Source organism: Lactuca sativa, chromosome 2, assembly GCF_002870075.4.
Source record: "Lactuca sativa cultivar Salinas chromosome 2, Lsat_Salinas_v11, whole genome shotgun sequence".
NCBI lineage: Eukaryota > Viridiplantae > Streptophyta > Magnoliopsida > Asterales > Asteraceae > Lactuca > Lactuca sativa.
The window spans coordinates 117,344,715-117,416,803 of NC_056624.2; positions in this window are offsets into that span (position 1 = coordinate 117,344,715).

Here is a 72,089-nt window from a genome sequence, read left to right on the forward strand (position 1 = left end):
CAAACAGTTATCTGTTATGTCTATCAGTGTTAAAAGCATATGAAATCATGAAACACCCATATGTAAAACAAGTTTTTGAGTACAAGTATTCCTTGTACTTTGCTTATATTCTCCCCCTGAAAACAGTGAAACACAGTGAAAAAGGGTAGGGGTATGAACTCACTAGACGGGAAAATGCGACGATTTGAATGCTAAGCGTTGGTTCGGGGCTTGATAACATGCGAGGTTCCTATGTAATATGAAATTGTATACAAATGTATCTAATTAGACTTTAAAACACTAATTAGATATGATAACACACTCCAATGAGCGAAAACACTTCAAATCAAGTGTTTGGAGTGACCCGGGTAACATCTCGGACGTGTGGGACTTAGGAAATGAGTTTACTCTTCAAGAGTAAACTCCTCATGGAGTTTGCGACCCATTAACCATACTCCCATGAATTTACAGCCGTAAACTCATGGATGGTGGGTTCTTGGATGCCAAATGGTCAAACAATGCACACGGGAAGTTATAGGGTTGAATCCATGGCTTAGCAAGTGATTGGGACTTCAAATGGCCTTGGGAAATGAATTTAAGGTCTAAGGAGATGTTCTTGGGGAGTTTACTACCTTAAAATCATGAGTTTACAACCGTAAACTCATGTTTGTCCATGAATCAAGGGCTTTGGTGGTTGTAATTCAATCACATGTGATTGTAGTCTAACATACAAGCCATTCAAGGTGATAAGGGCATTTAAACACCCATTTCAAGAGGTTATGGTCTAGGAAGATGATTTTACGGTCTAAGAATGTTCTTGGACCGTAAACTCTAGTTTGTCTCATTTATGAATGTTTTGGTGCATTTCTTGAAGGGTTATACGGTTATACGCACTCATGGAAGTTCATTGAAGGTGTTTAGGGGTAAACTAACACCCAAAATGGTGTTTAAGGTCTAAGATTGAGGTTTTACGGTCCAGGCATGTTCTTGGACCGTAAACTCATGTTTGGTCCCTTCTTGTATGATTTGGTGCTTCAAATGATTAAGTTGAAGGTCCTAGACATGTTTGGAAGCTTGTGGTGGTGTTTAAGGGCATTTTTAACACCTTAAGAGGTGTTTATGGTTCATGCATGGGGGTTTACGGTCCAAGAAGGTTCTTGGGCCATAAAATCATGTTCATACATCAAATGTCATGATTTTTGGGTCTTTATTCCATGCATGCAAGTTTCTAAGTCGAATCTAGGCCCTAGAAGTGTTTTGGAGGGGTTTTGAGGCTTCAAAACCCTCATATAAGGTGTTCACGGCCTATGGAAGGTTCTTTGACCATAAACACATGTTCATATGTGTTTTGGGTGATTCCAACATGAATTTGAAACCAATTAAGTTAGATAACAAGTTTAGGATGGATTTCTTACCAAATGATGCTTGAAATGGGGTTTTTGAGGCAATTCGAGTTCTAGAGAGAGAGTGTAGAGGGAGAAAGTTTTTAGAGAGAGGGAAAAAGCCTCAAAATGATGTCACTCAATCCCTTATATCGGGGTTGAGTTTGTGGCCCGGTGGAATTCTACCCGATACTGCCATTAGACGATGCTTTTTGTCGCACCCGATAAAGTTGCCGTAATTAAGACTTAAATGAAAATAATAATTTTGCAAACAATTATGGAAAATATTTTAACAATTAAAACACATCCCGACAATTACGAAACCAAAATAAAAGTTGCGATAAAATTAATTTAATTCAAATGGTTAACGGAACGAATTGAATACGACGGTTTTATTTGACGGGAACGGTTTTAGCGACGAAATAAATTACAGGTTGTCACAGAGTCTGAGAAACAAGACCCATGTGAAGCATGTATAGTCATCAACAATAACCAGTATATACTTTTTGTTGTGAAGACTGGCTATGGTTGAGGGACCACAGAGATCAATGTGTAATAGCTCCAGTGGTTCAGAGATAGAAGAATCAATTATCAGAGGATGGCTTGCTTTTGATTGTTTACCGCATTCGCACGCTGGACAAAGGGTATCGTTGCTAAATTTGAGAATGGGGAGACCACGGACTAGCTCTCCAGTGACGAGGTTGTTGATGTATCGAATGTTGAGATGAGCTAGCTTGCGATGCCATAGCCAGCAGACTTCGGATACACCTTTGGACAGAAAGCACAGCTGCGGTTTACCAATGATGAGAGAAACATCCAAAGGATACATCGTGCCTTCGGAGCGAGATTTGATTAAGCAAGTGCTGCGATCACTCGTCGTTATGTAACATAATTGATCGTCAAATTCAACACGATGTCCTGCTTTACATAGTTGGCCAACACTGATAAGATTGTGTTTAAGGCTTTCTACATAAGCATCCTTCTGAATGGAAAAGTTCCCCATAGTGAGAACATCATAACCTCGGATGCCACCGTTTGCATTGTTGCCAAACGTTACATTTCCACCATTGCATATAGGCCTGAAATCCCAAAGGTACTTTAACCTTCCGATCATGTGCAAGGAGCAGACACTGTCAATTAACCATTCTTCTTCTTGTTCCTCCTTGCACAAAGCCTGAGAATTATACGGTTAGTTTAGGCATCCAAACAAGTTTGGAGCCAGGGACGATTGATGTATTCTTAAGTGATGCATGGTCCGAGGTTGCATGGACAGGTCTTTTGTCAACTTTTAGACCTAGTCCTGGATGTTTGTTCAGATTTGGATTGTTGCGAGTTTTTTGAAAAATACGAGGTTTCTGACTTTGATTTGACTTGACATGAGATAAAAACTTTTGACAACTGCACTAAAATTTACAAAAAGAGAGTTTGTCATTGAAGTTGACATTGTGCTTGGTCAGCAGTTTATAGAGTGAATTGGACTTGGTATTGGTCCGAGGTGGGTAACTTCTGAAAGATTTGACATTTGATTTCTGAAAAGTTTGTTTTGAGCGAGGTTTAGCACGTGTAAATCTTTGAGTCTCTTTTGGTGGATTTGGTAAGATTCCCTTCCACTTGTTTTGATGTGATTTTAAAAGTGTTGGAGTGGGTAAAATTCCTTTCCAATTAGGGTCTTTTGAGGAATAGACTTGAAAAACGTAGTTTCTCACAGGTTTGACGCGTTTTTGGATTATGTCAGAAGTAGCAGGAATGACTTTTGAAACTGAACTCCCCTTTTTGCTTGTTTTCATGAAAGAAGAGTTTTTTGAAATGTAATTTGTGAAAACAATTTTTTCTGGACTCTTGGATTTTCGAATTCTCATATGTTTCTTATTTTTTGAAAAACTTTGTCTGCTTGTGTTTCGAGATCTAATTTCTTCTTTGATAGCTCTTTTTGCCAAGGATTTTGGTGAACCGCAGGCATCGTTATTCAACTGCGGTTTCCTGGAATCTTTGAACGATTTTGAAAAAGTGGGCTAGAATCATCAGAACTTGAGGATTCTGGAATTTGAGAGCATTGGCCTACTTTAAAATTTTCTATAGGTAACTCATGAAAAATCGGTTGAAGAGTTGTACTTCCTTGAACTGATGGTTTTGGTAAAGATGATTTGACTACCGTAGAGTAGGTTTTAGATGAAATTGCAGTGGGACACTTCTAGGACATTTGACTATAGTGTGAAACACTATGGTCTGAGGACAAAGATGGAAAGTACTTTGAGACTTCGGGGCCTTTAACAACAATTTCTTCATCAACTACGGATGAAGTTTGAGAATTTGAAAGAATGGTGCCGCAGATGGGATTTTGATCACATGTGTGACTAGAATCCTCGGGCATAATTTCCTCAATGACACAATTATTGCTCAAACTGTGTAATCTACCGAAGTGAGTTTTGATATCTTCAGGAAATGTCTTGTCATTGACAGGGAAATGAAATTCTCTCTCAGGAGGGACATACACTCTGTCTTTGTTGAACCGGGGTGAGGAATCCATTGTGGTAGGATACCCATTTGACCAACCCCAATTATATGTATTGTCCACAGTTCCATTGTTTACTAAATTTTCAATAGTATCACTTTCATTTAACAAATTTTCAATTAAGTGATTTAAGCGTACAATTTCTCTCTGAGCTAAATCTCTCTGGTTCAAAGCTATCTCTAACTGGGTTTCACTTAACATTCTAGCATCTTTCTCTAATTCCAGATCCTTTTCTAACATTGCCATCTTACGTTTCTTGTTATCCATTCTTCCTCTCACATGGAATATCTCTTGGGATGCAATGATCTTCTCATCTAGGGCATTGTTATAGTGTGTAAGGACGGCAGCACAAGTGTCATTAAGATCATCTATGTAGGGTTGACAGTCATGCATACTATAATTTAAAGTTTGGATCATGATATTTACCTGTTCAACAATGCTTAGAGTCTCATCCTTTGCCATGTAGCAGTATCTTTTGTTCAACATTACTGACCCATCATCATCCGCAGTGGCCAGCATGCAGATTTTCCCTTTTCCTTTAACACTGCTGATGGTCTCTTCTTCATCTCCTGATGACCAAACTTGATGGTCTCTTTTAACTTGAGCCACATATGCCCTTGCCTTTTCTTTTTCTTCCAACTCTTGAGCCATTCTAAGATAGAATGCTCTGTCCTTGACTACATTGGCCTTACAGTCTTTTGCAAAGTGATTTTCTTTATTGCATTTGTGACAAATCACAACATCAGTCTTGTCTTCTGATTGAGTACCGGAGTCTTTGTTCTGAGGAGACTGCGGTACCTCCTTTGGTTAATTGTTCTGAGATCCTTTAGGATATTGAGAGTGGCTGTTCTGCGGACCAAAGTTACAGTTGAAAGGAGGTTTGTTAAATTGTTGATTCATGCAAAAAGAAGAAGGCGGTATGTCGTTGAACTCTTGGCAAACCAGAGAAATAGCCTTCTGGAATTCTTCTTCATCATCATACTCAGAATCCACTTCGTATGACTGTGGTGGGGTATCATACGATGAAGAGTAGGGTGACTGCGGTGGAGCTTGTGCTATGAGAGTAAGTGGTCCTCCGAATTCAGCACGGTCTTTGAGTACAGTGGATTCTTGTGCTTGGAGCTCTCCATAGAGATTGTAGAGTGATAAAAAGTGAATCTTCCTGTCACCTTGGACTATCATTTTAGCCGTAGTCCAATGTCGTCCTAAACCATTAAGGAACTGGAGATTGGCTTCATGGTTGCTGCGGATGGTACCAACATTTGATAACTTTGTGACTATCAGGTTGAATCTCTTGAAGGAGTCTTCCAAACTTTCACCCACATGAGCTTTGAAGTTGTTGAAGTCGTTGAGTGCGGTAGTGAGCTTCTTATCTTGTGCTTGTTCTGAGCCTTCGTACAGATTTTTGAGTACATCCCAGATCTCTTTTGCTGACTTGCAGTTTATGATTATATTAAAGTTGTCAGGAGCAACACCACAAGATATTTCATAAAAAGCAACAACATCATTTTCCATCTTATCGAGATCATCCTTGGTGGACGGCTCATGGTTGGTTGACCTCCTCCTAGCCTGGTTGCTGCGCCGTCAGTTTGGACTGGTGTAAGAACTGGAATGTGTGGTCCCTCTTCCACGGATCGCCATACATCTCTACCCAGTCTTCTTAAGTATCTCTCCATTCTTTGTGACCAGTGATGATATTCATTTGCTACCAGTATTGGAGCTCTGTTAGAACCACCAACACTATTGGAGACATTCAGAGATAACGATTGTGCCATTTTTTTTTGTTTTTTTTTAGAAATGAGCTTTAGTGGTATAGAAGGCTTAATGAGATAATCAGAGTTCCGATATTCAAAAAGCAACCACTTTGGCTCTGATACCAATTGTTGAGAGAAAAACTTGGAGACACACTTGAACAAACGTTAGAACAAGTATATTGCGGAATAGTTAATCTCAAAGGATCTAAAAGCTCAACAATGATATAGTTAGATAGTTAGATAGTTAGTTTCGGAAAGTAAAGAAATATAAATGACAACAATTTTTATATCAAGAATACACTTAAACTGATTCATAACAAGGAATGCATTCACTCCGAGTTAGTAAGGAAGATCAAGTTTAGTGATTAAGTCTAGAAGACTTGCTTCGAAGAGAGGTTATGTTTTAGTTGCAATTTAGAGTTTGAAGAGTAGTAAGATAGAGTAATGAAGAAGATATCTTAGAGAAATATATTCAGAATAATTCACAAGTCATCGATTGATAAGAGAGATATTTGAGAAAGAAATCTTGTGTATTAAGAAGTTGAGAGTTGTAAGAGTTGTTGTGAATACATCAGAAGGAGTCTCTATTTATATAGTCTCAAAAACAAACAACTACTCTATAAGCAGTCGTGCAAGGCATGTTGGACAATAGAGTACATTACATAAAGATAAGAAAGGAAATAACAAAGACTGCGGATGCTGAAGGCAAGTTGACTCCGGGTGCTGATATGATTGCTGAAGATGAACCGTTGCGGTAGATAGGAGTTTGCGGTATCTTAGTTCAAGAGGGTCACTTTTATGTTTCAACAATACAAGAAAGGTATGTCATTCTACTAGTTTTATATTACAAGTACCCCATCACATGCTAGTTATGATGAGAACCTTCGAAAATTCTTATTTGCATGAATATTAGAGAAAACATAAATCCAAGGTTCATAGGGTTGCATGTATACCTTAGGAGTGTTAGAATGCTCAAAACCCATCAGTAGTATCAGAGCTTAGGCTTACTTTCTTGATATTTGATGTAAAATGCTTGAAAAATTCGAATTTTCTGCCCACTGTTCAATAGACTCGTCGAGTCCATGGGGGGATTCGACGAGTCGAAGTTTATCTTCATCCTACTCGTCGAGTAGGTTCGTGCACTCGACGAGTAGAAGCTCCTGTGTGTAGATTTTTGAGTTTTGCTGCTGGAAATGGACTAGAATCATTACCCTATATTGTTTTGGTCTTATGAAACTTGTTTTTGATGGTGTAATGATTATGCTAATCCATTTTCAATGGCTATTATCAAATTTCAAGTTTTGTATTTGTTTATATGATTCTTGAAATTGTTGATATGAATATTCATGCTTAAGAGTTATGGTAGATCATAGGAATTATTTGCAAATTGTTTGTTAGTTTAATTCTTGATCTAAATGTTTCTAATGGAGTCCGTAATTTGTCCTTAGGTTATGCATTACCAAAAGTCATTTCTTTTAAAAGATCCATTAAAGAATTATAGGTTATATAAAATGAAGACTCTTCATTTTAATAAACGATTAAACTCGTATGTTATGAATATGAAAGGTTTTGAATAGTTCCAAAACTTGCTCTCAAGTTTTGGAATTTGTAAAGTCACTTTAGAAAACTTTAATTCCATACCCTAGAGTTTTAAAAGTTAAAATTCAACCCTTTTAGTTTATAATATTATAAGTTAATATATATATATATATATATATATATATATATATATATATATATATATATATATATGAATAAGAAGAAGTCAGTTTTATCGTTAGTAGACCTTGTTCACGAAGTTGGTCTATAAGGGGGGGGGGGGGGGTTTAAGGTTGTTGCCTATAAAATGGAAGCTTAATGGGTGTCCACTCTCACCCACCGCTTTCTTGACTGGTGGAGGGTCGTTAGCCAAAAGGGTATGACAAGGACTATAATTCTCATTAAAAGTATAACGATAAATACAAATTAACTAAGCCTTTAGGAATTCTCAATCTTTGTTACTTTAGGAAAATGTGAAGTTGGTGCTATCCCATGAAATTACACTTTGTACCTTACCAATTCGTTGGTGGAGCGTGTGTGGGTAACCGACACACTAACATGGACTAGTAAGAGTGGCAAAGGGTTACTTAATGTTTATCATAGATCGGTGGAACGCGTGTGGGTAACCGACACATCAATTAGGTGATAAAGATTAAGGGTACCAAGTTAATTTGCATGGTTATTCAGACCTTGTTTGTGATCTTCGGAATCCCAGTCACAAACTGGAGAGGGAAAAATCGAGATTTCAACATGCCATTGAAAAGTTCAATGAATCTCAAAAGAATCTAAGAGTTTCAATCCAATTAAAACCTAATAAAGTATTGTGTTGGGTCCTAGCCTTAATATTACATTTGGGTGTCTTATTAAGGATTCTATATCTATTCTAAACTTGTTTTTCTTCTTTTTAGATGTCTTCCAACAATGCTGCTTCTGGCTCAAACCCTACCGGCTCCTTCTCTCTCATGAACCTTTGTAGGAGAGTCATCTTTGATGGTTCAAACTTTAATGATTGGATCAGGAACATCAGGATGGTCATGCATTACGAGGATAAGGAATATGTCCTTGACAAGTAGATGAAAGAAATTTATGAGTCAACTGATTCTCTAGAGGAGATCATTGACTTTAGGGCATATGAGAGAGATGCTACCAAAGTGACATGTATCATGTTAGCCACAATAACAACTGAACTCCAGAAGTCCTATGAGGACTTTTACCCTTTTGAGATGCACATGGATTTGATGGACCGCTACCATCAAAGTGCTTGTCAAGAGATGTATGAAATAATCTCTTCCATGATAACAACCCGAATGAAGGATGATGAATCCATCACGGGCCACATGCAGAAAATGCAAATGTTTGTGGACCACCTGCTGAAGTTGAATGTGAACTTCCCGGAGGAGTTGGCTATTGATATCTTAATGCACTCCTTACCTACTTGTTATGATCAGTTCCGAATGACCTATGACATGAACAAGGAGGAGGTCACACTCAACAAAATTCAAGGACTTTTGAAGACCACCGAAACCGGTCTCAAGGGTAAATCGGTTGTTACTACTCCTAATCCTAACACCTCCCTTGTTCTGGCTATCGGGAAAAGTAGAAGGAAGAAGAGGAAGACCCCATCGAAGGGTACCAAGGGAAAGTCTCTTGATGGCTCCTCTTCAAGTGGAACCAAAGGTGGTTATGTCACTCCTTCTTCCAACCCAAAGGAAGCTCAATGCTTATATTGTCAGGAAAAGGGGCACCGGAAACGAAACTGCCCCAAGTACCTACAAAATGTTAAGGATGTGAAGGTCAAACCTACCCATGCAGGGCCTAAGAAGAAGTCAGGATGTGGAGCACGGAAAGATAAACTTGATCATGGGGAATAGGAAAGCTTCACTTGTCACCAAGATTGGAGTTTATTCTTTGTTGCTAATTAGTGGGTTAGTATTAGATTTGAATAAGTGTTATTACTCGTCTGAAATGGCAAGAAATATTATTTCCTTTCATGGTTCGTACAAACAAGGATTTACTTTTTCATTTGATAATGAAGTTGGTGGTATTAATGCTTTTTATAACAATGTTCTTTATTTTAAAGCATTACCTTGTGATGGTGTAAATGAAACTTTGTCGGTTGTAGACAACTTAGGAAATAATGTATTACATATTGATTCATCCCCTGGTTTGGATAAAGCATCCTTGTGGCATTTTCATCTTGGACATGTTAACATGAAGTGCATAGGCCAACTCCTGAAGGCTGGAGTCTTGGAGTCACTTGACTTAAGGTCAGATGATAGTTGCGAGTCTTGTTGGCTTGAAAAAATGACAAAGTCATCCTTCACTGGTACTTGTGCTAGGGGTGAAGGTTTGTTTGACCTTGTACACACAAATATGTGTGGACCCTTTAGGACCGCCATAAGGGATGCTAACCGCTTCCATGTGACTTTTACTGATGATTACAGTAGATGTGGTTATGTCTACTTAATCAAGCATAAGTCAAAAACCTTTGAAAAGTTCATAGAGTTTAAACATGAATTGGAGAATCAGTTGGGCAGGAACACTAAGATGCTCCGAGCCGATCGAGGATGAGAGTATCTTAGTACAAAGTTCCTTGACTAACTTAAGGAATGTGGAATTTCTTCACAATTGACACCTCTTAGGACACCACAACTGAATGGTGTGGCTAAGAGGCGCAATCGAACCTTGTTGTACATGGTTCATTCCATGATGAGTCAAGCTTCGTTACCAATCTCATTCTTGGTGTATGCCTTAGATACTGCCACCCATATCTTAAGTCTAGTCCGTAGAAAGAAGGTTGCCAAAACACCTCACGAGATGTGGACTGGGAAAGTACCCAATTTGGACAACGTCAAGATTTGGGGTTGCGAGGCTTTCGTGAGGTGTGAGACTCATGATAAGCTCGAACCTCGTAGCGAGCGGTGTATTTTCATTGGCTACCCACATAATTATTTTGGTTACCTCTTCTACAGACCCAGTGAGAATGTGGTCTTTATGGCAAGTAGATGGGTCTTTTGCGAGAGAGAATTTATAAGCCAAGGAAACAGTGGGAGGCAAACTGACCTTGAAGAACTTCAAGATTCAAGCGGTGAAGGAACCTCAAACCCTAGCAATCAACATGAGGAGGAAACTCCTGTTGATGAGTCTGTACCTCTGAGGCATTCCACAAGAGTTAGGAATCCATCTGAGCATTACTATGGTTTTCATATTACTGCAGAAGGTGATGCATTTATCGGTGATAGTACACTGGTAAATTTGGATGAGCCTAACAGCTTTAAGGAACCCATGACAAGCCCTGAGTCCACCAAATGGAAAGAGGAAGTGGACAGAAAGATTCGGTCCATGTATGACAATCAAGTTCGAAACTTGGTTGACAACGTACCGAGTCGTAAGACAGTCGGGTGCAAATGGATCTTCAAGAAGAATACCAACATGGATGGGAATGTACACAGTTACAAAGCGCGATTGGTTGTGAAGGGCTTTACTCAAACTACGGGAATTGAATATGATGATACCTTCTCATTAGTAGAGAAGATTAAGTCTATTAGGGTTTTGCTCTCCTTAGCTGCATTTCATGATTATGAAATATGGAAAATGGATGTCAAAATCTCTTTCATTAATGGAAAGTTGGCTGAGGATTTTTACATGAGTCAGCCAAAGGGTTTTTTCGATGCAAAGCACCCTAATAGAGTGTTTAAGCTTGAGAAATTCATCTATGGATTGAAACAAGCATCTCATAGATGGAATCTTTGTTTCGATGAGAAAGTCAAAGATTTTGGTTTTTCGAGGAGCGAAGATGAGTCCTGTGCATATGTTAAGGCTAGTGGGAATATAGTTAGCTTTTTGGTACTGTATGTGGATGACATACTAATCATAGGAAATGACATCCAACCTTGCATGAGGTTAAATCATTGTTTGGGAAGTGTTTCGCTATGAAGGACCTTCAAGAAGTAGCCTATATATTAGGGATAAGGATATTGAGAGACAGGAGTAAGAGACTAATTGGACTTAGTCAAAGTACCTAGTTGGATAAGGTGTTGAAAAGGTTCAGCATGCAGGATTCCAAGAAAGGTGACTTACCAATCCAGAGTAATGCCAAACTGAGTAAGACTCACAGCCTGAGTACAAAGGCTGAGATAGCTGAGATGAATCTAGTACTGTATGCTTCCGTTGTAGGCTCGATCATGTATGATATTACTTGCACTCGCCTTGATATGGCTTTTTCTTTGAGCATGGTCAGAAGATATCAAGGGAATCCGGGCAAGGCTCACTGGACTACGGTAAAGAATATTCTCAAGTACCTACAGAGGACTAGGAACTGGGTCCTTACCCTTGGTGGGAGTGAGGACTTGAGAGTTGTGGGGTATAGTGATGTTGGCTTCCAAACTGATAGGGATAATTTCCACTCTTAGTCGAGCTGGGCCTTTACCCTAAATGGAGGAGCAATTACTCGGAAGACTTCCAAGCAGGAAACAGTGGCTGATTCAACTTACGAATTAAAGTACATAGCAGCAAGCAAGGCGGAAAACGAGGCTATGTGGCTAAACAACTTCATTGGAGACCTTGGAGTTGTACAAGCTATTATGAAGCCTATGGAGATTTTCTATGACAACGAGGGTGCAGTTGCCTTAGCTAAGGAACCAAGGGATTACGATAAATCTAGGCACATCGATAGAAACAAATTGTTGGACAGTAAGTACATCGTTGTTCCATGTATTTGTTCAACTGATATCTAGAACAAAGGATTATATGATCACTTATCTTAAATAGCGCATCATAATCTTAGTTCCGCGAGACTTTGAAAGAGCTACGATTGCTGGTCGGTTCCTGAAGTCATACCTGTAACTATAGTTATTGGACTTATCCAAGTGGGAGACTGTTGGATAAGGTTTCTAAGTCCATTACTATATTTGGTATGTACTTCACCCGATTTAGCATGGTCCATTTGGGTTGCATTGCATTTAGGGGTGAGCAAAAACCGAACCGCAAACCAAAAAACCGAAAAAACCGCATAAACCAAAACTGAAATGAAAACCAATGGTGTGGTTTTTAGTTTTGAAAAAACCGAAAATACTCGGTGCGGTGCGGTTTCTTGTCTCGCAAAAATCGCAAAAACCGAACCGCACCGCATATATATATATATATATATATATATATATATATATATATATATATATATATATATTAAGTGTTGATATTTGTAAGAACCAAGAACTTATGACAATTAAAATTTCTATAAATGTAAATATCTATTTTATCTATCGGAGGATGATTGTATATTTTTAATTATACACTCAGTGTTAATTACAATAACAAATAATGTTTATGAGATTTTTTTACCATTCAAATATGAAGAGTACTAGTGATATAGTATCATTTTTATGAATACATTAATTGATATTATCATATGTACTTGTGAAACAAATATTATATTAAATTCGTATTATACTGAAGCATTAGAAACATGTTGCATGAGTGGTTATGTACTTTGATTTCAAACCAACAGGTGGTGGTATTGGTTTATATCCAATTAATAATTAGCACTCCTCATCTGAGTCAAGATAACTCGCTGAGTTACTTGAGTTTGAGTAAAAAAGCAAAACAAAAAAAAACTAACAAAAAACCACAAAAACCGAACTGCATAAAACCGAATGGTGCGGTTTCTAAATTTCAAAAAACCGCACCGAACAGCACCATGCTCACCCCTAATGGCATTACAACAATTGAATCGAAAAAATGAGAAAAGGACACCTATGGTTTGTTAATATATTATAGGTTCTAATATATTAATAATATTATTTAATTAGTATTGATCAAGAATTAATTTTGAATTAATTTTGTGATCAAAATGAGACTAATTAAATATATGGGGGTTGATTTGTAAATCATTCATTCTTATATAGTGGGCTTGTGGTTGATGATTCACTAGATTGGGCTAGGACCCATTGGATGCTCCATGGTTGATCCATGGAGGTTATAACTTATGGATCATGGGGGAAATGAAAAGCCATTGACATTAGGGTTTACATGGTGTAACCCTACATGTCGCACATTATATAAAGAGCCCCATAGCTAGCAAAATCGCCCACTAATGCAACACAAGGAGGGCTAGCCGCTTTTTGAGTAAAAATGTTCTCTTCCCAAGTTATTCCAAGAGTTGTGGTGTTGTGTGAAACATTTTAGGCATCGCATTTGGGGTGCTAGGCTCACAAGGTCTTAAAGAATCGAAGCTACAAAAAGGTATGTCATTCTAATAGTTTTATATTACAAGTCATGCCTTGCTAGTTAGGATGAAAATCATGGAAAACTCTTATTAGCATGAATATTAGTGAAAACATAGATCCAAGGTTTCTAGGGTTGCATGTACACCGTAAGAGTGTTAGAATGCTCAAAACCCATGAATTAGGTCCTTAGTGGGTTAAGTGCTCTTAGTTTACCCTAATCGTCATTTTATGTAAAACCCTAATCATCATTTCATCTTATGTGGTCACTGTTGCAAGTGACTATAACCTGTGATCCAGTATTGACTCAAGTATCTTCCTATAGGTGATTGGAAGTGAGTTGAAGCTCGTAGAGTCCTTCATTGCTACAGTGGTTATCTAGATGCATATCGAGGTGAGTTGCGCCTCACTATACCTGTGGGTGAAAGGCGCCAATGTCGGGCCACTAGTTTTGCTTATCTGCTAATAGAGGGATGCCCTAGGGAATGTATATAGTCATGTAGGATAGACTGAGGACTTTTGATCTAAGCTCTCTTAATTGTTCCTTTTTTTGTTGTGGTACTAGAGTAAGATCACCTGTCCGGTGACTATCTCACCTATGAGTATATACGACCATGCATTCCTTGGATCGTTGATATTTAGTATGCTGCTATGCTATAATGATATGGTAGATCTGTGTTTTGGTGTCGAGTATGCTGCTATGTTGTAGTGATATGTTAGATCTCTATTCTAGTATTGAGTATGCTGCTTTGTTGTAACAATCTGTAGAACTGCATGTTATTTGTGCTTGTTGGTTATCACCTATGGAGTGCCCTTAGGGACTATTTGTGGTCATGTATGATAGCCTGAGAACTCTCGATCTAAGCTCTTGCATGTTCCTCATTTGGTTGTGGCTCTAGAGTAGGATCACCTGTTTGGGTGGGTATCTCATCTATGGTTACTTACGGTTACGCATTCTATGGAGGTTAGATGGTGGTAGGACTATATAAGTTGTGAGAGGACTAGTAGGCAGCAGTGAGCTTTCTCACAGTATCCATGGGTTGAAGACACCAATGTCGGCCCATTAGTTTGTTAAGTAGAATGCTAGTTGTCTTTATGATATTTTCATGAAAGACCCTGGGAGGTAGCTCGTGGTACTTGGATGTTAGACTATGGGGGTAGCCCATGACTTTTCAAGGAAAGACCATGGGGGTAGCCTATGACACTTGGATGTTAGACCATGAGGGTAGCCCATGGCATTTAAACGAAAGACGATGGGGTAGCCCATGGTACTTGGATGTTACACCGTGGGGGTAGCCCATGACATTTGGATGTTAGACCATAGGGGTAGCCCATGTCATTTCAAGGATAGACCATGCGGGGAAGCCTATGGCCTTTGGATGTCAGACCATAGGGGAAGCCCATGGCATTTCAGGGAAAAGACCATGTGGGTAACCCAGGGCAAATATATGTATGGTATGTGGTGTTTTAGGGGAAACTCATTAAACATTATACTTACTCAATTGTTTATTGTTTCAGGTATCATTAGTGATTGTGGGAAAGCAAAGACGAGACTGTACATACTCATCAACAACTTTGAAGATTCCATATTTCCTACAATACTCTGATTTTAATAAGTGTAATTTGGAATAAATGACTTTCTTAAATAATGGATTAATAAATTAGGTATTTACCTAAATAAAAATGAAGAAAATTTGTTAGAAAATGCGATGCTAGATTTCATTTCTCATTTTTTTTTTAAGTTTGAAATAACAATAGTAACCTTGTATGTGAATCCAACATGTTCTTAATATATGAAATTCAGAATCTTCTGCTTCCTCGATTGCTTATGTAGTGATGAGGAGGATATAAGTGGTCATAGTACTAACCCTACAAATGTTTTAAAAGTAAGTTTCGGGTATCATGATTTTGATTTTTTATTTATTTAATAATATGTGTAGATATTGATTACTTTATAGTTGATATTGTTAACAAAGTATGAGTGAAAGTTGTGAGGAAATGAAATTAACATCTATAAATCACAACCAAATATTTATCAAAAAGGCGTTTATAAGATATAGATGTATTCATAACACGTGAAACATATGTTAGTCACAATTAAGTCATTACTTATACAATAAAGAATATGAATTTTTAAAATAATCAAAATAACACTTAAATTTTTCGTCATTTCACCTGTGGTACATTCATACAATGGCAAAATAGTGGTGACAACTTTTTACTCCAGTAAGAATAATGCCCTTTTATTGGTTTTTATTTTGTCAATAATGCCCTTTTATTTGTTTTAGATTAATAACTGGGATTTTTTTTGTGGTTAATGGACTTTTGAATAATAAAATAGAAAATAAGTAAGAAATTATTATTTTGCATCACCTCATTTGTTACCACTAATGTGCAGGTCCTTGGTCGCATATGAGATGGTGGATTTATATTGTATTAAAGGGTCTAATGCTTACAATTAAAAAAACCAATAACAAGATACTTTGATTTATTTCTCTATTTTAGGATTATCCATTCATTTTTTGTATAAGAACATGGTACTTTGGAATATGTAACCAATTAGTAAAAGTGCAATGCTAATTATTTGACTATCTTCCGATAAGATAATTTCATGATTTTGATTCTCTTTTTAGGTGCAAAGCTTAAAGTAATGCAAGATTCAACATAAAGTTATCAAACAACCACTTCTAGAAATAAGAGGACGCACAATGAATTTTAAGAACTATAAGGTTTATACACACTCATGTTAACGTATCATAAATATTGAAGGATTCCAACCCCGCAACGCGGGAAGACTTCTCTACTTAAATTGTTATATTTTGCCAAAAGAGCCTATACAGTTATTTTTTTTTTCTTTTTGATAAATCAACCCCTATGTGATCATCTTACAAATTTGAATGAACATTTATTAAATTTTAATGGACATTTATTAAAAGTGCATTTATATATTCTACCGAAACATGCTTTTCAAAGGTACAGCCATTGCAATTAAAAAGCATTCCAATTCAAATATTTCCAGCAACGAAATAATTTTTAATATGAAATCTTGCCTTGTGAAAGTGATAGACCAAACAATGGTGATAGCTTTTACGTTGATAAAATATAGGGGAAAGAATAAGTTTTTAGGAGAAATGGTGCTTCAAGCGTATTGGCTGCTTATGATGTTAAATGTTTTCTCTTTTCTTTTTTGATTTTCTGCTTGTACTCTTTTGTTTTGGCAATCTTCTTGTTAGTTTTGTTCTAATATATGTCGTATTTTTGTTGTTCAAAAAAAAGTTCTACTATATTGCTCCCTATGGTATGGGGTAATTTGCATGTTTTATCTCTAACTACTTTTTTTTAAACTCGGGCCGTCCTTATAGTTTGATATTGTTGAGTCATTGCTCCCTAGTCGACTTAAAATGACCAATATACCCATATCTATTATTTTAATTGTTTTTTATTAAGTTATTGTAACATTTCGATGATGATGTACTTCTAATTTTAACCCTATCATTTAATTATACAATTTGGACCCATAGAAAAAGAAAGAGTGCAATGAGGGCCCTAGTCGCATTTTCCTAAATTGGGTTTTTGGGGAGTACGCCATGTGTACGTGTGTATGTTGAGCGTACTAGGGCACACCTAGTATGATGGGCATACATCTGTACGTAGGGCATACATGTCAAACATGCAAACCATAATTTTTAGGTTCTAACTCATATTTAAACCCAATTATAGCCTCATTTCCCCTCACTTCATCAGCCTCCATCCTCTTAAAATGTTTTTGCAAACCTAATCCACCTGGTGAAGCATTTCTAAGCTTGAGTGTGTGTGGGTGTGTTTTGTGCTTTTGAAGAAGAAGGAAGGAAATAGAGACCATCTTGGAGGAGTGAAGCTCTTTAGATCCAGAATCACACCACCTTTTGGCATTATTTGGAGGTATAAAGTCCTAAACTTGGTGAAGTCTCATTTAGATCTTGTGTTGGGTTGATTTTTTGTCCTTTTTGTCCTAAATGTGGAGATTCATGAGCATAGCATGTTCTTGACCCATTAAGTTGTCCTTTCAGGCCTTAGGAAAGGTCTTAAGCCATAAAAATGGAGTCTTAATGGTTAGATTCTTCCCATGCATGTTATTGAAAGACTTAATGCATTAAGATGTGGAGTTTTGGTGTATTAAGCACTTATTGAGCATGAAAGGTCATAAAGTTGGAAACTTTATGACTCTTAGTGATATTTTGGTCATGAATCTATAATTGGACGCATTAAGTTGAAGTATTAAGCACTTAATGGGAAAATAGGAAAAACCTGGGAGTACGTCATGCATACCTATGTGTACTCCCAACATACTTGGTCAACCATCCTGATCCAGTCAATGAAGGAGTATGCCCTATGTACATGCACTGTCTCAACTCGGCTGAGTTGACTGGGCTAGGTTAACCTGGCTCGGTTGACTCAATTGACTTATGGATTTTTGAGCAGTTTGTCCTTGACTTTGACCAAGTTTGACTCTTAAGGGTATTTTAGATTATGATTGAGGATTGGTATTTTGGTTGGATAGGTGGCGGTTAGACCTAATATTCGGAGTCGGTACCTCATCAAGTATTGTTCAGAATGTGAGGTAAGTTTCGCCTCATTATGCCATGGGTTGAAGGCGCCAAAGTCGGCCTACAAGTTTCCGGTTCTCTGTTAGTAGAGGGATGAATTAGGGATTGTATATAGTCACGTAGGATAGACTGAGGACTCTTGATCTAGGCTCTCTTACTTGTTCCTTGTTTGGTTGTGGTTGTAGGGTAGGATCAGATGTCCGAGTATCTATCTCACCTCTGAGTATATACGGTCATGCATTTCTTGGATTATTGCTACTTAATATTTCGTTATGTTGTAGTGATCTGCTAGATCTATATCATGGTATCAAATATGTTTTCATGTTGTAGAGATATGTTAGATCGGTATCATGGTATGTAGGATGTTGTTATGCTATAGTGCACTATTTGATATGTATGTTATCTATACTTACTGATTATCATCTGGTGGAGTGCCCTAGGGATTCTGTGTGATTATGTAGGATAGCCTGAGAACTCTTGGTCTAAGCTTTCTTGCATGTTCCATGTTTGGTTGTGGCTCCGAGTAGGATCATCTGTTTAGGTGGTATCTCACCTTTGGCTACTTATGGTTACACATTTCAAGGAGGTTAGCTGGTAGTGGGACTGTGTGTTGTAAGAGGTCAAGTAGGCGAGAATGAGTTGTATGATTGTTGTTTGTTTGTGTTATGTGCCTACTTAATCCTTGTTTGTTTATATGTTGACATATGGTGGTGGTAGGTTGAGGCAGTCCTTCTTTGTGTTGTAGGCCAAGATACCCGGTGCGGACCGGTTGTAATTCGAAGGCTCGAAGGCTCTATTAGAGCGGTTGGGTTGAGGCGGTAGACCAACAAACTCTGGGTTTTTCAGCTTGATGGCTGAATGGACCCGATGCATACTTGCATGTTTATTGTATGGGGTATTTCAGGGGAAACTCACTAAGATTTATGCTTACCCAGTTGTTTATGGTTTCAGGTATCATCTATGATTGCGGGAAGGTGAAGGCGCGATTGCACACAATCATTGGCAACATTGAGGATTTGGCATTTTCTATGATACCCTGATTTTTAAAACCAAGGTTAAATCAAAGTCCATGTTTCAGATCCCAAGCCAACAATCAAACAAGAACATGACAAAAGACCGATTCCATGTCCCCCAACCCTTTTATTATAAATTTCTTTTTCAAAAACGGTTTGTGAAAATTCTCGGATCCTAGTTTGAGTTTGGGTTCACACAAGTGTTCCTCTAAATCCATCAGAGTAGGACTTTCATACCAACTTGTAACGTTTCGTTTTCACAATAAAAAAAATTCATTTTTATTAAGGTAAAACTTCATAGTTATAAATCTATTTTAAGTAAACCATTCATTCCCAATTATATTGTCAAAAATCATAGTAATAAAATAAACATGGAATCCTCGATGTTGCTTGTGACAACCCGATATTTCGACTCTATGTAATGACCTAAAAAGTGAAGTATTGTAACTACTTTTGAAATAATGAAATTAACTTCGAAAATAAAATGTGCAAAAGTCTCTATAGGGATATCTATTATGCTAGATAATGTGTCAAGGTTTATAGAAATACTAAGAACACTAAAATCTGAGTTATAACGAAGAAGCTATGACCATTCTAAGATTTCCGACAAAACCAGCAACACTGATTAAACGAAAAACGCGAAGTCTGAATACAGTAGTTTTTAACCTTAAGTATCTAAATGAAAGTTGTAGATAACATTAAACCGTGAGCATACATAAAAAGAACGTCCAAATCTGACTTTGTATGAGGAAGTTATGATTTTTACAAGATCCGGATATAGCAGTAGACAGCTAAAAACTTGAAATAGAGCTCGGGAGACTTTTGACCGAAACAACCTAAATGAGAATCGAAGGTCTCAACAATAGTAGCGCAATGGCTAAAAATTTGACGAAAACGGACATCGGATGAAGAAGTTATGGATTTTTAACGGACTTTTCGTGTCCCGACCCGTTAAAAATAAATAATTAAAAATAAAGTCAAAATTAGCTGATAAAGTCTAAACGAGAGTTGTAGAGCATATTTTCAGTTACGCGTGCATATAAAGAACATCGAAAACGGAGTCCGTACGTGAAAGTTACGCATTTTACAAGTTCGGGGTCCAAAATCTGAGGCTGTCAGGTCTGCCACGACTTGGCACAGTTTGTTGCGACCCGACGAATGACTGAGGGCGTCCAATCAACGGAAGGAGATAAGATTTGACCTCCACGACGTGGCCAACCCTTTTGCACGACGTGGCACCCAAAAATCCACCTTATAAATAGAACTCTTGGGGTGCCGGGTTTTGGTGCTCCATTCTTCCATCTCTTGCACCGAAAGTCTACGGTTAAGCTCCCGAAGCCCACCCGAAGCCCCGATTTTCACATTCAAGTTCCGAAGGAAGTTTCTACACTCCCGAGACTCCCGAGATTCCCGAGAATCCTGAGAAAATCGACTTTCACAAGCCGAAGTTCTACTCGATTTTCATCTCGCTTTCTCCAATCAATCAAGTGAGTTCGTACCCCTATAAACTACACTTTCAAATGTTTTATCAATGCTTTTTATACGCTTTTAAGGGGGGGGGGGAGGGGGAATACAAGTAAACACACGGTTATTATCATGTGTAACATAAAGTTTCACTATATACTCTTTTATCAAGTGAATCATATGTGATTCATAACTAATACATAGGAACTTTTGTATGCAATATATGTTCACGATAACATCTTGTCTTTTGGAAATAAAAAATGTTTATATATATATATATATATATATATATATATATATATATATATATATATATATATATATATATATATATATATATATATATATATGCGAAGCAAACCCTTTATTTGTACTTTAAGTATATGTGATCATTTATGCCACTTTAAATGTTATACTTTACATAACAAGTGAGCATTACACTAGGATTTACTATACGAACGAAACACACACTTTGAATAACTATAATAGGTATAGTTTACGAGGAAATCATGAACATTTACATACTAGAAACACTATATCAAAGAGATACTTTTATATACAAGAACAAATGGACATTTTCATACGTAAATCTGTTTTATACTAAGTTTTGTGACACATTTTACGTACTTTCGAGTACGCATTTTAAGTTATGTATTATATACCATAATCCCTTGTATGGGGAGCGTGATACTTGTGTATAGATCTATACGGGATTGACAATCTTGCACCTAAGCTGTTAGCTACAGCTTGGTCGGCAAGCCTAGGGTGACAAACGTCATAACATTCCAACGCCTGAAGAACGTTGTTACTTGCAGTCTGGGTCATTAGTATGGTTATAAAACTTATGTGGAGTATTAAGAACTCATTGATTTACAGGGTTATCAAATGCCTTAGTGATTTTATACTTACACAAATCTACTACTATAGGCATGAAAAACACGATTGCAATTTAGTTTTGGAACTTTTAAACTACCACACACTTATGAACGGATATTGGATTTCTAAAAGAAAACCTTCAAAGCAGTCGAGTCTTTGTAGAAGACTACTTTTATACTAGTAGGGAATATTGGATTTTATATGAGTTTTTTGAACATCTACAAACAAATTTCATTTGATTTTATTCAAATAGTGACATTAAATACTTATGAACTCACCAGCTTAAATGTTGATCTACTCTTTCAAATCTATTTGTATTTCTCAGGGATTCAGTAATACAAGTAAAATCCAGCTTTTGCAGAAGGGATGTTTAGGCGTCTAAACAAATCTTTTGACAACATATTGTAATTGATATTGTGGAACATGTAATACCTACAAATGATGTAACTTTCAATTATATAGATGTTGGTTGTGTTTACCTTCTTTACTATGTATTCAACTATTTCGATACTTCATGAAGTCATCCGCCCTCGAACGATTCTGCCGTTCTGGTTTGGGGGGGGGGGGTGACAGATTGGTATCAGAGCATTGTTTATAGTGAAGTTAGTATATATTGAACCACATAAGATATACAAACTATAAATGCAAAGGGACTCAAAGTCTCTGACAAAACGTTTTTACACCTAAAACCTTGTTTTATTTAATTTAGATTGTTTTGGGTCGTAAAAGTACAATTACGTGCATACAACAATATATTTTCATGGTTAGAACGATACAACAAGTATTAAGACAAGTTGGACACTAAGATTAGGCCTCGACATATGTAATCGGATTTGGGACGAATATTGCCTGATCAACTATATTTATCCGAGATTGGACTAACGCGTGTCGAGGAATGGTCGTAGTGAGCAACAAGTCAAAACTTACCAAAATAAACACTAGTCTCAAACATACAAATTTAAATACTATAGGAGTATTTGGTACATGCAATAGTTTAATCGACATACTTAGTTTTACATGTTTCAAGTTTTGTTCAATTCCTATAACCCTATTCTTGTATAGTCAAATGGTTGGATTCATTCCACACGGAGACCCCTACTATCTCAACCAAGGTAACGGGGGATGGGTCGAAGAAGATCTTGAAGAGGATGAAGAACCTATCGAGTTGGATGAAGGGGATGACTCTGGGACTGACTCGGAACCAGAGGTAATCAACCCACCAGCCTCTCAACCTCCTCCTGTTAGGAGAAACTTTCAGGGACCAAGTCCGGTTTGGGGAAGCCACCTCCACCATTGGTGCCAGCAACAAGGGATACGTCCTCCCTACGGCATGTTTCTAGAGTTCTATGATGTCTGCGGTGGAGGTTCAGCCGATCGAGCACCCCCAGCCATGGTGGGCAAGCTAGCCAACCAGTCCTATCAATCCAGGGTTCAAGTGAGCCGGATTCGTGAAGTCAACGTGGAAGTACAGGTGCACACTTCCGACATCCGCCGACTGGATAGGTTGCAGGATGACACCCAACTCCGCGTCGACGCGTTCCAAGCACAAATGATTACAGCCCTCTCTGAGATGAGAGAACAGCAAGCCGCCTTCGATAGGCGTCTTATGGAAGCAAAGCAATCAGATGCGGAGTCAAACTTCAAGCGCAACCTACGTCGCAAGTAGTGCTTGCCGAATCCCAAATTTTTGATATAGAATAGGACCATCGTCTAAAAGTCTTACCTTCTTTAACTTCCTATAATCGGAGACCTTTAGAAAGGTCAAAATTTTCTAACTTCGGATGTAACGCAACCATATGTTTAATACATATAGGGCATACCTCTTTCGTGTGTTCAATCTGTGCATTTCATTCGAGTTCATGAGTTTGTTTATTTAATTTTCAAACTCCATTGGTAAATCAAACTCAAAGCCCTGCGTTGGTCAAACCAAATTCTCGAACTATTAAAGATAGTTAACTCATTGTTATTCAACTCTCAACCACCAAAACTTATGATCTTTTATTTTTATTTCTTGGCAGCGCGATGCCTCCTCGTCCAAACCTAAGACCCAGGCCGGGAACGATGCCTCCACCACCACCCCCTCCATCAATGGAAAATGCCGCGTTGATAGCTGTTGTAACAGCTGCAGTAACAGCGGCAATGGCCCAAATGAGTAACAATGGTTCTGGTGGGGGAGTGAATAGTTCTACGAATGGATAACGCCCAGGTCGTTCAGGGGATTGTACATCCAAGGATTTCATGAATAGCAAACCCATTACTTTTTATGGGTCCAGAGGAATAATGGCTCTATCACAGTGGATAGAGAAAACTGAAGCAGTTTTTGAGATTTGTTCTTCTCCGGAAGGGAACATAGTGAAGTTCGCTGCCTGTACTTTCTCTGAGAGAGCTCTGACATGGTGGAATGGCCATGTCAAGTCACTAACGCTAGTAGTGGCTAACTCTATGGGCTGAGAGAATCTAAAAGAAGTACTACTGCAAGAGTACTGTCCACGGGGCGAATTACAAAAGCTCGAACAGGAACTTTGGGGCCTTACCATGGTAGGCTCAGATATCATGACCTATACCAATAGGTTCAGTGATTTGGCAATCCATTGCCGAGGAATAGTTGCTCTAGAGAGCAAGAAGATCGAAAGGTACATATGGGGACTGTCACCCCAGATTCAAGGAAGTATTCTAGCTTCCAAACCAATCACCTTCGATAACACCAAACAGTTGGCACACACAAGCTCTCGTAGACCATGGGGTCTGCCAAAACTTCGCAACCACCGCACCGGAGCAACCCAGAGGAAGCAACAACAACAACGACAATACCAAAACCAACAACAACAACAAGAAGAGGTTCTGCAACAAAAGGAAGAGTCAACCTTCATATGAACCTTCCAAGAAACAACAGATTGTGGCAGTCCATGCCGCTACTGCCCCCAGTGCTGCTCCAATTACCACTACACCGGCAAAGCCATATGCTGGGAACCTACCAAAGTGCAGCAAATGCAATTTCCATCACAACGAAAATTGTCGGGAGATGCACTGCAACAACTGCAATAAAAAGGGACACACTGCCCGTTTCTGTAAGGCATCGGCACGGCCAATCATCCAAGTCCCTGGGGTCGGTGTGGGCCAGACGTGTTATGGTTGTGGTGAGGCTGGACACTACAAGAGGGACTGTCCTAAGGAAAGGAATGCTAACGGCATGGGACGAGTGCTGGCAATAGGGCAGAACGAAGCGATAGCTGGTCCCATGGTGGTTACGGGTACGTTTCTCCTCAATAACGTTTATGCATGCATACTCTTTGATTGGTGGTGTGGAGAGGAGTTTCGTGAGTCATAAATTCAAGCACGTACTAGAACAGAACCCTAAAACACTCAATAAGATATTTATAATAGAAATGGCAAACGGTAGAACTGAAAGCACGAACAATATGTACATAGGCTGCACCCTAACTCTAAACGAACACTCATTTCAAATCGATCTAATGTCGATCACTATAAAGAGCTTTGATGTCATTATCGGTATGGATTGGTTAAGCCTACACCATGCCGATATACTTTGTCACGAAAGGGTCGTTCGCTTAAATATGCCAAACGACGAAACTCTTGTCATTTATGGTGACAAACCCGGTACCAATTTACAAATCATCTCTTGCATCAAAGCCCAGAAATACCTACATAAAGAGTACCATGCCTTCTTAGCCCACGTGGTAGATAAGGAAAAAGAAACGAAAGGCATCAGAGACATTCCAGAAGTCTGTGAATTTCCCGATGTCTTCCCTGAAGATCTTCCCGAAGTTCCACCAGAACGTCAAGTCGAGTTCAGAATCGACTTAATTCTTGGAGCTACACCAGTAGCTAAGTCGCCATATCGTCTAGCACCGATAGAGATGCAGGAGTTATTCAGCCAAGTAAACGAACTACTCAAAAAAGGGTTCATCAGGCCGAGCTTCTCACCTTAGGGTGCACCAGTCTTGTTCGTAAGGAAGATGGATGGATCTTTCCGCATATGCATCGATTACCGGGAACTCAACAAGCTCACTATCAAGAACCGATATCCCTTACCACGCATTGACGACTTGTTCGACCAACTCCAAGGAGCGAGTTATTTCTCAAATACCGACTTAAGACCCGGGTACCACCAACTACGAGTCTTGGAAGGAGATGTTCCTAAAACAGCTTTTTGAACTCGTTATGGTCACTACGAGTTTGTGGTGATGCCCTTTGGTAACAAACGCACCGGCGGTGTTCATGGACTTAATGAACCAAGTGTGTCGTTCATTCTTGGACAAATTTGTAATCGTGTTCATAGACGATATACTCATTTATTCAATGAATAAAGAGGATCATAGTCAACACCTCCGACAAGTCTTGGAAATGCTAAGAAAAGAGAAGCTACACGCAAAATTCTCCAAGTGCGAATTTTGGATTCGGAAGGTAGATTACCTAGGCCACGTGGTTAGCAAAGACGAAATACACATGGAACCTTCCAAAATCAAAGCAATCGAGAACTGGTCAGCTCCAAGAACCCCAACGGAAATTCGACAATTCTTGGGCCTTGCTGGCTACTACCGAAGGTTTATACAGAACTTCTCGAAGATTGCGAAACCACTTACCACCCTGACCCAAAAGGGTGTTACTTTCGATTGGAAAGAAAGACAAGACGCTGCATTCCAAACACTGAAGCAAGCTCTATGCAGCACACCTATATTGTCCTTACCAGAAGGAACAGAAGACTTCGTGGTCTACTGTGATGCATCTAATCAAGGTCTTGGATGCGTACTAATGCAACGAGGTAAGGTCATCGCTTACGCCTCAAAACAACTCAAGACGCACGAAGTCAACTACACTACCCACGATCTTGAACTAGGAGCAGTCGTTTTCGCGCTAAAGATCTGGAGACACTATCTTTATGGAACGAAATGCACGATCTTCACCGAGCATAAAATCCTCCAGCACATTCTCAACCAAAAAGAACTCAACATGAGGCAGAGACGATGGGTTGAACTACTGAATGACTACGAATGTTAGATTCACTATCACCTGGGAAATGCGAATGTAGTAGCTGATGCTCTTAGTCGAAAAGAATACTTAGGTCGCCGAGTGAAATCCTTAACCATGACTATCCATTCACATCTGTCCACACAAATGAAGGAAGCTCAGAGGGAGGCCTTGAAAACAGAGAACGTGGTAGGTGAAGCCCTAAGAGGAATGGACAAAAATATTGAAGTCAAGTGTGACGGAGTTCATTACTTCATGGATCGGATCTGGACACCAAAGTTTGGTGGATTCAAAGACGTGGTCATGAATGAGGCTCATAAGACTCGATACTCCGTGCATCCAGGTTCAGACAAGATGTATCTGGACCTCAAGAAACTGTATTGGTGGCCGAACATGAAAGCAGAGATCGCTACCTATGTGGGCAAGTGTCTGACTTGCGCCAAAGTCAAGGTAGAATACTAGAAACCATCAGGATTACTTCAACAACCCGAAATACCCGAGTGGAAGTGGGAACGGATAACCATGGATGTCATAACCAAATTACCCAAGACAACAGGTGAGCTAGACACCATCTTGGTAATTGTCGATAGGTTAACAAAATCCGCACACTTCCTACCCATTAAGGAAACTGATAAGATGGAGAAGCTAACTCAAACTTACATCTGAGAGATTGTCGACTACACGGCGTACCAATATCCATTATCTCCGACAGAGATAGTAGGTTCACCTCGCAATTCTGGCAATCGTTACAAAAATCCCTAGGAACGAGGCTCGACATGAGTACTACTTACCATCCACAAATCAACGGTTAAAGTGAGAGGACCATACAAACCCTGGAAGATATGCTAAGAGCTTGTGTAATCGATTTTGGTAAAGCATGGGATACCATTTACCACTAATTGAATTTTCGTACAACAATAGCTATCACTCCAGTATTAAATTTGCTCCATTCGAAGCCCTCTACAGCCGGAAGTGCAGATCACCACTGTGCTGGACTGAAGTAGGTGACACACAACTAGCCTAGGGACAAGTACCCGACAACACTCTCACTGGACCGGAAATTATAAGAGAGACAACCGAGAAGATTGTACAAATTCGGGAACGACTAAAGGATTCAAGAGACAGACAAAAGAGTTTTGCGGAAAAAAGATGGAAGCCCTCTGAATTTCAGGTCTGGGACCGAGTACTATTAAAGGTCTCAGCATGGAAAGGGTTAATACGTTTTGGAAAAAGTGGAAAACTAAACCCAAGGTATATTGGAACATTCGAGATCCTTGCAAGGATCGGCCCGGTAGCCTACAAACTTCGCCTACAGCAGGAACTCAATAGCGTACACCCTACCTTTCATGTGTCAAACTTGAAGAAATGTTTGTCTGATGAGACCCTCGTCGTCCCTTTAGACGAGATCGAAGTCAACGAGAGTCTCCACTTTATAGAAGAATTAATTGAAATCATGGACATGGAAATTAAAAGAACAAAACAAAGTCGCATCCCCATCGTGAAGGTCCGCTGGAATGCAAAGCGAGGACCTAAATACACCTGGGAACGCGAAGATTAGATGAAACACAAGTACCCACATCTTTTTCCCTAATCCACAAGTGTTTTTCTTACATTAAATTCCGGGACGAAATTCCCTCTAACGGGGGGATGATGTCACAACCCGGTATTTCGACTCTATGTAATTACCTAAAAAGTCAAGTATTGTAACTACTTTTGAAATAATGAAATTAACTTCGAAAATAAAATGTGCAAAAGTCTCTATAGGGATATCTATTATGCTAGATAATGTGACAAGGTTTATATAAATACTAAGAACACTAAAATCTGAGTTATAATGAAGAAGTTATGACCATTCTAAGATTTCCGACAAAACCGACAACACTGATTAAACGAAAAACGTGAACTTTCGATACAATAGTTTCTAACCGTAAGTATCTAAATGAAAGTTTTAGATAACATTAAACCTTGAGCGTACAAAAAAAGAACGTCCAAATCTGACTTCGTATGAGGAGTTATTATTTTTCCAATATCTGGATATAGCAGTAAACAGCTAAAAACTCGAAATAGAGATCGAGAGACTTTTGACCGAAACAACCTAAATGAGAATCGAAGGTCTCAACAATAGTAGCGCAACGGCGAAAAGTCTGACGAAAACGGACATTGGATGAAGAAGTTATGGATTTTTAACGGACTTTTCGTGTCCCGGCCCGTTAAAAATAAATTTAAAATTAGCCGACGAAGTCTAAATGAGAGTTGTAGAGCATATTTTTAGCTACGCGTGCATATAAAGAACGTCGAAAACAGAGTCCGTACGTGAAAGTTACAGATTTTACAAGTTCGGGGTCCAAAATCCGAGGTTGTCAGGTCTGCCACGATGTGGCACAGTTTGCCGTGACCTGGCGAATGACTGAGGGCGTCCAATCAATGGAAGGAGATAAAATTTGACCACCACGACGTGGCCAACCCTTTGCCACGACGTGGCACCCAAAAATCCACCCTATTAATATAACTCTTGGGGTGCCGGGTTTAGGTGCTCCATTCTTCCATCTCTCGTGCTGAAACTTTGCGGTTAAGCTCCCGAAGCCCTCCCAAAGCCCCGGTTTTCACACTCAAGTTCCAAAGGAAGGTTCTACACTCCCAAGACTCCCGAGACTCCTGAGAATCTCGAGAATCCTGAGAAAATCGATTTTCACAAGCCGAAGTTCTGCTCGATTTTCATCTCGCTTTCTCCAATCAATCAAGTGAGTTCGTACCCCTATAAACTACACTTTCAAATGTTTTATCAATACTTTTTATACACTTTTAAGGGGGGGCGGGGGGGGGGGGGGGAATACAATTAAACACACGGTTATTATCGTGTGTAACATAAAGTTTCACTATATACTCTTTTATCAAGTGAATCATATGTGATTCATAACTAATACATAGGAACTTTTGTATGCAATATATATTCACGATAACATCTTGTCTTTTGGAAATAAAACATGTTTATATATATGCAAATCAAACCCTTTATTTATACTTTAAGTATATGTGATCATTTATGCCACTTTAAATGTTATACTTTACATAACAAGTGAGCATTACACTAGGATTTACTATACGAACGAAACACACACTTTGAATAACTATAATAGGTATAGTTTACGAGGAAATCTTGAACATTTACATACTAGAAACACTATATCAAAGAGATACTTTCATATACAAGAACAAATGGACATTTTCATACGTAAATCTATTTTATACTAAGTTTTGTGACACATTTCACGTACTTTCGAGTATGCATTTTAAGTCTAGTATTATATACCATAATCCCTTGTATGGGGAGCGTGATACTTGTGTATAGATCTATACGGGATTGACAATCCCGCACCTTAGCTCTTAGCTATAGCTAGGTCGGCAGGCCTGGGGTGACAAACGTCATAACATTGCAATGCCTGAAGAACGTTGTTACATGCAGTCTGGGTCATTAGTATGGTTATAAAACTCACATGGAGTATTAAGGACTCATTGATTTAAAGGGTTATCAAATGCCTTAGTGATTTTATACTTACACAAATCTACTACTCTAGGCACGAAAAACACGATTGCATTTTAGTTTTGGAACTTTTAAACTACCACACACTTATGAACGGATATTGGATTTCTAAAAGCAAACCTTCAAAACAGTCGAGTCTTTGTAGAAGACTACTTTTATACTAGTAGGAAATATTGGATTTTCTATGAGTTTTTTGAACATCTACAAACAAATTTCATTTGATTTTATTCAAACAGTGACATTAAATACTTATGAATTCACCAGCTTAAATGCTGATCTACTCTTTCAAATCTACTTGTATTTCTCAGGGTTTCAGTAATTGATATTTTGGAACATGTAATACCTACAAATGATGTAACTTTTTCAATTATATATATGTTGGTTGTGTTTACCTTCTTTACTATGCATTCAACTGTTTCGATACTACATGAAGTCATCCGCCCTCGAATGATTCCGTTGTTCTGGTTTGGGGGTGTGACACTACTAATGAGTGTGTACACTCACACCTTTGCCTTCCCACGATCACGGATAAAACATGAAAACATACACAACTAGATAAGAACAAGGCTTAGTATGTTCCCCTAAATTACTACACACAACAGAACATATAAAAAAATGCATACTAGGTCCACAGTCATCAGATTGGATTACCTCGAGTATGTTGGGATGCCGCCTCAACCCAACTACACTTACCGAGCCTTCGTGCCTATGGTTTACAGTCGTCCCATACTTAGTATCTTGGCCTACAACACACAACAAGACCACCTCAGCCTCAACCTCCACAATATGTCGACATATAAATAAACAAGAGATCAAGTGGGCACATAATTACTACAAACTATCAATCATACAACTCATTACTGCCTACTAGACCTTTTGACAACACACTGTTCCACTACCGGTAACTCTCCATGGAATACATAACCATAAGGAACACGAGGTGAGATAGCTACCCAAACAGATGATCCACTCTAAGCTAGAACCAAACAATGAACAAGGAAGAAAGCCTAGATCAAGAGTTCTCAGGCTATCCTACATGGCTACATATATCCCCTAAGGCATTCCACTAGACAATAACCATCCTACTGGTACACTAACCAGCATACCACTATTTTTGCATCCTAGCACACAAGTATATATATATATATGACAGCTCACTACATCCCAACAACATCCTATATACACAAGGACACATAACCAAATCTCCAACGAATGCATAGCCATATGTATCTAAAGGTGAGATAGACATCCAGGCATATGATCTTATTCTACATCCAAAATCAAACAAGGACCATGAAAGAAATCCTAGATTAAGAGTCCTTGGTGTACCCTACGTGGCAACATATACCCCTAGAGCATCCCTCCACTACATGATAAGCAAAACGAATGCATTATCATTGGTGTCTTCGACCTACGGGTACAATAAGGAAAACTCACCTAAAATGAAGTGCCTAGAAACACTGTGACGTGCTTCCCTTCTCTTCACTATTTTATCCCATGAGCCCTCTAGCACCAAAACGTGGAAGACTTTCAATCAGTATCCCAAATCCTTCATGTTTGACCCAAAGTCAAACTGGTTAAAAAGTGAATGGTCTACGAAAGTCAATGGTCAATAGCCCCTCATAATGTGACAATCTATTGGCCACGTCGTGAGCCACTAAAAGACAAAATTGTCATGACCTTCAGTTCTCACGACCTGATAGACATAGTCTCATGTTTCGAGAACTGTTTGAATGACATTTTAGTGAATAAAACCAATTAATATATTAAGCCACTAATCCACCTCTTCTAGAAGGCTTCATAACACCCCAAAAACCCTAAAAATTGATGATGTAATGTCCAAAAAATGAGAGCTAAAAATTTCATTTTTATTTAATTAAAAGATCATAAATCAAACATTTCATGTAAAACCATAGTGAAATCACAGTATGTCAATAATCATCCAAATACATCAAGTAAACTAGAGAATGCGGAACAACATGGTGCATGCGATGCGATCACCCCAAGCTCTTCCCCTTCAAAATAGAAGCACCTGAAACATAAACTAAAACCATAAGCACGAAGCTTAGTGATTTCCTCAAAATACTCAATAGCCAACAATCAAACAAGAACATAACAAGAAACCGATTCCGTGTCCCTAACCTAACCCTTTTATTATAAATATCTTTTCCGAAAATGTTTTATGAAAATTCTCGAATCCTATTTTGAGTTAGGATTCATACAAGTGTTCCTCCAAATCCATCAAAGTAGAACTTTGATACCAACTTGTAACGTCCCATTTTCAGAAAAAAAAAATCATTTTTATTAGACTAAACTGCAAAATTGGTCCATGTGGTTTGTAAAAAAATATGGATGGAGTCCAAAAACTTTTCAACTTGCACCGTTAGTCCAAAAACTGAAATTTTTTTGGTTTTGGTCCCTAAAAAGTTTAAAATTACTTAGAATGACCATTTTGCCCTTTTAATTTGTTTTTTTTCCATTTTTTATGTATTCTAATAATTTAGTAATTGAAAAATAAAAACAAAAGGAAAATATTTACCACCACATACACCTATAACACCCACTTCCCTTACTGATTTAATTCACATACATACACGAATGAAATTCATCAATGAACTTCTGGGAAAATCTGATGCAGATTCAACACACATACAAGCACACACATCTCTCTCTCTCTCTCTACAAATACAGACATACAAACTCTGATAAATCAGAATTCCCCTTCACCCAGTTCTCATCCCTCTTTCCTTTATCCCAAGTTATCATAATCAAGACCTCCTGTAATGTTCTTTCATCTCAATATCGTTTTTTGTTGGAAAAAAATGGAGCAAGAACAAAGTAAACCTATTAGAGGTGAAGCAACATTTCAATATCTTGGTTTTCTTAGTTTGGTGTGACTGTGTTTGTGGTTTATTCTCCGATTCTATAGCACTAGGTCAAGCCCGCTCCACCAGGGAAACTCCCTCCCTACCTCTAGTGCTCAGTGCCCACCTCGTCCATGGTCGTGAGGTTACACACCAGAAACCCATTTCCTCACCATTGCAAATGGAAATACGATTTTGAACCTTTCATGATCGCGTTGGAGAAGGTTAGCGAAGAGCAAAAGTGAATCAACGAACCTGTAAATCAATTGAAGAACACAAGTGAACCAACGAACCGGTACATAATCAAAGACGCACAAAATGAAGTGAATTTTTCTTAGATATGCTTCTAGAAAGAAGGAAACGAATGAAAAAAAGAGAATTCATGACAATATGGAAAGTAACTTGAAGAATTGTAGAAGGAAATAATCGAAGAAGGAGGAGATCGATAGAGTGGAAGGGTCAAGTACTTACCGAAAAGAAGGACGACAGTGTTGCTGGTTGGTTTACCAGCAGGAAACGTAAGATAAGAGATGGAGAATATGAAGGGGTCGATTGTTACAGAGAGGGTGTGGGTTTTGTGCGACTAATATCTATTTTTAATTTGATGAATATTATAATAAAGATTAATAAATATAAACAAGAAATTAGAAGGGTATGCAAGTTGATTAATAAAGATTAATAAATATGCAAGTTGATCATATATCTTTCGTTTACATTCCTCCTTTGTAACACCCCAAAATCATGAATTAATTGATTTTTAGTTTTTGATTAATAAATCATTAGTACAGGTCTTTCCCATAAAAACAGGGGTAAATTAATTTTTAACATAGCATTCTTAATCAGTGTATTTCACAGAAACGGAAACATGCGATGCATGCTCTATAATTATCCCAAGCCCTTCCAATTGAAAACTAGATTACCTAAAACATAAACTGAAAACCATAAGCACAAAGCTTAGAGAGTTCCCCTAAAATACCACACAATATATAACCACCGATTCTTATACAACATAAATATAGTTGCCATAGCCTTCCCCCATGGTGTTTATTTGATATGTCATGGACTCCCCCATGGTCTTTACCTGGAATGCCATGGGCTCCACCACATGTTCTGACATCCAAATGCAATGGGCTCCACCACATGTTTTGACATCCAAATGCCATGGGCTCCCCCCGGGCTCTTCCATGCAAGTATCAAAGAGACAAATAGCATTCCATATATCAACAAAACAACTAGCAAACCACATAACAAAAAATGGGCCGGTATTGGTGCCTTCGACCCATGGATATAGTGAGAAGACTCACCTCGAATGCAGAAGCTTCCTGAAAAGAATCCCTAGCTGCTGCCCTGGCAGGTTCCCGGGCTAACAATACCAAATGACACTCGATTAGCAATTGGGTACTAATCCATAACTATAACTTCATACCCGAGGTAAAAATACCATTGTCCCCATAACCTATCGTTGTCTAAAACTATGGCCCAAACCATAATCTGAATAGCCGAAAAGCCAAATTAAGCAACCAATGGACCAATTTTCGAAATTAGGCCCAAGCCTCTACATGGGCCTTGCCTTAAGGCCCAAAAATTCTTTCTAGTCCAGCACATTTAACATTCTGATGTCGCATTGACCTATAATCATCAAGATCCAATCATGGCCCAATTTTCCAAATTGGGCCCAAACCTTTCCAATGGGCCTAATCCTAAAGTCTAATAATTTCCTTAGTCTAGAAACATGTTTCAAAAATGGATCACGAAGGCCCAAAACAGCGAAGTCCAAGAAATGGCCCAACCCAAAGCCCACTAATGTGAAATGCACTCTGACTGAGTACTCAGGGCGTACTCAGTTGTACACTGCGCGTACTTGCTTGGTGGCTAGTACGTTGTGCGTAAAGGCTTGTACGCCCAGTGTACTCCACTCTTAATCCCATTTCTAAGCCCATAAATCCAAATCACAGATCTGAGTCCCAAACAACGTCTAGACCCATAAAGTGACTGGCTTGGTGACTTTGCATGCCCCAAAGGGACGGAAACTAAAAATATTGAATTCTACTATAATGGAGATGACTCAAACTCCAAAACAGAAGGTCTTAAACTCTAAAGCTGCCAACTTTATGGACCCTGAACCTCAGAAACACTAAGAGCGGCAACTTAAAGCTCCTAGAAGGGAATCAAGACCACTAGATCTCATCCTTGGGACCAACATGAACTAAAAGCCACAAATAAGAGATCTAATATAGAAATGATAAAGTTCATAGCTTTTTACCTCCAAAAAGCTAGAAATAAGACATAGAAGCAAGATCCATAACCTCCTTCTTGATCCCCACCTTTGTATCAAACTCCACCTTCTTGAAAATTGACCAAACACAGCAAAACGGACACCATAAGCTCAAAATGCCACCATGGTTGATTAAGAACGATTTCTAGGGTTTTAGAGGGTGGAGGCTGACTTAGAATGAAGAAGGAAGCTTAACCTTATGCTTATATAGGGTAAAACCCTTGGATTAGGGTTTTCAATCTCTCCCTCGTATGCCCAGCGTAACTTCTTGTACGCCTCGCATATGAGGTCGCGCACCCCGACCCAACCTCGCACAAACCCCCCGTGTTCCTCCCAGCTATGCCTTGTATAGTTCCTTCTCCTCGGTACGACCTGCGTACCACCTTGGTATGCACTGCGTACTGGGGCTTTTCCCCAAAACCCTAATTCTTCTGAAAACCATAACTCACTTGATACAACCTCGATTCCAACAATTCATATATCCATAAAGATTTATCAAGATGCTCAACCATATTATCAATTCAGACTCACAATAAGATATCCCGAAATAAAATCCACTTTGCATAATAGCGCAAGATGACAAATTACCTAAATACCCCTTCGACCCAAAAACTCAAAATGAATACCCCAGGAACCAAAATACAATAACCAACTCCAACTGAGTGCAAAACCCAATTCCTTGAGGATCCAAAGCCTAATAGTACTCGCTACATCCCAAAAAAGGAACAATTCAAAACAAGATGTTACAACTCTCTCTCACTTCAATTACATTTCATCCTCGAAATCGCTCCTCACTAACACTACCATCAAAACAGACATTCTGAGGAATGCAACTAAAAATTATGCGCATAATATGACCTTCCCAAGACAACCGAAACTTGCATTCCGAAGAAAACAAGCCTTTAATCCCTGAAAAACCACTTCTACCATTCTGAGACCAGAGGTCCATAAGAGTCTAATTTCCCGAGAGACCACCTACGCTGAAACATTACCAAATGAAAACCTCATCGAATAACAGGCCAAACATAACACTTCCAACCTTGATTATCTTGATGAAACCTATGAAAAGAAAGCCACTGACCATAAACATCTATAGAAGAATTATACTTGATAGAAAGCTCAGATAATCTTTCAAGTAGAAGATCCATTCATGCAACGGTTAGACTCAGCCGATAGTTGCACAGCATGGTCAAATCAACCACTCTAAGATTATTTAATCCACTACAAGAAACTTAGCATTTTCCCCCGAATAACCATTGAATCTCTACACGAATCCCAAAACGTTGAAACCAGCCCAACTCAACTTGCTGCCACATAGCTGCCTTTCTTAAAAAAACCGAGATCTCCCCAGTCCCAAAAGCGCACGTATTGTAGCCCTACGCGCCTCCCGAAAATAATTTCGACTAGCAAGACCCGGTCTCCAACAACCCATCTTTGCCTCACTTCAAACACGTTGTGGATCTCTCACAGATAGAACCAACCCAAGACACATCACAATAACTCGAACTGCCATCAAGTAAACCCGTTCATTACCCTTGAACCCTATGATTGATGCCCCCATCAAATAAATATTTGAATGCTTATCCCACTAAAATGAAAATCCTGCACTGACCACGCACGGACCCGACTCAAGATCTTACTGAAACCAAATTGTTGCTCCTCTCGTACCCCCGAGATCCTCGAATCTACACTTGCAGGTTACACGGGCACCTTTTCATTGTCGACTCCCCTCACTTGGTTGATAAATAAATGCCCTTAAATCAATCCATGAAACTACCAGTCTCGCACCTGGTCCAACCACCAGGTTCCCAAGAGTCCAAACCATAAGGCCACTCAGCCCTAAACCCCTCTGTATAGTACACTGGTCACCCATGTGATCCTACACTCAACATTTGAAACCTCGACCTAACGGTCTCTACCAACTCTAATTTTGAATTTCCATAACTACATGGGCCTCCCCCACGGCCCCACCCATTAAGAGCCACTTAGGTCCAACTACGCCTCAGACCCCGAAGGTCTACAACCTAGAACAGAGAATAATTCTTGACAATCCTGACCGACATGCCCAAAGCACAAACTAACTTCGCATTGTCTTAACCTAGAATCCTGACCATTTGTCATAATAGTCTACCTTGAACTGATGAATTCTATGATCCCATTGCAGTCTTACTAGATTTCCAACCAATCATGGTCTTAACCTGGAATACCATGGGCTCCCGCACATGGTCTGATATCCAAGTGCCATGCATCCAGAACTGAATCCTACAATCAATTAGAAGTTCGGTTAAAAATTCAAATTCTACAACCTACTATAGTACCAGTGGAAATGCCTACTCGTGGCTGGGAGTTTCCTGAACTCCGTTCAACACAACCTCAATTTGAACAACCACTTACTTCTCCCAAACTTGGTCTCGATGTAGCTCTCACACCTCTTAATCATCATGGATCTCCAACCCATCTCGTTCAAATAGCATGAATTGCCCATACCCTGCACTAAACGATACTAGTGTTCCATAGCTAGCTAAACTCAATGATCACCCAACTCTCAAAATTCTAAAGGATATTTTTGAAACCTTAACCAGTCACATAGTCCAAATTACTACCATTAGTATGATACTAATTCCGTGTGTTCTTATGTTGGTGATGGCAAACCATAGCACTTGCCCTGACTGACAAATCTTCATCCCATCACACATTCTCAAAGAATCCCCGAATCGAAGTCGACTGCAACCTAAGAGACTATGAAACATCCCTTGACGTTCTGATGTCCAGATCAACTCATGAAACTGGCACTATCATCTTCCCGCTGCCTCTCTCCTCCTAACAATAATAATGCTTGAACCCAATGGTTCACTCAGACGTAACCGCCGCTCATACCGAAACCAATATTTCAATCACTGAGCCCTAATGGTTAATGGGAAAACCATCCCACCGAATCCCGACCATAGACCTTCCGCACAATGCCCCTTAACTGATCTCAACCAAAAATAAATTAACAACCGAACACATTGGAACCCGCTACACAAAATACACCGCTTAATGACCCATTGACGAATGCTGGCAAGAAAAAGGCATAAAATACTCCCCAAAGGTAGAACCTAACGATGACATAACACCAACCCAAAGATGTCACGAACCTAAAATACTATAAGATTTCGAGTAACAAGAAACCGATAGCCGCAAAAAGAATCGCAAACATGAACATACCCGCCGAACCACCTGCTGAATGACTGGCTTCCCTTGCTTCCCATGGAGAACAATCTCTACTGACATGATCAACCTACTACGCTCGTAGCAACCCATACTTCTTGATTGGAAAGCTCAATTGTACCTTTCCGCCATGCGCTACACTGACCCCAACCTTGCTAGCCTCTCACACCTTGCTTAGTAGTCTTGGGTCTTTTCCCGAGACACTCTAATAAATGCACCTGATATGAACCCCTCTTCTAGAGGTTCCCAAATCAATCTCCTACTCTCGAGCTTTAGAAGCATACCTTTCAGGGTCTCGCACCCTGAAATACTCACAAACTTCTTGATATTATCCCTTGACATAGCTTCTACAACATCATCACCCAACTTATTATCAACCTTTTCCCACCAATATCGTGCCCGATTCTTTATCAGGCAGGATGCATATCTAACTTTTGCCTCCTCGGAGCAGGAAATCGTCATGAATGTGCTAGTCATATCTGCTAGCCACCTCCTACTGGCAACGGGGTCCCTCTCCCCATAGAACACTGGAGCTCCACAAGGACACAATTCTCGAAAAGGAAGAGTACGATCTCCAATGATAGCCATAACCTCCGCTCTGAACACGCCCAAGCACTAATCTAACATCTCTAATATACTGCAAGAAATCTCTGATGAAATAAAATCCTATGTCTGCTCACTAATCGGCTAAACACCTTCACCTGAGTCAAAATCTGAAACCAAACCAGAACCAGAACTACATCCCAGAGTGATCATCTCCAACTTGATATACAACAAGCAAAAGATCAAAACATTACCAACAATCCTTCTCTCATAAGCTTCTTAGATTCTCCAAGACTCTCCCTGACTCGATTATGGATCTTGTGCTTTCAGTAGTACGGGACCAATACTACCTTCCACACATCTCCATACTTTCCTCAAGAATTATGATGAATCCTCTAAGTCACCTTCTCAAACTGATGCACTAAGGCTCACTAACCATGTGAATACCACCACCGCACCACTCCCTAGGCTCACATAGGTTCCCGACCTCACTCTGCCACCAGTTGCGTAAGAACTCCTCATAATACCAGTCATCCACTTCATAAATACTTTTCTATTCACTTAGCAGCTGACTCGCATCATCAAAGAGTTCCACAAAGCACAAAGCAAGCAACATTAATGCAATAACACTCCCATCCACAAAACTATCATAAAACATCCAACCCACACACTACCATGTATGTCAGAAATTCCACCCTTATTGCCGGTTGCCTTATGCATGAAAATTATACACAGAATAGGATCATATAGACTGTCGAATAAAAGACTCTACACTATGGCCATGACCAGACAAGGAATATGGAATAAGGTTAAATCCATAATTCTAAGGCTATAAGATTCTAATCGTATACAATTTTTAAAGCATACACTTAGCAATTACCAATTCCAATAAATATTCCCATCTCAGCATGGTATCCAATACAACCAAAGCAACATGGTATCCTATATCAGATCCAACAACCACAACCTAATAAACACTAGCATGCAACTCTACCAGCTCATATGATATACACACAAATGCATCTCTACTAGCATTCTAACTGAGCAGATCCTTAGCACTAACTAGCATGCAATTCACAGATTCAAAAATCAAATCATCGTTAGTGTGAGTATTCTGGGAAAACTTACTCAAGCTCGGGTGATTACATGTACCACAACCTTCTCTAATCTTAGAAAACTCTTTTCTTGAAAACATTTTTCTTTTGAAAACTTTACTAATCCTCAGTTTGAGTACATACACACCCGAGAGTACGTCCGAATCCATCGAACCAAGGCTCTGATACCAACTTGTAACACCCCAAAATCATGAATTTTTTTTTTTTTAGATTAATAAATCATTAGTAAATGTCTTTCCCATAAAACCAGGTTAAATTAATTTTTAACATAACATTGTTAATCAGACTATTTCATAGAAAACAGATGTGATGCATGCTCTACAATCATCCCGAGCCCTTCCAATTAAAAACCAAAGTACCTAAAACATAAACTGAAAATCATAGGCACAAAGCTTAGTGAGTTCCCCAAAATATCACACAACATATAACCGCATATTTGTTGGATACGGTGTCTAAGTCCATAACTATTTCGGGTGTGTACTTGACCCGACCCGGCATGGTCCATTTGGGTTGCATGGCACCATGCAATTGGATAGACTAAATGAGAGAAATAACACTTGGAGATTATTAATATATTATAAGTTCTAATATATTAATAATATTATTTGATTAGTTTGATCAAAGAATTAATTCGGAATTAATTAAGTGATCAGAGGATAACTAATTAAATATATGCGTTGATTATGTAAATCATTCATATCTTGTATAGTGGGCTAAAAGGCTCCATGGATTATCAAGTTGGGTTATACCCACAGGATGCTCCATGGATGCTCCATGGGAGTTACAAACCCATGGGTCATGGAAAAGAAGAGTCATGACACATTAGGGTTTACATGGTGTAACCCTAGATGTGTCAACACTATATAAGAGTCCCATTCTCCACCAAAATCGGTTAAACATACATACACATAAGAAAGTAGAGGGCTTGGCCGATTTTAAGAAGTGTGTATTATCTCAAAAGTCTTTCCAAGAGCATTTGGTGTTGTGTGAAGCATTTGAAGCATCACACTTGGGGTGCTAGGCTCACAAGGTTTCAAGGAACATAAACAACAACAAGGTAAGTGATTCTATCTTTCATTCAAGTTAAAATTGTTCCCCATGTATGCTAGATAGGAATATAACCTTGGAAATTCAACTTTGCATGATAATTAGACAAACATAGATCCAAGGTTATTAGGGTTGCATGTACACTTAGGAAGTGTTAGAATGTTCAAAACCCATCAGTGGTATCAGAGCCTAGGCTTGTTTGTTTGTTATTTGTGCTTAAAAGTTGGAAAAAGTCGAAAAACTTGCTGTCTGCCTGATGAACTCGCCGAGTCCATAGGGAGACTCGCCGAGTTCACTTGTATCTTCAACCTACTCGCTGAGTAGGTTCATGCACTCGGTGAGTAGGAGCCACTGAGTGCAGATTTTCGACTTTAGTTGCTGGAAATGGACTAGAAACATTACCCTAAACTGTTTTGGTACTTGAAAACTTGTTTTAGATGGTGTAATGTCTTAGCTAATCCATTTACAACAACTAGTTATCAAAATTACAAAGTTTTAAGTGTAGTTTTGATTCATGAAAGTGCTTATGTTCATGTTCTTGATCTTATGATGTTTAGATGATCATAGGAATTATTTGTAACCTATGTGGTAGTTTAATTCTTGATCATAATGTGTTTTAATGGTATCCATAACTTGTCCTCAAGTTATGGAAAACCAAAAGTCACTTGAGTTAAAAACCATTAAAAGAACACAAGAGTTAGAAAAATGAAGAGTCTTCATTTCATTACTCTATTAAACTCATAAGTTACACGGAATGAAAAGTTTTGAAAGTTTACAAAACTTGCCCTCAAGTTTTGGAACAAGTAAAGTCAAGTTAAAACTTTAGTTCCAACCCTTAGAATTTTAAAAGTTAAAATTCAACCCTTATACTTATATTATTATGATTTAATAATTATATATATATGTATAAGAACAAACGTCTTACCGCTAGTACGCCTCATTCACGAAACCGGTCTATAAGGTGGGTATAAGGTTGTTGCCTATAAAATGGCAACTTAATGGGTTTCCACTGTCACCCACCGCTTGCTTGATCGGTGGAGGGTCGTTAGCCGAACGGGTAAGACAAGGACTTATAAATTCTCATTAAAAGTATGATGAATATTATAAAGTAACTAAATGTTTTATTAAATTCGCAATCTTAGTTACTTTAGGAAAAATGTGAATAAGGTGCTAATCCATGAAATTACACTTTACACTTTGTTTAAGTCGTTGGTGGAGCGTGTGTGGATAACCGGCACACTAACTTGGACTTAACAAGGTAGGTAAAGGTTGACTTAAGGTTTATTATAGTATCGATGGAGCGTGTGTGGTTTACCGGCACATCGATTGAGTGATAAACTTTAAGGGTACCAAGTGATTTGCATGGTTACTTCACACCTCGTTTTGTGATCCTCGGTATCCCAGTCACAAAACTTGGAGGGCACACTCGAGATTTAAACATGACTTTGAAAAGTTCATTAAATATCAAAGAATCTAGGAATTTCTAAGAACCAATCAAAAACCTAATATTTAATATTTTGTTTTTCGTGGTGGAAATTGGTGAATAGTCATTCACCTACCTTTCAAATATGTTATAGCTTGGATTACGGCACACCTCTTCTAAGTTATAATATATTGTGATTGGATCCTAGCCTTAATATTACATTTGGGTGTTTTATTAAGGACTCTCTTAATATCTAAACTAATCTTGTCCTCTTCTTTCATATGTCCTTGACAAGGAGCTTAAGGAGATTGATGAGACCACTGCAACTCCCCAGGAGATCGCTGACTTTCAGGCACATAAAAGGGATGCTACGAAAGTGGCATGCATCATGATGGCCACGATGACAGCGGAACTCCAAAAGTCTTATGAGGATTTCTACCCTTATGAAATGCACCAAGATTTGATGGAAAGATACCATCAAAGTGCACGACAAGAGAGGTATGAAATCATCTGCTCCATGATAACAGCCAGGATGAAGGACAGGGAATCCGTCACGAGCCACATGCAGAAAATGCAAAGGTATGTGGATCGTTTGCTGAAGCTTAATGTGAACTTCCCTGAGGAGCTTGCAATAGATATCATCTTGCACTCCTTACCATTGTGCTATGATCAATTCCGCATGACATATCACATGAATAAGGAAGAGGTCACACTCAGCAAACTTCAGGGACTTCTCAAGACTGCAAAAACATGCCTTAAGGGGAAGTCGGTTGTTAACACTCCTACTCAAAACTCTACTCTGGTTTTGGCAATCGGGAAAAGTCGAGGGAAGAAGAGAAAGAGCTCTTCGAATGGTACCAAGGCTCGGACCCTTGATGGCTCTTCTTCAAGTGGAACCAAGAAAGGTTTCATCACTCCTTCTTCTGACCCAAAAGAGGCTGAATGCCTCTATTGCCATGAAAAATCACATTGGAAGTGGAACTGCCCAAAATACCAGCAAGATGTGAAGGATGGGAAAGTTAAACCCAACCATATAGGTATTTACACTATCATTTCTAATAACTCACCCCATTCTAAATCTTGGGACCTTGATACCGGTTGTGGTATTAATATTTGTTGTGACTTGCAGGGACTAAGAAGAAGTGAGAATGTGGAGCAAGGAAGAATAAACTTAGTCATGGGGAATAGGAAAGCTTTACCTGTTACCAAGATTGGAGTTTATACTTTATCGCTAAGTAGTGGGTTTAATTTAGATTTGAATAAATGTTGTTATTCGCCAGGAATGGAAAGAAATATTATTTCCTTTCATGCTTTGTACAAACAAGGGTTTACCTTTTCGTTTAATAATGAAGTTGCTTCTATTGATGCTTTCTTTAATAATGTTCTTTATTTTAAAGCATTACCTTGTGATGGTGTGTATGAAGCTGTATTTGTTATAGATAACTTAGGAAATAATGTTTTGTGTATTGATTCTATTAATAATAATAACTTGGATAAAGCATCATTATGGCATTGTTGTCTTGGACATATAAGCAAGAAACACATAGGCCAACTCTAAAAGGATGGAGTCTTGGAGTCATTCGACCTAAAGTCAGATGATAGTTGCGAATCATGCTTACTTGGAAAAATGACAAACTCACCCTTCACAGGTTCGTGTGAGAGGGGTGAAGGTTTGTTGGACCTTGTACACATGGATGTGTGTGGACCATTCAAACATGCCACAAGGGATGCTAATCGTTATTATTTGACTTTTACCGATGATTATAGTAGATCTGGATATGTCTACTTGATCAAGCATAAGTCAGAGACTTTCGAAAGGTTTAAGGAATTTAAACAGGAAGTCGAGAATCAATTGGGCAGGAACATTAAGATGCTTCGATCCGATCATGGTGGTGAGTATCTTAGTTCAGAGTTCCTTGACTATCTAAGGGAATGTGGGATAGTCTCACAATTGACACCTCCCAGGACACCACAGTTGAATGGTGTGGCTGAGAGGTGTAATCGAACCTTGTTAGATATGGTTCGTTCCATGATGAGTCGAGCTTCGCTACCAATCTCATTCTGGGGGTATGCCTTAGAGACTGCCGCCCATATCCTTAATCTAGTCCCTGCAAAGAAAGTTGCCAAAACTCCTCACGAGATGGGGACTGGTAAAGTACCCAAACTTGACCACATCAAGATTTAGGGTTGTGAGGCTTTCGTGAGACGCGAGACTCATGATAAGCTCGAACCCCGAAGCGAGAGGTGTATTTTCATCGGCTACCCACAACAATCCTTTGGTTACCTCTTCTACAGACCTAGTGAAAATGTGGTTTTTGTAGCTAGGAGGGCTTTCTTTAGAGAGAGAGAGTTCATAAGCCAAGGAAACAGTGGGAGGCAAGTTGATCTTGAAGAAATTCAAGAGTCAAGTGGTGAAGGAACTTCAAACCCTAGCACTCAAATTGAGGAGGAAACTCCTGTTGAGCGAATTGACAAGTCCGTACCTCTGAGGCATTCCAAAAGGGTTAGGAATGCTCCTGAGCATTACTATGGATTCCATATTACTGCAGAAGGAGATACACTTATCAGTGATAAGACACTGACAGGTATGGATGAACCTAACAGTTACGTGGAAGCCATGGCAGGCCCTGAGTCAGCCAAGTGGAAAGAGGCGATGGACAGCGAAATACAGTCCATGTATGACAATCAAGTTTGGAACTTGGTTGAGAATGTACCAGGTCGTAAGACAATAGGGTGCAAATGGGTCTTCAAGAAGAAGACCGACATGGATTGTAATGTACACACATATAAGGCTAGACTGGTTGCAAAGGGTTTCTCTCAAATTCCTGGAGTGGACTATGATGAGACCTTTTCTCCAGTAGCCAAGATTAAGTCTATTCGGGTTCTGTTGGCCATAGCTGCATTTCATGACTATGAAATATGGCAAATGGATGTCAAAACCGCTCTCCTTAATGGAAAGCTGGCTGAAGATGTTTACATGAGTCAGCCAGAGGGTTTTGTCAGCAACGAGTACCCTAATAGAATGTGTAAGCTTGAGAAATCCATTTATGGATTGAAGCAAGCACCTCGCAGATGGAATGTTTGCTTTGATGAAAAGGTCAAGGAATTTGGCTTTCCTAGGAGTGAAGATGAGTCTTGCGTGTATGTCAAGGCTAGTGGGAGTATAGTTAGCTTTTTGGTGTTGTATGTGGATGACATACTACTCATAGGAAATGACATCCCAACTCTACAGGAAGTTAAATCCTGGCTTGGGAAGTGTTTCTCTATGAAGGACCTAGGAGAAGCTACCTATATTCTAGGGATAAGGATCTTGAGAGATCGGAGTAAAAGACTAATTGGACTTAGTCAGAGTACCTACTTGGATAAGGTGCCGAAGAGATTCAGCAGGCAGGATTCCAAGAAAGGAGAGTTACCCATCCAGAGTAACACCAGATTGAGTAAGACACAAAGCCCTAGCACTGAGGAAAGATAGCAGAAATGAGTCGAATACCTTATGCTTCGGCTGTAGGATCGATCATGTATGCTATGACGTGTACTCGACCTGATGTAGCCTTTGCCCTGAGCATGGTTAGCAGGTATCAGGCGAACCCTGGCAAGGCACACTGGACTGCGGTAAAGAATATCCTCAAGTACCTACGGAGGACTAAGGACTGGGTCCTTACCCTCGGTGGGAGTGATGACTTGAGAGCTGTAGGGTATAGTGATGCTAGCTTCCAGACTGATAGGGATAATTTCCGCTCTCAGTCGGGCTGGGTCTTTACCCTAAAGGGAGGAGCAATTTCTTGGAAGAGTTCCAAGCAAGAGACAGTGGCTGATTCAACTTGCGAATCAGAATATATTGCAGCTAGCGAGGCGGCAAAAGAGGCGATATGGCTGAAGAACTTCATTGGAGACCTTGGAGTTGTACCAGCTATTAAAGAGCCAATGGAGATTTTTTGTGATAGTGAAAGTGCTGTTGCCTTAGCCAAGGAACCAAGGGATCACGGGAGATCCAGACACATCGACGGAAAATACCATTTTATCAGACATCGAATAGAAGAAGGACTCCTCGTGGCAAAGAGGGTATCATCAGATGAGAATACAGCAGATCCCCTCACGAAGGGACTGACTCGGGTTAAGCATCTCCAACATGCTCGGAGCATAGGGCTGAAGGATGATATTAGATTTAGTATTTAGATAACCAAGAAATTTGTAAAGTGTAATTGACATTAGATGATGAATAAAAGGTGTTTTATTTATGAGTAAAGTGTTGCTATCTCTTGTCGACCGTTTACTATATTTCTTTTGCATGTTTTGACTTCCAGAATAATTTTGTTTGGTATAACATATTATTCAAACCTCCATAGTCGGTCATATGTCGGAAGTAGGTATGAATCAAGACTGTCATGATTGGTTGCAGAGGTCTAAGGTGTTGGACAAGGCTACAACAATCATGAGTGCTCATAAGGTCTGAGCATTGGACTCAACCCACCCTCACTGGAATCACTTCATGGAATTCTATCTCGAGTGATCGTGAGACAGTAATATCATATAAGTCTTCAAACCTAGAGATATGATTTGTTACTTACAAGTTGGTTATGCATTGATTGTACGCAAACGCATTGGTAACTCGATGTTATAAAACATGCTTTTGTGTGTAATTCAATGAGTGGTAGAACAAACGTATGAGTCGAAGTTTATCTGTTCCCTCTTGGATTAGAAGCTGATATCTGGGCCCCTCGATGATTTTGTTGTGACTTATCTACCGGGCCCGGTCAGAACTAAGTTGATGTGTTCAATTAAGTTCTTTGTCAAACAAATAGGAAATCGAGAAACAAACTGCTGGACAATAAGTAAGACATTGTTCCATGTATTTGTCCGGCTTATATCTAGAATGGAGGATTATATGATCCCTTATCTTAAATGGCGTACCATCATCTTCTCAGTTCCGAGAGACCTTGAAAGAGCTACGATTGCCGGTCGGTTCCTGAAGTACTGGAGTTATAGTTATTAGACTTATCCAAGTGGGAGACTGTTGGATAAGGTGTCTAAGTCCATAACTATTTCGGGTGTGTACTTGACCCGACCCGGCATGGTCCATTTGGGTTGCATGGCACCATGCAATTGGATAGACTAAATGAGTGAAATAACACTTGGAGATTATTAATATATTATAAGTTCTAATATATTAATAATATTATTTGATTAGTTTGATCAAAGAATTAATTTGGAATTAATTAAGTGATCAGAGGATAACTAATTAAATATATGGGTTGATTATGTAAATCATTCATATCTTGTATAGTGGGCTAAGAGGCTCCATGGATTATCAAGTTGGGTTCTACCCATAAGATGCTCCATGGATGCTCCATGGGAGTTACAAACCCATGGGTCATGGAAATGAAGAGTCATGACACATTAGGGTTTACATCGTGTAACCCTAGATGTGTCAACACTATATAAGAGTCCCATTCTCCACCAAAATCGGTTACACATACATACACATAAGAAACTAGAGGGCTTGGCCGATTTTAAGAAGTGTGTATTATCTCAGAAGTCTTTCCAAGAGCATTTGGTGTTGTGTGAAGCATTTGAGGCATCACACTTAGGGTGCTAGGCTCACAAGGTTTCAAAGAACATAAGCAACAACAAGGTAAGTTATTCTATCTTTCATTGAAGTTAAAATTGTTCCCCATGTATGCTAGATAGGAATATAACCTTGGAAATTCAACTTTGCATGATAATTAGACAAACATAGATCCAAGGTTATTAGGGTTGCATGTACACTTAGGAAGTGTTAGAATGCTCAAAACCCATCAATATTCTTATACAACATACATATAGTTGCCATGGGCTTCCCCCATGGTCTTTATCTGATATGACATGGGCTCCCCCATGGTCTTTACCTGGAATGCCATGGGCTCCCCCACATGGTCTGACATTCAAATGCCACGGGCTCCCCACAGGGTCTTCCATGCATGTATCATAGAGACAAATAGCATACCGCATATCATAGAAACAACTAGCATACGCCATAACACGTAATGGGCCAACATTGGTGCCTTCGGAGACTCACCTTGAATGTAGAAGCTTCTTGAAAGGAATCCCTAGTTGTTGCCCTAGAAACTTCCCAAGTTAACAATACCAAATGACACCCAATTAGCAATTGGGTACTAATCTATAACTATAACTTCATACCCGGGGTAAAAAGACCATTTGACCCTAACCTATCCTTGTCCAAAACTATGGCCAAACTATAATCTGAAAAGCCCAGAAGCCAAATTAATCAACCAATGGCCTAATTTTCCAAATTAGGCCCAAGCCTCTACATGGGCCTTGTCTTAAGGCCTAAACATTCTTTCTAGTCCAGCACACTTAACATTTTAATGGCCCATTGACCCATAATCATCAAAACCCAATCATGGCCCACTTATGGACTAATTTCCGAAATTGGGCCCAAACCTTTCCAATGTTCCTTTTCCTAAATCCCAATAATTTCCTTAGTCCAGAAACTTGTTTCCAAATGGCCCACGAAGGCCCACAATAGCTAAGTCTAAGAAATGGCCTAACCTGAAGCCCACTAATGTGAAATCCACTCTGATTGAGTACGTAGTGCGTACTCAGTTGTACGATGCGCGTATTTGCTTGATGGCTTGTACGATGTATGTAACAACGCAAATTTTCAAACAAAATTTTCATTTAAAATAAAGTGAATTATTTCAACCAAATATAATTATTCCAAATTTCATATCACAATACAATCATAAAATCCCCAAGATCTCAAAACATCAACAGTGTGTACACATCATGCCGGCGCCTTCCCACGGTCCTCGCTAGTACCTGAAACACATACATGACAACTGTAAGCATAAATGCTTAGTGAGTTCCCCAATATACAGCTTACGCACATACGCCTTTCCAGGTCCTGACCTTCCGGTCCTCAACACAACGCCTTCCGGCCCATAACATAATCGCCTTCCGGCCCATAACATATTGCCTTCCGGCCTGCATAACGTGCATAGCACATATAACAAATAACTTACCACATATAGCATACATATCACACATCATATCTGACCTTCCGGTCACACAGTCAAACCCTTCCGGGTACAGTATAGTGAGAAGACTCACCTCGTGGGTAATGAAAGCTAGCGACTCCTGAAATCACTCGCACTCGATCCGCCGAGCTACAGACTCCCTATAATATCATATATCCCTTATTAATACTTTTATCTTTCAAGAAAACTGACCCTAAGAAATTACATGCAGGTCAACTCTGGTCAACGGTCAACGGTCAACTTGACCGGACTCGGCGAGTGCAAAGGCGACTCGGCGAGTCTAGACGTCCTCCCCAACTTTCCCTGATGTTCCCTTTCTACTCGTCGAGTATCCCTCTTGGCTCGACGAGATCCTCGTGGAAGAATCGCGGGGCCACCCCGACTCCACTCGCCGAGTCTGAAGAACAGCTCGACGAGTTCCATTCAATCTCCAAGCTACTCGCCGAGTCTGTTCGTCGGACTCGGCGAGTCCCTGCCATGCAGTCGATCAAACTGCTTCCTGAGATACGTATTGTCCCGAAATACACAAGCAGGGGACCTTCTGGACCTCTGAAGGTCCTAATACAGGGTTATAGTTGTTTGGGTAACAAGGTACTAATCCATCTAATCCCCAAATGGGTTCCATAACCCTAAATCCATGCACACATCAACATAACAGAAAAGGTCCGAAATATTACCTGAATAACGCACTCTCTGTGTCCCCAAACCGCAGAACTTGAATCCCTTGCTGTTCCTTTAGCCAAAACTCTTCTCCTCCTTGCACAACAATTTCTTCAAGGCCCTAATATCCTTCAATCTTGCTCTAGATGCCCACAGCCGTTTAGGGTTCTTCTCAGTCGACTAAAGACGAACAATGACGGCCTATAAGTGCATTATATACGTTCCAAAACCAAATGGCTAGGGTTTCCGCTGAACAGCGTAGACTCGCCGAGTCCATAATGGGCTCGTCGAGTCCAGTCGCGAACCCGCGACCCAATCTGTGGTCCTACTCGGCGAGTCTGGCTCCAACTCGTCGAGTCCCCTCCTAAAACACCCCAAAAACAATATTATAAAAATACCTGAAATTCCGGGCTGTTACAACTCTCCCCCACTAGGACTAGACTTCTCCCTCGAAGTCTCACTCTGCAAATAACTCCGGATGTTGCTCCCGCATCTCACGCTCCGGCTCCCAAGTCATCTCCGATCCTTTTCGGTGTTGCCACTGAACCAACACCAGAGGTACCTCCTTGTTCCTCAGAACCTTGATCTTCCGATCCTTGATGGCCACTGGTCTCTCGGCATAATTCAGGCTCACATCCACCTGAATATCCTCCAATGGAACCACTGCCGACTCATCGGCTATGCACTTCCTCAATTGCGACACATGAAAAGTGTCGTGGATCTGTCCCAACTCCGCTGGCAACTCCAACCGATAGGCTACCCGGCCTATCCTTGCAATCACACGAAATGGCCCAATATATCGGGGTCCCAACTTGCCCCTCTTCCTGAATCGAATCACTCCTTTCCAAGGAGAGACCTTCAGGAGAACGAAGTCGCCGACCTGAAATTCAAGCTCGGATCGGCGCCTATCTGCATAACTCTTCTGTCGGCTCTGGGCGGTCAATAACCTCTGTCTAACTTGCTGAATCTGCTCTGTCGTCTGAAGCACGATCTCTGTGCTGCCCATCACTCTCTGTCCCACCTCTCCCCAGCAAATGGGGGTCCGACACCTCCTACCATACAACAGCTCAAAAGGTGGCATACCAATGCTCGAATGATGGCTGTTGTTGTAGGAAAACTCTGCTAAGGGTAAATATGCATCCCAGCTACCCCCGAAGTCTAACACACACGCTCGAAGCATGTCCTCCAGCGTCTGAATCGTCTGCTCGCTCTGACCGTCTGTCTGGGGATGGTATGCGGTACTAAAATGCAATTTAGTACCCAGCTCCTCATGGAATTTCTTCCAGAACCTGGAAGTGAAGCGCACATCACGGTCTGAAACAATCGAGATCGGCACTCCATGCTGAGATACCACTTCTCTCACATATATCTCCGCCAACTTCTCCGCTGAAGAACTCTCGCTGATGGCAAGGAAGTGTGCACTCTTCGTCAACCTATCCACAATCACCCAAATTGCATCAACTCCCCTAGCAGTCCTCGGCAATTTGGTGATGAAATCCATAGTGATCTGTTCCCACTTCCACTCGGGGATCTCCAATGGCTGTAACTTGCCATGCGGTCTCTGGTGCTCGGCCTTAACCCTACGGCAGGTCAAGCACCTCTCAACGAACCATGCCACGTCCCTCTTCATACAGGGCCACCAATACTCTTTCCTCAAATCCAAATACATCTTCGTAGCACCGGGATGGATCGAGAATTTCGATCTATGAGCCTCTTCCATCAAAGTAATACGCGTACCGCCCACGAACGGTAACCAAATCCGACCCTGAAACGTCATAAGCCCTCGTCCATCCTTAACGAACTCTGAAATTAGCCCCACAACCCGCTCTTTCTTCTGCATCTCTGGTAGCATAGCCTCGGCCTGTGCCCCACGAATAGCATCCAATACTGGAGTCATCACAGTCAGTCTCAAGCATACATCTCGCAATGGAGTGCTCTCCGCCCTATGGCTCAATGCATCGGCTACCACATTAGCCTTGCCTGGGTGGTACAGGATCTCACAATCATAATCCTTGACCACATCCAACCACCTCCTCTGACGCATATTTAGGTTGGGCTGATCCATCAAATACTTCAAACTCTTATGGTCCGTGTATATCGTACATCGAACCCCATACAAGTAGTGACGCCAAATCTTGAGAGCGAACACTACTGCCCCCAACTCTAAATCATGCGTGGGATATCTCGCCTCATGAGGCTTCAGCTGGTTCGACGCATACGCTATCACATGACCCCTCTGCATCAACACTGCACCCAGTCCCGAAATCGATGCGTCGCAATATACTACAAAATCTTCCATCCCTTCCGGGAGGGCTAACACCGGGGCTTCGCACAACCTCTGGCGAAGTGTCTCAAAGGAGGTCTGATGCTCGGGCCCCCATGAGAATGCAACACCCTTCCGGGTCAATCTGGTGAGCGGCACTGCGATCTTGGAGAAATCCTTAATGAATCTCCGATAATACCCTGCCAACCCAAGGAAGCTCCTGATCTCAGAGGGTGACTTCGGCACCTCCCAACTCATCACCGCCTCAACCTTGGCCGGATCGACCAATATCCCTTTCTGATTAACAACATGTCCTAGAAATTGGACCTCCCGCAACCAGAAGTCACATTTGGAGAACTTTGCATAAAGCTTCTCCGACCTCAATACCTCAAGGACCTCCCTCAAGTGCTCCTCATGCTGCTCTCTAGATCTCGAATACACCAGAATGTCGTCGATAAATACAATCACTGACCGATCCAACATCGGCCTACATACCCTGTTCATGAGATCCATGAACACAGCCGGGGCATTGGTGAGCCCGAAAGGCATCACCACAAACTCATAATGCCCATATCGCGTTCTAAACGTTGTCTTCTGGACATCCTCGTCCCGCACTCTCACCTGATGGTACCCTGACCTCAGATCGATCTTGGAAAACCAAGATGCTCCCTGCAACTGATCGAATAAGTCATCGATCCTCGGTAACGGGTAACGGTTCTTGACCGTCAACTTGTTCAACTCCCGGTAATCAATGCACATCCGGTGTGAACCATCCTTCTTCTTGACGAACAGAATAGGTGCTCCCCACGGTGAGCTGCTTGGCCGAATGAATCCCTTCCCCAGCAACTCCTGGAGCTGCGAGGACAACCCTTGCATCTCTGGAGGTGCAAGACGATAAGGCACCTTAGCAATAGGCGCGGCCCCTGGAACCAGATCGATACCAAACTCTACTTGCCTCACAGGAGGTACTCCCGGCAGCTCCTCGGGGAAAACATCTGGAAACTCACACACCACAGGGACCTCCTCAACTGACTTCGGTCTCTCGGAAACCTCCCGCGTATCCATCACATACGCCACAAAACCCTTACAGCCCTGCTGTAGACACTGCCTCGCCCTAGCGGCCGAACAAAAAGCTGATCCCGAACGGGTACCCTCGCCGTACACCGAAAGGACTCCCCCACTATGGTCTCGTATAGTCACCAGCTGACGTTCACAGTCGATGACAGCGCCGAATCGGCTCAACCAGTCCATGCCCACGATGACACAGACATCACCCATCGCAATACGAATCAGGTCAATCGGGAATTCGACCCCGAAAATCTCTAACACGCATCCCCGGAGAACCTCCGTGGCACAAATCACTCTCTCGTCAGCTATAGAAACTCTCAGAGGTCGACTCAACGACTCGCGACTAACGCTGATATGCTGCCTAAAGGCTAAAGATACAAAGGACCTACTCGCACCCGAGTCAAATAACACTAAAGCAGGCACAGAGTTCACAAGGAAAGTACCTACGCATATAATAACATAAGCATAACATCTCGACATTAAAATAAATACATGAATTACAGCATACCTGCCACCACATCGGGCGCAGCGCGGACCTCCTCCGCAGTCAGCTGAAAGGCTCTCCCACGAGCCCTCGGGGCCTCAACCTTCACCGCTCGAGTCTCAGTAGTCCTGGCAGTAGGTGCAGATCCCTGACGAAGCTAAGGGCACTCGGCTTCTGGACCTTCTGGACCTTCTGGACCTCTAAAGGTCCTAATACAGGGTTATAGTTGTTTGGGTAACAAGGTACTAATCCATCTAATCCCCAAATGGGTTCCATAACCCTAAATCCATGCACACATCAACATAACAGAAAAGATACGAAATATTACCTGAATAACGCACTCTCTGTGTCCCCAAACCGCAGAACTCGAATCCCTTGCTGTTCCTTTAGCCAAAACTCTTCTCCTCCTTGCACAACAATTTCTTCAAGGCCCTAATATCCTTCAATCTTGCTCTAGATGCCCACAGCCGTTTAGGGTTCTTCTCAGTCGACTAAAGACGAACAATGACGGCCTATAAGTGCATTATATACGTTCCAAAACCAAACAGCTAGGGTTTCCGCTGAACAGCGTAGACTCGCCGAGTCCATAATGGGCTCGTCGAGTCCAGTCGCGAACCCGCGACCCAATCTGTGGTCCTACTCGGCGAGTCTAGCTCCAACTCGCCGAGTCCCCTCCTAAAACACCCCAAAAACAATATTATAAAAATACCTGAAATTCCGGGCTATTACAATGTACGTACAGGCTTGTATGCCTAATGTACTCCACTCTTAAACCCATTGTTGCCATAAAGCGAATAATGTTTAGCCCATAAATCCAAATCACAAATTTGCGTCCCAAACAATGTCTAGACCTATAAAGTCACTTGGTTGGTGACTTTGCATGCCCCAAATGGAGCCAAACTCAAAATATAACATTCTACTGTCTTGGAAATGACTCAAACTCCAACATAGAAGGTCTTACACTCTACAGGTTCCAAATTTATGGACCTTGAACCTCATAAACAATAAGAGGAGCAATTCCCAGCTCCTGGAAGGGAATCAAGACCACTAGATCTCATCCTTGGGATCAAAATGAACTAAAACTCACAAATGAGAGATGTAAGATAGAAATGATCAAGTTCACAGCTTTTTACCTCCAGCAAGCTAGAAGTGAGACATATAAGGAAGATCCATAAGCTCCTTCTTGATCCCCACCTTTGCATCAAGACACTGTTGGTTGCTTGCGTGAAACGAATTACCAACATACCCCTTTCACCCGAAAACTCAAATTGAATACCCAAGAAACGAAAATACATTTACCAACTCCAACTGCGTCCAAAACCCAATTTCTCGAAGATCCGAAGCATGGTAATACTCGGTATTTGATCTCCATCCTAAAAGCGGAAAATTCAAAACAAGATGTTACATCCTCAACCTTAACCACAACATGTTTTAGATTGCCTCGAAGTTGATCTAGCATAAAGCTTGTGATCGGTTTGGTGAATCCATCAACCACTTGATCATTAGATGATATGAAACGAACCTCCAATGCACCCATCACTACCTTTTCTCTGACAAAATGATAATTAGCTTTTATATGTTTGGTTCTTGCATGGAATAATGGATTTATTGTTAAGCATGTAGCTCCTAGATTATTGCACCATAGGACCGGTGGTCTCGGCTGTGAAACACCTATTTCCTTAAGTAGAGATTACACCTATGTCGCTTCAGTTGTTCTGTTTGCCAATTGATCAAGACACTGTTGGTTGCTTGCGTGAATGCCATGAGATCAAATTTGGTCCAAGAAATACAACGAATCCTCTAGTAGACCTGCAATAATCTATACATATGGCCCAATCAACATCTATAAATACATTCAGAAGTGTAGAATTATACTTTCGAATATGCAGCCCAATATTGGTCGTTCCTTTTAAGTATCTCATTATATGATTGACAGCTTCCTAGTGGATATAAGTTGGGTTGGACAGATATTGGCAAAATTCATTTACTACAAATAAAATTTTAAGCAATGTTATGGTAAGATACTAGAGACCTCCAATCATGTTTCTATATTTGAAAGCATCATAATCACTGCGTGCTTTCCAAAATTCCTGAGATAGTTTGTTTGTAAGAGACATAGGGGTGCGACGTTTTTGCAATTCTCCATGTAAGAGGCATAGCTAATACCCCCTGAATTGCGAACGATTTCAATACCTAAGAAGTAAATGAGGCGACCAAGATCCTTGATGGATGACAAGTTATGGATCAATGAATCAAAAAGTAACTGAGAAGAACCTACGATAACAATGTCATCATGATAAACAAGCATATTAGATATTGTGCTTCCTATGGTGAAAAACGAATAGGGATGTGTAAGCCTTGGATGAGTGAAAACCTAGTTGGCGGTGTTTGTCTCTTAGACTAGAGAACCAAGAATGTGGAGACTGTTTAAGACAATAAATTGACTTTTGAAGTTTTCACATGTAGTGAGGCCCATAGGGGTTTTAAAACCAGGGGTTGCCTCATGTAAACATCCTTGTTTAAGATGCCATGTAAGAACACATGACTGACATCAATTTGACGAAGGTGTCGTCCTTTTGAAACCACAATAGAGAGAATCAGGCGAATCATGGTTGGTTTGACCACATGACTGAATGTATCTTGATAATCCACCCCATATTGTTGAGTGAACCCCGACCAACCAAACGAGCCGTGTGTTTATCAATTGATCCATCTGGATGTTGTTTAAGTTTGAAAACCCATTTGCAGCTGACAATATTGATGCTAGGAGGGCATTGAACCAAAACCCAGGTATTATTGTTTTCTATGGTTGCAAATCCAACTTCCATTGCAAACTTTCAGCTAGGTTCAACTGAAGCATGACAATGTGAAGTCGGTTGCGCAAAGAAGGCCCACCATTGTGGGTTGTAGATAATTGTACCCTCGGTACTTTTCGAGGGAAAGATTTCCTGGCACGAGCACGAGTTGTCACCCCTAGTGGATTTGGAGTGGTGCTGACAGGAGGAGACACAGCTTGGGCAGGAGTGCCCTTAGTAGCAGCATTGGCTACTGGAGTTGGGGCATCCAGAAATACTAAAGATTCATTGTGTGATGGCACAACTGGTGGCTGTGAAAGTGTACTCGGGCGCTGAAAATGAACACCATGGGGTAGAGTTTTTGTAGGCACATTAGGAGAGTTAGCTAACAAAAAAGATATGTTATAATTCCGTAAATCCTCATTCGTAATTTGTGGTTCATATTGAGGAAAGGACACAATTATGGATGTGAGAGAGGGCATAGTGAAAGAGGTTGCAAACGGGAAACATGACTCATTAAAAACCACATCACGGGAGATATAGACTCAATCGTTTTTTCTATCTAGACATTTCTAAGCCTTGTACATGGAACTATACCCTAAAAAGACACACATGGTGGAACGAAAATCAAGTTTATGAGTGTTATACCCAAATTTTTGAAGAAATGAATAGTCAGATTTGAGATTAAGCAGACGCGTGATGGGAGTAGATTTATGTATGGTGCAAATAGGCATAGGATTTATGAGATAAAATGTTAGGAAATCTTTAACCAAAAATTGAATAGGTAGAGAATAGTGAGCTAAAAGAGCTAAACCTTTTTCAATAATACGATGATATTTTTGTTCTGGTATTCCATTTTGTTGAGAATTATGGGGACAAGATACACCATGAATAATGCAAGTTTGTTGAAAGTAAGTATGATGTTTATGATACTCACCATCCCAAACAGATTGAATGGTGCAAATTTTGGCATATAGAAGAAGTTTAACGTGTTTTTGAAAATTCTAAAAGACATGTTCAACTTCATATTTTTGTTTAATAAGATATATCCAAGTATACTAGCTATAATCATCTAAAAACTAACAAAATATTTAAAACCTCCACTTGACACTAGATTTGATCCTGAAACATCAGTGTGGATTAGCTAAAGTGGTGATGAAGTGACATGAACAAAACTCTTAAACACTAGTTGATGACTCTTTGCAAGTTGACATGCATCACAAATACATGACATAGAATTACAAGAACAATCTAACTTTTTTTATTTTAAAATACACTTGAAAACATTTGAAGTACGGTGACCGAAATGATGGTGCCATCACGAGGTGGAGACTTTGGTGCTGAGATTTGCAAAACGAGACGAATGGCAGATTGACACCGATAAGAGATCTATTATGTTTTAAGAACCATAAGCATTTTCTTTGTGATTATGTCCTTCACAAAGAAAGCATTAGGATAAATTTCAATAAATACATTATTGTCAGAAATCGATTTATCAATAGAAAAAAGATGTTTCTTGATCTGAGGAACATAAAGAATATTTTTAAGATGAAGTGGTCTACCATAACCATGAATTTTAGAATGACCAATATGGTAAATATGCAAACATGTTCCATTATCTACTTCAACTTGGTCTTTTCCCTAATAGTCACTTGCAACAGACAAGCAATCAAGATCACTTGTGAGATGATCAATGTAACTCGTATCATTATACCAGTTGGGATCATTGTTGTAGCTTTGAGTTGTGACATAGTTTCCACTGTGGTATTCTTTTTCTTGATAAGCATGATTAAATTATTTTTTTCAATTCAATTCAATATGACCTATGATTCAACATATTTTACAACATGGGTCACCATTGTTGTGTCCATCGCGATCATGTCCTCGGCCATGGTTGCCTCGATAATTGTTTCGTTGGTCGTTGTTGTACCCATTGTTGTTATAGTTCTTGCAAGGACCATGTGAGTCTTGCTTCGTAACATTATTTCCAGATGGTGTGAATTCAGATTTGATTTCTGTAGGTTTGTTCATCACTGTTGTTTGAGGTTCATGTGCAATCAGATATGAACAAAATTTTAACGTCCCAAAATGTCATGGTAAAATTTTCATTCTGAAAACATCAAACCATACAAACGAATTATTCCAACACCGTTCAAAGTAAATATATTATTTAAACATCAGAGTATAAATCACAAGTAGCCAATGCAGAAAACTCTGGGGGATGTTGTGCAACCACGTTGGGCCCTTCGCTTTCGTACCAGGAGTACATAGAACCGTAAATATAAAAATTTAAGCACAAACCTTAGTGAGTTCCCCAAAATACCACAGACAATCACAAGTATATAAATGTGACATCCCCATTTTCACGGCAAGAAAAGACAAATTTCTTTATGCTTTATTTTAAAATCAGAGTAATCGTTTAAAGAAAACGGTTGCGGAATTTGTTCACAAAAAAAGATATGATAAAAACATATCAAAACATTTCTCAAAGAAAATGTATTTTTATTAAATAATAAAACCTCGGGATGTCATGTTCCGATACAGACACATAAGCATAAACAGAACATACATTCATTTACTCTAGTGAATTACATCTCCTTTAATCTCTCAGTGCAAAGCAGCTTCGTATCAATACTTGTGATACAATTAAACTGAGTGGGTTAGACTTCGGAGCCTGGTGAACATATAGGGTTTTCAACCCACAATAATATAATTATTATATTTAATCATCAAACAACCAACCCAATTACCCATCCCCATTATCTTCTTTATTTCTTAAGGTTTTACCCTATTAATCAACTATCATTCATTCATTCATTCCTAAGTATTTACCTAAGGAATTGGCACGAAGTCCATTGCTGCCAAAGTTTATCTATCAGGTACTAAGTCCATAGTTACCAACGATTTATCTCTCAAGTACTAGTTCCATAGCTATCAGGCTCTAACTCCATAGTCACCAAGGTTTATCTATACGGCACTAAATCCATAGCTACCAAGGTTCACCTATACGGTACTAGATCCATAGCTACCAAGGTTCTTCTATACGGTAATAATCCATAGCTACCAAGGTTCTTCATACAGTACCAAATCCATAGCTACCAAGGTTCTTCTATACGGTACTATATCCATAGCTACCTAGGTCCTTCTATACGGTACTAAATCCATAGATACCAAGGTTCTTCTATACGGTACTAAATCCATAGCTACAAAGGTTCTTCTATACGGTACTAAATCCATAGCTACCAAGGTTCTTTGTTAGACACTAAGACAATAGTTGCCAAGGTACTTTATTAGGCACTAAGACAATAGCTGCCAAGGTTCTTTATTAGGCACTAAGACAATAGCTGTCAAGGTTCACTCATACCATCTTTCATTACACACCAACTATATCATCTACCCATGTTCTACCCAACATATTTGTAGATATAAATACATATACAGTTTAACTCATTTAAAAACTATATAAAACATCCATACCACACTCATCTCAAATAAACAACAATATATAAACACATAGCACGTATTTCATAGCAAATACTTAATATTTATGTGTTAGAAGAAAGTGACCACACACTCACTTGATGAGAAGATGATCGGACAGCACTACGGCTCTTCAAGTAGATATTCTTGGGTGAAACCGGGATCACTTCACACATCGGGTTTCTCGCAGACAGAGCTTTGGCTCGGAAACTCTTTTCTTCTCGGGATCTTCGGGCTTCGGTACATGCTTCGGGTCTCGGGGTTGATACCAGGGCTTCGGGGGAATTTCTTTGCACATAAATCGATGCAATACAAGTGAGAGATGAGAGAATGAGCAACCAAACTCGGTTGGCACTTCAAATCTATTTATAGGGCAAAATTGGCCCTTGCCACGTCGTGGCACCTTTTTCCACATCGTGGGCTTGGTCGTCACTGCATGCGTCATCGCAAGTTGCATCTGGGGGACTCCCGGAGGTGTCAGAAGGTTGGCCACATCGTGGCACTGCTTGCCATGTCGTGGTATATGACAGTTTTGGGGTTTCGCGCCCTGAACTTCAGAAATTCATAACTTTCGCATACGAACTCCGTTGTCGACGTTCTTTATATCGACGTGAAGGTGAGATTATGCTCTATAACTCTCATTTCGACTCCGTTGGCTAATTTTGATTTTATTTTTAATATATTATAATTATATTACTTTTATATTATTTTTAGTAAGCCGGGACAGGAAAACTCTGTTATAAACTCATAACTCCTTCGTCTGACGTCCATTTTCGTCCGTCTTTTCGTCGTTTCACTACTATCGATGAGATCTTCAATTCTCATTTAGATTGTTTTGGATAAATATCGCTCTAACGTAAATTCACTATTTACGTCGCGATGTGTCGTGTCGGTTCTGTCGCGACGACGGATCCAATAAGTACATCAATTCACCTCTCCATTTTATGTGAAATGAAAGAAGGGACAGAGATCATAATTTAAGGATTTTATTTCCACCGAGCTAAAATAATATGTCGATGTCTCTAGTAAACTAAAGATATTCTTTAATAGCTATTTTGCTTCAATTTAGAAGGCCCACGGGTCATGAACTTCTTTTCCCGGAGAAGAAGCAATGACGGTATCTGGGGAATAAGCATCAGCTAACTCTATGCCAGCAGCCGCGGTAATACAGAGGATGCAAGCGTTATCCGGAATGACGAAACTTCGATAGGTCATAACTTCTTCGTTATAACTCGGATTTCGACGTTCTTTATATATTCGGAAACCTCGTAACATAAACTAAATCTTAGTTAAGATTACTCCTTCTAGATAATCTTTCCCAAAAAAGACATTTTTGACGCTCACTGTCCTTAAATTGACTTGCCCAGATCTACGGGTGTTACAATTATGTCCCCTTAGGATGATTACGTCCCGGAATCATCAACGAAATAAGACTTGTATAATGATTCCATACATTATCTTTCCATCCTAAGTAACAACCGTGATGCTCAATCTTGCATCTATTCTTCGTACTATGTTGGACTTCTAGTCATGACCTTCGAGTTACCAAATTAATCCTTATTGAGGACTCCTTCTTCTTCTTAGGATAAATTCTTTCATTTATCTATTATAATAGAACGATGGGTCATGTTCTAACGACCTCTCATCATAGTCGGACTCAATTTGATATGACCACTAGGGTCGGAATAACAACCATCTTACTAGTCATTACTGAAATAATGGTAATGACGTACTTGAATAAAACGAAATCAATTACTAGCTTCTTGGTAACCTTGCGACTTCCCATGATTCAAGCGTGAGTCCTGTGCTTCCAGTAGTATAGATCTCTACTACTATTCACACCTACACATACTTGTCCCAAGTATTGTCTCGCAGTCCCCAAGTCCTAAAATGACAAAACAATTTAACACATACTAATGTGTTCAATTAATCATAAAAATTCTCCTAGACTCTACTAGGACTTCTTCCATGCGTATCTTCAATCATCAACTCGAATTTAACTCGATTGGTGATGGAAATACCAGATGATGAGACAACTTCAAGAATTTCGCCAATCGTTCCATCATCCTGCCAATCGAAGGTGTACTTCAAACATATCGTACCCCTCTCAACGTTCCGTTATTCTACCAGACATATACTAAAGGTAAGACACCGCTCTAACGATATCTTCCGATAGATGTCATTCACTATCATAAGCCTTTTCATTTCCGTCATTTACTCAATTCTCTACGAGTCTTCACCATGACCTCTTGTATACCCAAGTAGACGTTCAATGTACTTAGCGAGAATTGAAGATAAGAAAGATTTATTTACGATAAATGTATGACTCTCCTAATTGCTCCAAAACGTTTACATGCTAGTTCTAATATCGTAGCCAAACGCTAAGAGTCCTACACACATAAGATTTCCAAATCCGGTCGGCAACAGATCATAGATCCGAACAAATAATATCATATGTGGCAACATATAACATTTAGCACATAAAAGCATATTAGGCATCCTTCTTAATATAAACTAGTGCTTGTGTCGATTTAGGTGTACTACCTAACATATTTTAGACACACTCCTCATCATCATTACTTAGCATTCTAAGTTTAAGTCTAGAAATCCTACAAATTCCTAGTTCGCTTAAACTAATGCTCTGATACCAACTACGACATCCCCAATTTCATGGCCAAAAAAGACCAATTTGTTTATGCTTTATTTTAAAATCAAAGTAATCGTTTAAAGAAAACGGTTGCGGAATTTGTTCCCAAAAAAAGATATGATAAAAACTTTTCAAAACATTTCTCAATGAAAATGTATTTTCATTAAATAATAAAACCTCGGGATGTCATGTTCCGATACAGACAGATAAGCATAAACAGAACATACATTCATTTACTCTAGTGATTTACATCTCCTTTAATATCTCAGTCCAAAGCAGCTTCGTATAGATACATGTGATACAATTAAACTGAGTGGTCGGGCTTGGGAGCCTGGTGAGCATATAGGGTTTTCAACCCACAATAATATAATTATTATATTTAATCATCAAACAATCAACCCAATTACACATCCCCATTATCTTCTTTATTTCTTAAGGTTTTACCCTAATAATCAACTATCCTTCATTCATTCATTCTTAAGGATTTACCTAAGGAATTGGCATGAAGTCCATTGTTGCCGAAGTTTATCTATCAGGTACCAAGTCCATAGTTACCAACGATTTATCTCTCAAGTACTAATTCCATAGCTATCAGGCTCTAAATCCATAGTCACCATGGTTTATCTATACGGTACTGAATCCATAGCTACCACGATTCATCTGTACGGTACTAAATCCATAGCTACCAAGGTTCTTCTATACGGTACTAAATCCATAGCTACCAAGGTTCTTCTATACAGTACTAAATCCATAGCTACCAAGGTCCTTCTATACGGTACTAAATCCATAGATACCAAGGTTTTTCTATATGGTACTAAATCCATAGCTACCAAGGTTCTTCTATACGGTACTAAATCCATAGCTACCAAGGTTCTTTGTTAGGCACTAATAAAATAGCTGCCAAGGTACTTTATTAGGCACTAAGACAATAGCTGCCAAGGTTCTTTATTAGGCACTAAGACAATAGCTGCCAAGGTTCACTCATACCATCTTTCATTACACACCAACTATATCATCTACCCATGTTCTACCCAACATATTTGTAGATATAAATACATATACAGTTTAACTCATTAAAAAACTATATAAAACATCATACCACACTCATCTCAAATAAAAAACAATATATAAACACATAGCACGTATTTCATAGCAAATACTTAATATTTATGTGTTAGAAGAAAGTGACCACACACTTAATTGATCAGAAGATGATCGGACAGCACTATGGCTCTTCAAGTATATATTCTTCGGTGAAACTGGGATCACTTCACACACCGGGTCTCTCGCAGACAGAGCTTTGGCTCGGAAACTCTTTTCTTCTCGGGATCTTCGGGCTTCGTTACTTGCTTCGGGTCTCGGGGTTAATACCGGGGCTTCGGGGGTATTGCTTTGCACATAAATCGATGCAATACAGGTGATAGATGAGAGAATGAGCAACCAAACTCGGTTGGCACTTCAAATCTATTTATAGGACAAAATTGGCCCTTGCCACGTCGTGGCACCTTTTTCCACATCGTGCGCTTGGTCGTCACTGCATGCGTCATCGTAAGTTGCATCTGGGGGACTCCCGTAGGTGTCAGAAGGCTGGCCACGTCATGGCACTGCTTGTCACGTTGTGGTATCTGACAGTTTTGGGGTTTCGCGCCCCGAACTTCAGAAATTCATAACTTTCGCATACGAACTCCGTTCTCGACGTTCTTTATATCAACGCGAAGGTGATATTATTCTCTACAACTCTCGTTAGGACTCCATTGGCAAATTTTTAATTTATTTTTAATATATTATAATTATGTTACTTTTATATTATTTTTAGTAGGCCGGGACAGGAAAACTCCGTTATAAACTAATAACTCTTTCGTCCGACGTCCGTTTTTGTCCGTCTTTCCGTCGTTGCACTACTATCGATGAGATATTCAATTCTCATTTAGATTGTTTTGGATAAATATCTCTCTAACGTGATTTCACTATTTACGTCGCGCTGTGTCGTGTCGGTTCTGTCGCGAAACTTCGGCAGGTCATAACTTCTTTGTTATAACTCAGATTTCGACGTTTTTTATATATTCAGAAACCTTGTAACATAAACTACATCTTAGTTAAGATTACTCCTTCTAAATAATCTTTCCCAAAAAATTCATTTTTGACGCTCATTGTCCTTAAATTGACTAGCGTATCAACCCTAAGTCCGTATCAACCCTGAGTCCATAATGACTACATCTAACAACATGTAGTTGTGTCGAGTATTTATCAACCACTGAGTCTGTATCAACTCCAAGTCCATAATGAGATCGAGCCTAAATTGGCTCTATGCATATAACAAACAATCATGCCACTAATGGTCACATAGGCAATCAAGCACACACATAAATATCAGCATGTGCCACAAAGACAACTATCATCCTACAATTATAATCTAGTGAGCTAATTGTGGTGCCTTCAACGCATGAGTACATTGAAGAGACTCACCTGAGTCACAACACCGACAAAAACCCATCTCAATGTCATGCCGACCACAACTAACATCTCTCACTGCCAAAAACTGGGTGCTAAACACCTCCTATCAATCCAGACAAGGCAAACCCTAAGTTTACCTTTTAAAAATAGAAATTTGACCAAAAGTCAACCCATGCGAAAAGTCGATGGTTGATGTTGACTTTAGTAAACTGCCACATCGTTGCCCTTATGCATTCAAACAGGCACGAAATTCCAGTCGCCACGCCATTGGAGCTGAGATTCCAACAACTTAATGGATTAAGTTTATTTCTTCGATTCCAAGAGCTCCAAAGCTCAGATATGGTCCATAATCTAGTCTAAATTGATAAATTTTCCAATTTTAGCCATTAAGAGACTAAAAGAGATCCAGATCTCAAACCTTAGGTCCAAATAAAGCTAAAATCCATAATGTCTTAATAATTAAGTCCTTAATTTGAAAAATTCATTAACCCAATCACTCTAGAAGGGTTTATAATACTAGATCTATCATAAAGGTGGAAGCTTTATGGACATGCATACCAAAAACATGTCTAGAATCCAGTTTAGGTCATAATAAGCTAAGAATGCGCAAAACTCATGCAATGCTGAGAACTTCCAACCAAAGTCTAGATCTACAATATATGTTGCTCGTGGGACCTACGAGAGTGATAAAGTTGCCAACTTAATGAGTTCCTTCCCTCTAAACTTGCTCAAAAAATGAAGAACCTTTGACACTTACAAAGGTCTATAAGCTACGAGGTATGTTGATGTTGTTGCTTCATTGCAATATCCCATAATAACGTACCTTATTCTCCTTCTTCTCTTCCTCTTCAAGCTAACAAATGCTCCAAAAGGCAACAAACACCAATGGAATGGAGGATAGGGTTTCTCTGTCATATAAGGGTGTTAGAGGCTGAAGATGATCCCTAGGATTTTCTCAGAGAGGTTTACAAACGAAGGAAACCCTAAAATAATCATGGGCTTGGGCCAAAACAATTGCCACTCCGTGGCACCCTTGGCCACGCTGTGGCGCGCGAATAAAACATCTGATCCTCCAAACATTTGCCACGTCGTGGCGTATAAGTTCCTCTAAAACTTCATTTTTTGTCCTTGATAAAAGTAAGCTTAACCCATCTGGAATACGGGTGTTAAAACTCTCCACCACTTAAATTAGATTTCATCTTCAAAATCTCTCGTTAGTACTTCGCATGTTGTTTGGACAGTCCTTCCAGAACCCTGACTTGGACCTAACAGTCGGTTCTTTCATTTGATGGCCCTCCAATACTACAATAAAAACCCAAACTTAACAGGACTCACATACCTTAATGAATAATGATGTTGGGATTAAAACCCTAATTGAGATTTGATGAACAAGATGCGGAAAATAAGAACAAACACAAATATGAAGATTATGTCGAATGATCACTCGATTTATTCAAATATGAGGAATAAATTACACTTTCAGCATAGACTAAAGAATCTAACACTACATAAGAAACCTCACATGGCGGCTACATTTTGTCTCACTCTTAACCCTAATTGTGAATATTACATGACTATTTATCGGGAAAAGATAAGTCTTGGGCTTTTAACCTAGAATTCATCAGTGGGGCCCATTGTCATCATCCATGGAGTGCTTTAAAACCCTACAATCTCCCCATCAAAGTATAGAATGGATGACAATGCTTTAACTTCCAAAACAAGCATCTAGCAAATAAAAAGATCTGCAACGAGGAATATATGAATCAATCCATGAATCTTGATTCTTCAATAGTCTTCAAACACGGGCTCTAGGATATATAAATCGAGCACTGAAGTAATGTCTTTAAACTTCATTTTCGAATGTAATCCCAAAGAATCTTCATGAAAACCAAACCCGCCATAAAAACCCATTTTAGAACAAAGAAACCAATCACTTCTTGTCTTTGAAGAGCTCCCCCTCTAAGTCACAATGATCTTCAAATAAGATAATGATATAAGCCATCAAAAAATATCATGTAACAACCCAAACTTTAAGATTCGTAACGCCACTTGATCGAGAAAATACAAGAAGTCGGAGATATAACAAGTCCTTAGCAGAGCTCGATAAAGAACTTCCGTTGTAAAGGATACTTCTTTGTAAAAGCTTTAGCAGAGCTCGATGAAGAACTTCCGCTGTAAAAGCTACCTTCATAATTCTACCACAAGCTTTATCAAAAAATCTTCAACTTTGAAAAGTCACAAATCCAATTTCGAATGACCATACCAAATTCTCCCCCAATTTATAATCAAAAATATGATTATAAAGCCTTCAAATGGTCATGAGAATGATCTTGAATGGATAAAAAATTTACTAAGCTCCCCTGCGACAAAATGTTATACACAATGAAGTATAAGTCCCGAAAAAGTCGTGAAAAATTTGACGTTATCACGAAAAATGACTTTCCGAACCGCCAAGACTTGATGGAATCATTATTTTGCTGTTCACGAAAAAATATGAGCGTTGAAAAAATCCAAAATTATTCACCGGCCCTCAATATAGTAAACTTTTCTGAATATTGGGTGGAAACTGTCACTTGCTGAAAGACAGGGGCTGGAATGGTAATTCAGCATCAATATACCCTTTATTTGAAGCAAAAACTGGAAATGATCCAAAAATACCAATATGTGAAAACAACAGGGACCAAAAGTGCTAACGCACTGAAGTTTCAGGGACCAAAAACTAAATTTTACTATCTTCTTCCCCATTTAGACGTAGATGAAAGAGCACAACATCATACTCCAGTTGATCTTTCAACAATGACTCAAACTAGACGCGAAACCTTGAAATTGGCACATATAAACATCGACTGTAATAGGTTCGCTCTGAGTACAAGCAACCGAAACCAAGTTCGGTCTAGGTTCATTGAACCGAAACCATGTTCGGTCTGAGCACAGGTTCGCTTTCAATTCATCCTCCATTCGCTCCGACCATTAACAAGCAAACCCAAATACATTGTTCCAGTTTCGGTCCTCATTCATCAGCATTACCCCAAGGCGAATCTCCATTCACAGGTTCGCTTATTGTTCTCACTCTACATTCTCTTCAAGAGCTTTCGTTCCAAGTTTTAACAAACGAAACCAAGATCGTTCTAGGCTCGTTCCGAGTCCGTCGATCAAAATGAATCCACATGAACGAACGTTAGAGCTAACCCAAAAATTAATTCCAAATCCGTTCACTCCGAATCAGTCTCACGGATGTTCATTCGATCGTTTACAGGTAAGGTAATTTTGACCTTCGTTTGATCGTTGTTCTTCCAATTGATATCCAATTCCAATTTCATTCGTTCGCAGTTCACAAATCATCAATTTTGAGCAATGTTCAGCCAGATGAGATCGATTCGTTCTTCATTCGGTCACATGTAAGAACTTTTCACAGCAATTTTGACTTTTCTGTTGACTTGACAGTTGCGAACAAATCCTCAACACATTCCAGTTGAGTCAATTACATTCGCTCCGATCATCACTTACTGATTGGGAATTCATTTGTTTTGATTGTTTGAAGACCCGGTAACAATACCCGCTTGGTGATTTTGAACATAATTTCAAGGCATTTCCGAACGAAGTGAATACTAAACACAAAATCACGATAAGCAACAGAGAATCCGACTGTTATCGCAACTCGATTCATTCCGATTAGAAAAGCATCATCGATTCGGAAGAAGATAAACAACAAACCTCAAAACATAGATTGATTTTCTGATCAATAATCACCATGTTCTTCATCAGTTTATCAAAGAGCAATCATCAATCTAAGTTCAACATAACCCACTTTGATTTTTGAAAAATCCTCACAAATCAATAAATTGTCACCAAATTAATTACAATACAAAACATGGAATTACTTCAAACATGTATATGGATAAGATTTTTATCCTCAACTACATAAAATGAAGAAATCGATGAGATAAGAGATCGATTTGTGAAAATAGACAGAAATTGAGAATTTAACAGAATCGATTCATGAGAATTGATAAAAACTTGTTAACAACCAATATCCTTAGCCGATAATGATATAATCACCAATTATTAATCTTGATTGATCTTGAGAGAATGAATAAATGAACGAACTGAGCACGCAAAAGCAAGTAAAGAAAATGGGAAATCGAATACGATATTAGGGAAAAAGGAATGGATGATGAATAGTGAATCAACTAAAAGACTGGGCCAGATCAAAATAAGACTCGAATAGATCCAATTGGGTCAAAACATATGACTAAAATCAATTGATTTTTGGATTAAGCAAATGAACAGATCCAACACAAGAGCGAATAAAAAAATACCAGTGAACAGTAGATGAACACCATGGATCTTCATGAACAGTAACTTGAACATAATTATAATTCCATACCGCCAAAACACCAATATTCTTCAATGACTTGTGCAGAAAATCACCAAATCAAGAACCGATACTTCAAAAATCAAAAGATCTTCAAAGACCCACTCTGATACCACTTGTTGGGATTAAAAACCTAATTGAGATTTGATGAACAAGATGCGGAAAATAAGAACAAACACAAATATGAAGATTATGTCGAATGATCACTCGATTTATTCAAATATGAGGAATAAATTACACTTTCAGCATAGACTAAAGAATCTAACACTACATAAGAAACCACACGTGGCGACTACATTTTGTCTCACTCTTCACCCTAATTGTGAATAATACATGATTATTTATCGGGAAAAGACATGTCTTTGGCTTTTAACCTAGAATTCATCAAAGGGGCCCATTGCCATCATCCATGGAGTGCTTTGAAACCCTACAAATGAAGCCTTGACCTACTAACATAATCAATGAAGAATAACCATCACTAATCTGCCCGAAATCCGAAATTCCAAAACCTTATCTAACCTTCAACAAGCAGAACCATTCCAAAAAACAATCAATATGACCTCACTCCATGACCCGAACAGAACGAAACCTTTCAGATCCTGAAGTATCTTGCTGATTCGACTGGAAAAAAATCAATGACCATTCATCGCTGCTGAAAACCTTTCACTTGAAAATAAAGGTGACTCCTAACATGAGTCTCGATCATGGGTACCATACCTAAAGGGTGTTGAGCATTCTAACACTCCTATGGTGTACAAGCAACCTTAGATGCTTTGGATATATGTTTTCTCTAATATACATGCAAACTTTCAAAATTCCAAAGCATCATCCTAACTAGCATGCAATAGAGTAACTATACTACAAAATTCTAGTTAGATGACATACCTTTTAGTGTAGTTGAAACCTTGAAGCTTTAAGAGCCTAGCACCAATAATGTGAATGCCTCAAATGGAACCACAAATCACCACTAACAATTGGAACAACTTGAGAGGAGATAATATGCACTCAAAATCACTAAGCACTCGTACTAGAACTCTAGGTGCCGATTTCATGAAGCGAAGGGCTTCTTATATAGTGTGGCTACATTAGGGTTACACCATGCAAACCCTAATGTGCATGACTTTCCACATTCCTCGTGCTCCATGGGTTTTAACCTCCATGGAGTATCCATGGGTCACCACATGGATTTAGCCCAACATAAGGAATCATGGATCATTAGCCCACTCTATAAGAATGAATGATTTACACAATCAATCCCTATATATTTAATTAGTCTCTTTTGATCACAAAATTAATTCCAAATTAATTCTTGATCAGTACTAATTAAATAATATGATTTCATATTAATATATTAGAACTTATAATAGATTAACAAGTCATAATGATCCTCTTCTCAAAAGTCCATCCATCAAATTGTCCCGGTGAAGTGTGACCCAAATAGACCTTGCTAGTCTCGGGTCAAGTACATACCAAATATAGTTAGGGACTTAGACACCTTATCCAACAGTCTACCACTTGGATAAGTCTAATAACTATAGTAGTAAGTAAAACTCTAGGATCTGAGAGGCAATCGTGGATCTTAAATGCCTTTGTCGAACTTAGACGTACCATTTTAGATAAGTAATCGTAGTATCCTCTGTTCTTAAGATATCAGTCGGACAAACACATGGAGCACAGTCAATCTTATTGTCCGACAGTTTTTTTCCTGATTTCTGATTCATTTGACATAGAACTTAATCGAACACATCAACTTAGTTCTGACCGGGCCCGACACATAAGTCAAAACAAAATCATCGAGGGACCCAAGATATCGCTTGTAATCCTCCAAGAACTAAAAGGAACATATAAACTTTGACAGTATATGCTTGTACCAACTATTCGCTTAACCATACATAACAAAACGTTTTATAACATCGAGTTACCGATGTGTTTTCGTACTATCAATGTACGACCAACTCATAGTCAACAACTCATATATCTAGCCTTAAATATTATATGATATTATCGTCTCACGATCACTCGAGATAAATTCAATGAAGTTATACAAGTGAGTGTGAATTGAAACCAATACTCAGACCTTATGAGCACTCATAAATGTCATAGCAATGTCTAACCATTTCTGACAATCTATAAGACAAATTCATGGCAATCTTAATTCAATACCTACTTCTATAGTATGATCGACTGTGGATGGTTTGAATAATCCAATTATTCTAGAAGTCAAAACATGCAAAATGAAACAATAGTAAACTATTGACATGAGATAGTACCATACTAGTAAATAAAAAGCACATTTTATTTAAGCATCAAATGTCAATTACAATCTATCAATTACAAGTTACAAAATAGCTATCTAATCATTAAAACTAATATCATCCCTCAGCCAAATGCGTCTCGCAAACTGTAAATGCTTAACCCTACTTAGTCCCTTGGTGAAAGGATTTTTTAGGTTTTCATATGAGGATATCCACTTTTCTACGAGGAGTCCTTCTT